At 38.0% G+C, this 72,089-nt stretch overlaps 2 protein-coding genes across 4 annotated transcripts in view; both read right to left on the bottom strand.

Moving 5' to 3' along the window:
* PSMD14 (proteasome 26S subunit, non-ATPase 14) overlaps nt 1-5,420 on the bottom strand; it is a 46,111-nt gene extending 40,691 nt beyond the window's left edge. The window contains exons 1-3 of one of the 2 annotated variants that reach the window (XM_041473207.1): nt 5,288-5,420; nt 2,031-2,080; nt 347-434 (exon numbers count right to left, since the gene is read on the bottom strand). The gene's annotated coding sequence lies outside the window, so the exon portion shown is untranslated. Of the gene's footprint in view, nt 1-346; nt 435-2,030; nt 2,081-5,065; nt 5,176-5,287 lie in introns of those variants that run through there. The other variant, XM_041473208.1, reaches the window with a different exon arrangement.
* A 31,452-nt stretch (nt 5,421-36,872) lies between these two features.
* Nucleotides 36,873-65,614, bottom strand: TANK (TRAF family member associated NFKB activator). Of its 2 annotated transcripts, XM_041473296.1 has the most exons (10): nt 65,425-65,614; nt 64,733-64,871; nt 60,427-60,573; nt 57,262-57,370; nt 56,319-56,431; nt 48,543-48,722; nt 47,161-47,231; nt 44,911-45,029; nt 42,670-43,250; nt 36,873-38,380 (listed from the first exon to the last, which is right to left on the bottom strand). In XM_041473296.1, the coding sequence occupies exons 3-10, from the start codon at nt 60,523-60,525 to the stop codon at nt 38,213-38,215; spliced, it is 1,440 nt and encodes a 479-aa protein (XP_041329230.1). In that variant the 5' UTR covers nt 60,526-60,573; nt 64,733-64,871; nt 65,425-65,614; the 3' UTR covers nt 36,873-38,212. The 2 variants fall into 2 exon arrangements, with proteins under 2 accessions (XP_041329230.1, XP_041329231.1); XM_041473297.1 differs by lacking the exon at nt 64,733-64,871.
* Between the last annotated feature and the right edge of the window lie 6,475 nt (nt 65,615-72,089).

Genomic DNA, 72,089 nt, shown 5'->3' with positions numbered 1-72,089 from the left:
GCAAATTATTTCACTAGCTCCATGACATGATTCTGGTTAGAGTTTTGGCAGCTAATGCTTTACTTGCCTATTTGTAACTGAATATGCTTTAGTAGGCTATAGTCTACATGAACCTAAACATGTTTGTTTACTGAGATGCATAAACATCTCAAAAAATTTAAGTTAATGAAATACATTCACCAAAACAGATTTTAATTTTTGTTAATCCATCTAAATACTATTTCAGCCATAAATTCCATTTCTCAAACAATGCTTTCATAAACCTTAAAACAGCTGAAGGGAAATTTTTAGACATCAATGAAGCTAACTTTAGCCTTTACAAATAAAACAACTATACATTTCTAACCTGGTGCTCAGCAAGAGGTGCTCACAGAACAAACTTGGCAGCAGCTCCCACTTTTTGACTGTAAAGATGACACCAGTAGGCCTCTTTCCTGTAGAAGGAAATAGAAAGGAGAAAGGCAGAAACCCAGTAAAATTCAGAAACCGTGGCACAGGTAAAAAAGAAATGTTACACTGATAAGCTGCAGGACATAGCACCATTGCAGAATAACCTAAAGAATGCTTACTGGGCTTTTTTTCCCCCTTTTACCATACAATTCCTTGAAGTGGTACATGCCATGTCTCGCTCAAGTATCCATAGTACTGCAAGAAGCTTCCAATTTTCTCAAAAATTCTTAACATTAAATTCTCAAAATATTTTAATAATTAATTTAAGCAATTTAAAGCTCATTGATAATTTTAAGTGCTGTTAGAAAGTGAAACCATGGTCTTTTTTCACTATTTTAGAAGCTCTTGCTGTAGCTAAGATGCCCTAAGCACCAAGGGTAAGAGCAGTCTGTGGGTACAGAAAGCTTTCCTGTTTATTTCTGCAAGAGTGGTTGGTGTGACTGAAAAAGTGACAAAGATCTTTAGGTTTGCCTGAATTCAGGTAGAGAAAGGCTGCTTCACATTCAATTCAGGAGTTAAAATTCATGTTATCCTCCTCCCTGAGAATACTGCCCATTAATTGCCTCCACTCAATCATTCATAGAGCAGTGTTTTGAAACAGATCTGTGAAATGATCTGTGGCTGTGATTTGATAGACTTTTTTTCAATGTCAGTGTTAACATAAGGAGTAATGAGGAAGCTGCTGCTGCTCACCAACTTGATGCTGCTTTCTCAGTACTGCCAGGACAGCCATTTGTGCAGCCCTGCAGCAAACTGAGAGGCTATCAAAAACGCTGGGTTTAACCCTGTTCGCTTCTCTTGAGAGGCTTCACGCAGCATCCCAGAAATAGTTGTCTTGGCATAACAGAAAAAGAGGTCTTGGAAAAGCTGATTGCTTGTAACACTAATACAGGCTCCAGAAGACATTTCTGTCAAATCATTCTTTAAGCTAAAGCTGCTCAAAGAATGTCTGTGGATTTTGGGCGTTTGTTTCAGGTTTCTGTTTGGGTGGGGAGTTTTTGTTTTGTTTTTTTTAGTAACTGAAGCAATTTAATAAAGACCCTTTTGAAGCTTATCTCAAAGTAGTACAAGAGCAGAGAAGGATGTGCTCACCTTCCCAGAAAGTTGGAAGAGCAAGTCAGAGTTTCTCAGAGCTAACAGGCTGGGTGGAAATCACTAACAAGTTGAACTGAAAGCTACTGTCCTTCTGCCAGCTTTGCAAAAGGAAATGATCCAGGAGAGACCAAAAGAGCCAGCAGCACAGGCTATAACAGAACTGCAGCTGCTTCTTCAACTGGGCCTGAGTTATTCACCTTTAGCCACCTGATCACCCAGTGGTCTTGCATTCCCTTCCCCACTTACTACAAAGATATGAAAGAAACAATTCTCTGTGAGCTTGGTCTGTTCCCCACTAAGGCACAAAAGGTAACCTACAGCTGAGAACCTTACTTCTGCTACAAAGTGCAAAAAGCTGGACTGATTAGCAACTTCTCTGTTGGTTTTTTTTTTCCCTATATTCACACACACACACATACTTACATTATATATACACAATAAATAAAAGCCAGAAAAGTAAACAAACAGTTCACAGTAAATCTCACCTCTTTTCTTTCTGAAGTTGGCAAAAGGTATTTTGATTGTTTCCTTCTGTCTGCAAGGAAGAGTTAACAGTCTCTGTTTAAAGTGTAACTTTAAGGAAGTAAATGTATCAAATAGCTCTGCATCAGAAAAAATACAGAAGGACAGTTATAATAAACTTGCATTTTGGTGCATTGCAGGATTTGGATGACATGCACTCATCACTGAAATCAATATGGTCACTGAAGGCTTAAACAAGAAAATTAAATAGCTTCTCTGTGTATGTATGTCCATGATTGGAAACACCATAACTAAAATAAGATTGGTCATTGGATGCTATTTAAAAATCCAAACTTCCATCACTGCAATTTTTATTTAATTGTCCTTACCTCAAAAGGGAAAAATAGTTGATATTAATAATGTAGTGAGAGTATACACAGAGCATCTCAAAACTGACCTGAAACAGAATTTTTAAAACCCATGTCTAATATTTGCTCCTAATACTACTGTTAGGTAACTGTAATAATTAGAAAGAGTTGTCCATTTGGAGAGCTCTGGTTCACCACTCAGTTGTTCATGGGTATTTTCTAGTCACTTAAATTCTGATTTTTAATAATGAAAACATTTTTTCTTAGGTAGCACAAGGGATGAAGTTATATAAAAGGATCATGCACAAATGTGTATACACATATAGGTATAAACCAATAGCTACTGTGTTTATACTTGGCATGTTGCAGCATGTATTTTGAAATCAACTTGAAACAGTCTTAAATTACTCTATCTCCTTGCATGAGACACATGAGTTTCACACTACACTGCACTATTTTTATCTAGCATTAACACTCCACAATGTGATCCCTCAATGAAAAGGGGTTCTCCTGGTTTGGCAACTTTTGAGTTAGTAGAGAAATAAATATCAAAATCAGCTCTGACATACATAGAAAACAATGGCTACTAAACTGCCCTATTAGTGGAGGGAGTATCAGGCTACACACAGGTGACAGCAATTTACTTTGCAATTTGTACACTGAGAGACTCAATGCAAATCATTTCATCTTCAGTAACTCAGTTTCTCCACCTGAGACTACATAACAAGCTTTGCACAAGTACTTCCACATCTCCTGTTGAGGAGTTACACACAGCAGATGATCAACAATTTTATTAAAAGTGCTCAGAAGTAGCTCAAGGTTTTTGGTGCAACTGCAACCATTTCAGCTTCACTAGGGATGATAAACAGCTAGAGAGGTAAATCAGCTGAGAAATTGCGCATCACAGAAAAACATTACTTCACCAAGAAAAAAAACCTCACTGCAGTTAAAGGCATCAAACCTAAACATGTGGGGGGGGGGGGGGGGGGGGGGGCAGGTAGGTTAGTCTGCCTATCTTCCTACACATTTTGTACGTAAAGGAGAAAAAAATATACGTTACCATCAATTCTAAGTAATCTGTTCATTAAAGCTAGAGTTTAATCATGTCATGCATGAATGCAGTCTCAGTAGCGCAAGTCCAGAGTTACAGGACTCTTGCTTTGCTTCTATAATGTGCTCAGTTCCATAAAGCCAGACACTGTTTCTGGACCACATAGAAGTGAATCTCAGTAGACTCGACCTGGACTAGGTGGTTTGCAGGTCAGCTTCCCAGACTCTGCTTTCTGACTTCCAGAAGTACAGCAAACCTAATTCTATTACATTCATTGCTGAGCTGGAGTTACTTCAGTAACACAGATTCAAACAGACTTCTTTAAAGCTACTGAAGTACATTTACATAAACCTTACAGATAAGCAAGGATTCATTAACAAGCTGCACCACCATAGAAACCGACAGAATTAATTTTATGTAGTACATGAAGTAATGGCCTTCTCTGAAATCTCCAGAAAGGCAAGCAGACACACAACTATTGTGGAACTATGCAGTAGTCCAGCAAGTATTCATCAGACCAGCTCTCTGTTATTCAAAGTGTCCTTAACACCAGCCCTTTCCCATCATCCTAGATGTTACAAAGTACTTATAGGTACCATGAGTTTATACTCCATAATTTTTGTCAGAAATCAATCACTTCCAAGAAAGCTGACAAACTAATTTATACACTGTTATTATTTAATACTATTTTTAAAGTATTCTCTAACTTATAATGCTCTAAATCATAGTTTTCAAATGAATATCACTGAAATGGCATGTTACAACAGATGATCGAACACAACATTTCCCATTAAGCTACAGGCTAAACCCTGTCATTCAAAGTCACACTAAGTGATTCAGAAGCGATTCATATGCTAACCAATTTTTAAATTTCTTCACAAACAGATATTTTTCACTGTCTCAATACGGTCATGAACAGCAAATGCTCTGCTCCACAGAATCTTCTTCCAAGTTTACTCCCCACCTGAGGCATACAGGACACCTTGAACTCTCAGGGCTGACAGCTTTTAGATGAACACAAATCTGTCAGACTTTCCAGCTTTCCTAGTACCATTTCAGTTCTATATAGCTTTGAGATACATTTACACAAAACTTCTTTTTATAAAGTAAATCTCAATCCCTGTTGGCTGTTTTTCCACAGTACACCGAAAACAACTGCAACTTTAAGACATGACGCCAGCACGCTGTTTACAAGTATCACAAGTATACGACACAAATTCGTTACAGAAACATTACTTAAGTCAGCTGCATACTAGAAATAGCGCTGTTGATTTTTGATTATCGCTCCTTTTCTACTTAATTCCGCTTCCTTCCCCTTCAGGTATCCCAGCCAGTGCTTTGCCTTCACTTCCCTCCGTGTCCCTGTAACTTCAGCTGCACTGCCGGGGATCGGGGCAGTGCTGCACTCCGGGAGCAGCAGCGCTGCTGTCCGTGAGGTGCCTCTGACGGGCCACAGAGCACCGCTGCTGCCCGCAGCACGAACCCGCCCGGCGTTGCCGAACAAGGGCGGCCGCTGCGGGCCGGGCGGGCGCGCCCTGGGGCCCGTGCGGCGCCGAGGCCCGTCCGGCTCCAGCGGCTGGGCCCCCGCCCTGCGCCGCTCCCCGGCCCCTCTCGCCGCCTCTCCCCAGCCCGTTCGCACCTGCCTCCGCTGCCCCGAAGCGCTCGGACTTCCCAGAGGAAAGGCCAGGGGCCCAGCGCTCCCCGCCCGGGCCGGTGCCGCCCGCCAGACCCGCCCCGTCCCGTCCCGCTCCAGTCCGCACCGCCCGCGGCCCTGCCCGGCGCTCGGGCCGACTCCCCGGGCCGCGTTCCCGCCGCCGCGGAGCCCCTCAGCACCCTGGCGCGGAGGCGGCCGGGCCCTCACCTGGGCCGGAGCCGCTCGGGCCGCGGTGAATCAGCCGGATCTCATTCAAACCGAGCCCTTCCCGGTTCACAGGGCACCGGCAGCGGCTTCCGGCCCCGCGGCCGGCGGGGAGGAGCTTCTGAGAGTGGAGACTGAGGGAGGGGCGCGGCCTCCGGGCGGAACAGGCCCAAGTGGAGCGGTGTAAACTGCTGTGCTGTAAAGTGCTGTCGGTTTACTTTGTCCCTTGGCAGCCGAATGTCACCAGTGCTGAAACAACGACACGAAAGGATGGGAGAAGAGCCAAGAACTGAGTCATCAAATCAATAAAAGAATGATTACCGTAGTAGGAACAGTATTACATGCATTCCTCTCAAAAACTGTATTACAGAAAATACGAGGATTTAGAGAAGAGAAATATGAGTGACCATATATGTAAAACCAGCACAAGCAGAAATAGAAAAGCATGGGAATTGTGGCCAAACAAAAATAACAGGGACATAATCACATTGAAGCATGGATGCTGATGAATGCTGCAAACTTTTCTGGTGCAAACAGAGAAGCAAATTGGAATTTCTATTACCCTTATGTTAACCCTGGAGCAAAAACTGTGGTGAATTAAAAGAAGAAAACACAAAGCCAAAGAAGTACATTACCAGACAGCCCATGAACAAGTTAGGGATCTCAGTACCCCTTATGAGCTTATTGTGCCTGACACAATAAAAATTCTTAGAAGTTGATTTATATGTAGTTACTGAAATACTGCAAGTCTTTTAGAAAGTATTGGGACAGCTTAAGTACCTATACAAGCAATTTATTAGCACTCTATACAGAGTTTCTGCCATGAATGACCAAGAAGACTGTCATGGTTTATTTGAAAGGTCCTTTAAAGACCAAGAATTTAATATTAGAAGATGATCAGCATTTTCTACTCACAGACCAACTACATGAAGCACGTGAAAAGGTACTAAGTTGTAAATTATATGGGAATAACCTCAGACAGCTATAGTCACCACTTCCACAACACTGCAGCAGACACAAATATCATAGTTTTTTATACCATGAAGTATGAAATTAATCCTGAGAAAGAGAAAGGGAATTACCATTATATGGTATTTTGCTTTTTAAGAGGGGCAACATTTTTGAAAAGCAAAATAATTTTCTCTTCCATTTTGTTTTCAGGCTAGGCTGAGGGAATCTCAAAAGTCAGAATTTCCAAAAGATTCTTAAAAAACTAAAGGTTTAAAATGTGGTTTAAATTGTGGGTCAGTAATTTCTTTCTCACGTTACTAATGCAAAACCTAAAAGTGTAATTTATTGGTGCACTCAGCCAAATTACTCAGAAACAAAGAGTAAAACCTATGTGTGTCTGTCTGTATGTATATGTTTATCTGGGTATGCTTGTCTCAAACAGAAGAAATCTTGCACCGTGCTTCGAACAGGCTGTTACAGTCCTTCCTGTTTTACCCTGGCAAAGCTTAGCTCCTATAGTCTTGAGACTGTATTTTGAGATTTGTGCATGTCTTAATGCTCTCAGAAGTCATTATAATAATTATGTGGTCAAATATTTTTCTTTTGGATTAAATTAATGAGGTGAAGTATTAATTCAGTGAATTGAAATGCATTACGTATTTTGCTGTTTTGTGCCATGATTTTGAGAGCAATCCTTTTATTCCTCCACGTTCACTGGAATTCTGACACCTCAAGGAGCAATACCCATTATATTTGGGTTCTCACTCTGCAGTCATGTGTCTATAAGGTACCTGCATTTCTGAGAAAAAGAAAGAAACATAAATATTTATTTGTGAAAAGTAAGCATTTCTCTGGGTTGATGTGTATAATAAGGAAAAACAACATAGTTAAATCTTTATATTATGCCTATACCCACTGATTTAAATGAGCAATGGCATTTCAAACCATTTGAAGATTTGGCCCTTCTTTGAAATACAAAGTGAAACAGACTTTCATTGTTATTCCTAATTACATTTCAAGTCATAGTATTGACTTTTTAAATATATACATTTATTGAAATTTTATAAATAAATATAGTTACAGAAAAAGAAAAAAATGAGAAAATAGGAGAAATATTTACACTAGAAAGTATAGTGAATTAATTGGATATATAGAGGCAGTATCATGATTGGAACTTATGACAGATGGTATTTTATATTTTTATATAAAAAGATATATTCTTAATCATATATGTCAAAGAAAAGGGACCATATGTTGTTAAACACTTCCAAATTGTCATTTAATCTGAAGGGCACTCTCTCGCATGCTACCAAATCCCTCATTGTTTTGGTCTAACCAGTGCTAATCTGTAGAAGGCTTTATTTATTGATTTGCAGTAATGCAGTGCAAGAAAATATTCGAGGTTTGTTCCCTTTTTTATTACTTGAATGGCTCTCATAAGTGGTAAAAACTAGCTTTGATTGGACCCTTACATTTTTCCTGGTTTCCCATGCTAATCTATCCTTGTTTGTAGGGAAGTGATCAACAGAGATCAGACTTGCTTAAAGATCACATCATTTTTTTCCTGTCTCCTGGTATATAATTTTCTCTTCATATCTGTTTGTGATTGGATTAAAGCAGCAATATTTCTGAGGCTCTGTAATTAAATAATGCAATTTTAGATGGCTATGTGGTAAAATTTAATGGTGTGTAGAACGTGGAGAATGCACTGAGAGACTGGACACAATTTTCTGGCAAAACATTTATGTAGAGCTAGCTGTTTGTGCTAGGACAGGAGGAATTCTCCAGGACTGAGTTATAATATTAAAAAAACCTCAAAATCATCAAGACCAAAAACCCCAAACAAACCCAACAGAAGATGCAGTTTCAGAAAGCCTGGTGTTAGTGTACCCTATGCTCTGTGGGTTGAACAAAACATTGCACTTGTGGATATTTTTATTTTCTATGTTTAAACATGTAGAGCAGAGCATGGGAAATGACTATACTTCAAGGAATACAAGAGCTGGCGTCATGTTTGTGAGAGGGTAATAGAGCCAGAATCACACCATTTTATTGGTTGATTTAGAATTATGTTTGGTAGTTATACACTGAAAAAGTAATGAAGGAATAATAGTGTTTTAAACTGCAGACTTTCACCCTGGGAATGGACTGGAACTCTGTCTTGGCAAACCTGTAATGGGGAAATGGTTTCTTCTGTTATCCTTGGCAAGCACTCACTCTGTTAGAAGTGCTGATTATGACCTCTGTGACATCCCCAACAGCTTGTACAATGCTTGATCAACTCCTTGCTGCATGGAGAGTAATAGCAAGTCTTGTCACAAACAATGAATAAAATTTTACAGGATTAGTTAAAGATAGTATATGAGTGAGATTACTTTTTTTAGACTCCTCAACAATTCTACAATCAGCTGCAGAAGGCTGTTAGAGGCTCGAAAGAGGCTTCATTAATCATGAAACATATGATTATTGAAAACCTGCAAACAAAACTATTTGCATCTCTTTCAGAGCACAGACCTGCCCATTAAAGTATGACAAGTAAAAAAGTCAGTTTGAGTGAGAAGAATGGTAACAATGTATTTGGATATAATCCATCCCAGTTAAGAAGGGAGAGGATATTAAGAAAGCAAACATTCCTTACAGCAAGCCATAAACAGCCCCAGCCCCCCTCCTGTTGGTGCCAAAAGATCTTGTTTATATTGGAAATTTCACCAACCACAAGTTTCACATGCAGTCCTAAAGGAAACTGGACTTTTGTCTTTTTAAGTCTATATAAAGTGATGGCTGAGTTGTGAGAACTATCTACAAACCATCTGGAGAAGATAAGGCCAAGAAAAAAATCAGTCTTGATGAAAATGCTTGTGTTGGGGGTGTCTGTGGAAAATTTTTATGAGGAAACAGAGAAGTGGGTTTGTGTCCCTGGCAATTGCAAAGGTGCTACTCTGTGAGAGACAGTTTATTTAAATAACTGTGTAGAAGACTGTAAATTGAAAACTGTAAATTAAGAGAAAGGTGGTATGTAAAGTGGACATGCTGTGGGGTTTTTTCTGGATTGCTGTGGGATGGAACAATACTACATGGCTTTTTTTTCCCTCCTTTTTATTCAGTGGGAGATTTTCCCCTTATTTGTGACACAATAAAAATTAATTTTATACTTCCTTTAGAACTTAAGATATTTCTGATTTGGCTGAAACATTACTTTTATGGAATTGCTGTGTAATTGGTATAATACTTTTCACCAATTTCAGATAGTGAGAGCCAAACAACAAAGACAATTTCAATTATTTCTGTGGTTATGTCTGTGTTAGGGAGTAGTACAGACTAGAAGGAGTAAATGTGTGGGGCTAAACTAATATGATGCATTTTTGTTAGCATTTTCTACTTTGGACAGCTCTACTTGTGTCCCAAGGATGAATGCCCATTTGCCACCAAATTGTATGAAGCATGTTTCTGCTCTGCCATTTTTCAATGAGAGAATCTACTTCTAGCACTCCCAAACTTTGGTTTGCTGCTTTGAGGATTTTGCTTTAAAGGCACACTCTGGATGCAAACTTAAACAATCATGTGGATGCATGATACATATAATTTTTTTTTATAAGAATTAACCAACAATGTGTAAAGATAACATGGCAGAAAGCTGGAGAAGAGTGAAATAAAATTGAAGAAGGTGATGTCCTCCACATTGCTACACATGGCATGCCCAAAGCTCTGGGTATATACAATATGTTCTATGGAGAGCCTGAGGGACCTGTAAACTGCTAGATAAAAACCCATTCAGTGAATATTTTGATCCTCACAAGAATGTCACTTGGGAAAGGCACATTTTTTACAAGAAACCAGCTGCCAGATGAGACCATTGACCATTGTTAAGATCTTTAAAATAAAGCCAAGTAATGTGAATTGGAGCAGTTAACAGATGGATGAATTACTTGTGATATAAGTGATAACCAAGTCAAAGCAAGGTGAGAAAAGGACTTGACATTGCAAAGAACAGCGGATATTTGCAGGGCTAGTAAAGACTGCTTCCCAAATAAAAGTGTTAGCTAGTGGTGAAAGAACTGGAGTGTATCTAATTAAAAATGCATACCAAAGCATAAAGAGAGAATACAAGGGTAAACAAATGGCAGAGACCAGACTTGTTTTCAATAGATGTAAAATCAATCACAACATGGTGAAAAGGTCCTACACAAGAGGTTCGGTGTCCTGTATACAATGAAAGCAGCCATTTTGCCAAAATTAAATTGCTTTCGACTCAACTTATAAAGATCTGCCTGAGGAAAGCTATCTGTGACTGCGTTGCTGGAGGATGTAACAGATGACAATGGTGATTACAATGGCTGATTTAAAGGATGGTAGGGATGATGCTATTCTATAAAATCAGATTTTCTGCTGGGCCAGAACATTTAACTTTGAAATTACCTCATAAACACGATTGCAGTTTGAAGATTTTGAAAATTCTCTGATGATACAAAAGTAATGAAGAATTCCTAAATAGCTTCGTTCCACAGAGTTCTACATAAATCAAATAAATCTATACAGATTACATTACTAATCACAGAGATATAGCAGAGAATAAAGTATGTGCAGTCTTGGTGCCTTTACAAAATGAGATGTATTCATAATTAGTAATTTACTCTGTTACTTGGGATGTGAGGAACCTGTATTCTCTATTTAATAGAAACTGGAGGTAAATACAAAATAATGTATCTAATTTAGACATTAAATTTGTGACTTCTATATAGTCTCCAGAATTATGAAAGTTATCAATCAGATCTATTGACTCTTCACTTTAGGATGGTTTTAATTCTTGCAGCCCTTCAAGATACACACCATGGCATTTTTTCCTCTTCGTTACCCTGTCTCTTTTTTCTGTCATCCTTTGTAGAATTCTCTACTGTCCTTATAAACATTAAATCATGATGGAGGCCAGTTATATTTGGAATTCTTCTGAGATAATACAAATTATTAATAGCTAGCTAAGATAAACTAGATATTTCTCCTCCTTGATTGGCTTAGAAAAAGAGCTATTTTATTGATTAAACCTATATGTCATACTTCAGCCAGTTCAGCTTTTTGGAGAATGAGGCATCGGTAGAAGGAAAAGGAAAATAAAATGTAACTTAATTGTTTTTTTGACTGTGCACAGTCTGTGGAGTTGTGATCATGCCTTTTTCTCTGTGTTGATCACAAAAAAATACTAGAAGTAATAGAAAAGGTTAGTTTCATTCTTGTAGTACCCAAATTTTTAGAAATGTAATTCTTCTTGACTTTATTACACTGAATAGACAAGCTTCCTACAAACACTGAGAGAAATATAATTTGGAGGCATAGTATTTGTAATTGCCAATAAACTGTTAAGGTAAGGCTATATCCTTATTTTAGTTATATTGGCTATGTGCCATAAATAAATACAGTAGTGATTTCTCATCTCACTAGCTTACTTGATTCTGTTGATTTAAGGCTATAAACTGACTTTAATTATATGTTGTAACAGTTGGTATTTGGAGACCTAAATATTTGGGTCCGTGTGGTGGCAGTTTTAGTCTCCATTGTAGAAGGGATCTGGAGAAGCTTTTAGTACTGCCCAGATTTCTAATTTCAACTTAGTTTTTTTTTTTCCTTTTTTAAATTAATATGCCTCCAGGTTTTTTTATTCATTTAGGAGGTCATGGTTCTTGTAGTTTGACTACTAAACACTTTTTTTTCCTGTCTTATTCCAGGTCCAGAGATCATTTCTAGCACCAATTGAACCTAAGCCTTTTCTCTGCAAAGGTAGGATGTGAAAAACGCAATGCATTCCAGATTTTTTTTTTTGCTAAGATGATCGAAGAGTGAGACATCTTATCCATGCAGAAAAGGATTACACTTGCACATGCTATTGTTTTATAAAATGATTTGCAATTTTTTTTAATTCCTGAGAACTGATGAGGCAACTGTCAGTATCAGGTGCTGATTGATTTGTTGGCATCATTGATTTGTTCTTTGAATACTTTATTAAATTAACTTTTAAAAATGAAATTTAAACTTTATTTTACTTCTTTATTTAATATTTAGTTACTCTGCTAAAAATAGTAAATACGATTCCCTTTTTTATGCTTCCTGTTTAACTCTTAATCTCCACAACACTGTTATTATATTTTGTTTCATGGACAAAAATGAGTCTAAATTCAGGTAAGAACAATCTTCAAGGCAAAAGTAAATACAAAAGCTTTTTGTATTTAAATAAAAATATTAATGAATAATAAATAAGGAAAAAGGAGTATTCACTACATCTTATAAACTGTTGTATTGCTGGTATTTAGGTTGCTGGGCTGTTAAAATGTAATCCAATACACATTTTTTAATTTTGAAGAAAGTGGATTTGAATTATTATAGTAGAGAAATATCTTAAATTGTCTTGAGACCACCAATTTTTCTACCTACCTGATTAAGTCAATGTAACTGGTTTAATACCCCAGATAACTTAATCCAGTAACATGAATGGCCAGTTGCTGAAGTCCAAGAAACTACTTCAGGATCTGCTACCTAGTTTTAGTCATAATCAAACTTGATGCTAGCCCAAACCTTAAAGTTTGCTTTGGCTCTTGTTTTATTTCCATCTATGTATGTCAGTATATGGCAGTAGTTTTCAATCTCTTTTGAGTTGGGAAGTCATAAAAATTTCAGTGCACAAGAATTGCATTAGAAACATAGTTTGAGGACAAAGAACACTCCACAGACACTTTTTTACCATAGTCCACAGGTCACAAAGTTAACATCAGCACTTTAAAAATTCTTTGGAGTATTTGACTAGTTTGCACATATGTTTAATATACCTGAAATATAATATATAATGATTGTTCATATGGCATATTTACAGTAGGGAATTTGAGGTGGAATAAATGCAATGGTGATGATCTTGATAACCTTTTTGTAATAGCAATTATACTCCCTAGTAACTACCTAATGCCACAGAACCTTATACTACTTTTGTGTATTTTAGGAGCATGGAGTTTTTGAGTAGTGTTTATATACTTAAAACTTACACTGTTGTCCTTTTGTGGTACCTTTCTCAGTATTAGTCCAACAAGCCAATACAAGTGTCTGCTCCTTTCAGCTTAATTTTACACTCATTATTGAGAACCTTTCCTTTCTTCACAAAAGTTGGATATAGAAATTAATTAAATTACGCATTTCCAGTTTACCTGAAAAATATGTTTAAACAAGACCCTAATCTCCTCTAGCTATCAATTACATATATATTTATTATTTATATTTATAACAATTTTATATTCAGCATCCTTTACTTGCTATTTTCAGGAACTGTGGATAGCCTCTAAAAAATCATCAATCCTTTGTTGCATATTTCTTTATGAGCACAGATGCTTACATCGTCTATCAAGTGTCTGTAAATAACATCATTTTTAATTAGAAATGTGCTGATTTAAAACTGCCTGCTCATCTTAGCTCCATCTTTCAGGTAACTGGAGCTGCTAATTACTTTCAAAAACCCAGGTCAAATGGTCAGTGTCTGGATTCATTAACCACTCAGCAAAATATCTCTCTGCCTCTAAAAAAGAGGAAAACTTTACAAATATTTTTAAAGGTCAAATGTTGTGCTCCACTTTACCCATTGACTTTGTTCTCGGTAATAGATCTGGGATTTTGTAGTAGCAGTAATACACAAATAGTTAATATTGTTTAAATAGGTGGTAGGCAAACCAGCTCTGTTCCTTTGTAATGGAAGACAGCAGAATATACTGTTAATGGTGTACATAAGCAGTAACCTTTTAAGATCTCCATCCATCTGAAAAACATCCAAATCCAATTTTCCAAATTTTCTTCATGCAATCTTTTATGGTTTTACTTCTCAAGTAAGTAAGATAAAAATAATTACCAGTAATGATCATCACATATAGACTATCACATAATGTGTTCAAATAAGCATAAAAATTTTGTCTAAAGCCCAGATGTTTAAAATAATTTCTTCTGGCCACCTGCATGGGACTCAATTTTTAAGGGAATGTTTTCTACTTTTAATTTTTGAGAAAACAGTTTGAAGCTGTCATAACTTTTATTTTGCGGACAATATGGAAATTGTCCATTCTAGATCCTACACTTCTATGTGACTGATATTGTTATGCACACAAATATTTAAGGAACAATTTTATAAATGCAAGCCATTCTAACTGCCTTGAAGCATAAGAATAGGGTCTCTCACTGTGTGAAAAGTAACTGAAAATACTTTTGATATTGCAGTAAGTTTTCAAACAACCATTATACTTAAAGCTGGTGAGCTATTTACATTACCAATGTGGTATAGGCCTTCTAATTTTGTGGTACCTCTTTCACGTCTTCATTTCCTGAACATTTGTTAAACTTTCTTCATTGCTTACCAGTAAAGTTCTAGCTAGTTTAGATACTTCCCTTTTAATTGAAGCTTGGTTTCAGATGTACTGGGATGATGTGGATTATATTAATGTCATCAATACAATAATGTAAGGTCTGCTTGTGTGTTGTTATAATTATGTGCTGTTATGATGTAGTTAAGTTTTGTTTCTCATTGGTTCTAGCATTTTTACTACACAAATAGAAAAAAACCTTAATATCAAGTCTTTCTTGTGACAGAAGAAGGAGCTATCTCTTATATTTTGAATGAAGTGGTATTTTTATGAAGGAAGAATGCACTCTACCTAAATTTGGACATTCAGACATTTTGCCTTTTGAGGTCTTTTTCATTTTAGTGTAGTTGATGAAAAAGGGTCCTTTTTTTTCTCCAGAAGCTAAGAGTGCTAAATATACTCTTTCCTAGAGCTTACTTAAGAACAATAGTTTTGAGGGTTTTTTTTACATTGACTGATGCCAGTAGGAGGGGAAGGCATGTATTATTACACAGTATTGCACACAAATTTATTTCATGTTTTCATGAAGTATATATTTACATTTCTTTTGAATAAATCGTTCAGGTGCATCTTCAAACACAAGGAAACTCTGTGAACTATGCTGTCTTTCCCCTCTGAGTTACAAATATATTCTATGTGACTGAAGCCATCCTTGCATAAATTATTCTACATAATTGATACATTCTGCATGACAAGAATCATAGAATCATTTAGGTTGGAGAAGACCCCTAATATCGAGTCCAACAGTTAACCTAACACCTTCAACCCTAAACCATGTCCTCAAGTGCTACATCAACATGATTTTTCATCAGTGATTTCACCAATGCCCTGTGCATCCTATTTCAGTGCTTGGCCACGCTTTCAATGATGACATTTTTCCTAATATTTTTCCAATATCCAGTCTAAACCCTCCTTGGCATAACGTGAGACCAGTGTTTAGTCTTATTGGTCTATATTTGGTCACTATTGGTGTTTAAAACTCAGGCGTTCCAGAGTGGCATGATCATGTCAGCTGGCAGTCCTCTTATTTTAAACCAGAAGTGCCATCACCTTTCAGAAGAGCACACAGTAAAGGTCTTGATTTTAAATGGTCATCAAAATTTTATGGCATTTGGTGTAGTAGCTGAACACAAAATTCTGCTTTAGTTAATTCTTCATCTAATTCATTATTATGTTATTACTCATTTCAACTAACAGGAAGAAGAACTTTTTGGATACACTTTCCTTTTTGTTCATTAATCTATTGCAAATAATGGCTGTTGGACAGGTGTGCATCTATATAGACAAAACCATCCATCTATAGAGCAGCATGTAAAAAAACCCAAATTATCTTCAATTTGGATTTTAAAAAAAGAGGTTGCAAATTCACTAGTATTTATTACCATTTACATTAAATATCTATGCTAGCTGCATGTGTTTGTTCTGCAAATGTTGGTGGAAAATAAGGCCATGCATATTCCTACAACAAAGCTGTTCATTGTATAATTTAGTTTTTAGCTGACTCTGAACTTACTGCAGGTGAAAATAAGATGATCCAGATCTGTCAGCACTGATATACATGTAGGTGGTTCCATTATTATAATTTGTGAAAAGCTCACAAGCTGTCTTTGTGAGGGTGCTTATATAGAGTAATGTATTAAAAAGAGCCAAGATGTTCTACCTTATGATGGCATTGCAGTTGTGCAGTTTGTGTAAAGTAATCAAGTCTTTCTAAAACACACATGAAAAGTATTTGAAGAGGAAAATTGATTAATATTCTTATATGGTTTTATTTGTAATGTAATACTTCATACTTTAAGAAAGAATTTTCTGCTTTTTATGGGACAGATATGTTCCAATCAAATGAACTGATAAGTATTTATAAACTAGATGCTCTTTTCATGAGTTGTGAGTACTACAAGAATAACACCACTATTCTTATAGAGAACATAGATGTTAGAACTGCCCCTCTCTTGAATGAAGAGTAGTTGCACTAATACTGGTAAAATTTCTGGACTTTCCCCACTGTTTTGAGAAGACCACCCTGCTTTTTTCCATCTTTTCTTAAATTTTGCTTTCTATTTTTGTTTAAATTTCCATTGATGAGCTTGTATATGATGTGTAATAGGTATTATAACCAGTCTGCAACTGATGAAAATAATTTATTGGGGGAAAAAAATTACTTCAAATATCTACTTCTGATAAGCTTATTAAAACATTTTTAATGTATAAAAATAAAATAATATAATGTAGCTGGATATAATCCAGTACTTTATAAGATAAATTTCAGTCCTCCCTCCTTCCTCACCTCCATGTTCAGAACAGTAGCAAAATGATATTATGAGGTTTTATTGAGACTGGCTGATATACTTAGAAAGAAATAGAGGAGTTTTTGGACTCGTGGTGATTTCATAAAGTAATTCTGCTTCACTTACTTTCAGTGAAGCAAAAAGAAAGACAAATTCTGAAATTACACCAGTTTAAGCTTGTGCTCTTGTAAGTCAGTAGGTATGTAAGTTTGGGGCTCTCTGTGGGATCCACATATGAATCCATGTTTGAGCTTAAATAATAGAAAATTACCAGCTCGATGATGCAATAATTTTTTATGAGAAAAGAATGAGCTCACCTAAAATGTGCTAATCCTATGAATGCTTGACTATATTCTCTACTTCAATCACATGATTGCAGACAGCTTTGGAAGAATAGAGCATTCCTAATCTGAAGAAATCACTTGATGGGCACTTGAACAAGCAGGGTATTCCTTCTCATATGAAATGAAGGGCAAAAATGTATTTTATCTATCCCTGAAAACAAAATTCCTGCCCTGAAGCATAGTCAACTATGTAAAAAATGAAGTATTGTGCAGCCCACTTTATCTATTGGAAATCTGAGCATTGGAACCATCAAATTTTTGTATAAGTAGCAGCTCTGCTTTTCTCTTAAGTTCTGGCCAGTGTGCCATTTTTGAAATATTCAAACAAAGAAACCACAAACCGCTAGTCACACCACAATACCAGCTTGTGTTTACATTTTCAGCTCTCCAGATCATGATCCTATTGAGTGCACATAGAGCGAGTGCGTGTACACGCGCCCATCCACCATCAGGAGAAACGAAACTGTAAACACAAGCTGGTATTTTGGTGGGGGCACACTAATATGGCGGTTGGTAGGGTCGGAAGGTGGAGGGTGAATTATGGATCCAGAATTTCCTTGTATTTTTAAGTCAGGCTGCTTGCAGTATCTGCTTTTCAAAGTGAAATGTTCGGTTGTTTTATAAGACTAAGGCCTAGTTTCATTAATTCTGAAACTTGAAGGATGATGGATGAAAGCGCTAATGCATGACAGGTTTAAACTGGACAACAACTTAAAACTGCATTACAGGGAGTCCTGATTGCTTGAGTGGAGGGTGGGCAAGAATGATCTCACAGTTATTACCATTTATGGAATTCTTTGCTGAACTAACTAGTGAATCATCTTGCTTAATATTAAACTAAACATTAAAGACATTGTTAAAAATAATGTGGTGAGACCAGAGTGACTATCTTTAAATTTTTAGAATAAGATACATGTGTGTGAATATAAACTCTTAAAATATAGAGCACTTGATGGGTAAACTGAGGAAATGAAACATATTCAATTAGATACCTCTCAGAACTTCTACATTTTATTTGTTGCTTAATTTAAACATGCCTGCAAGTCTCTAAACTTTTTTTTTTTAATCAATGAAGTGGTATTATTTAATTAAGACTAGAGTGCCTGAACAAAGCTTTTATCTGGAGAATACTTGTTTTTGCTGCTTAGAGATCAGCTGTTGCCATTAATCTTTATGGAAGTCTCCATTTGTGGCTATCTGAAGTTGACAGGTGTTCCTTCCTGGCCATTTGCAGCCACTTTCTCTTGTCTGCTCCTCCAAGAAGAGAATTGCTGAAAGAGTTAGATTGCTGTTTTGAGAAAACAGGATGCTGGAATGCACTATCAAGTCATGACCTTAAGGAATAGAAGCGAGACAAGAACAAAAGGGAGAATGTTGTCTTCAGAAGGAAAATAATCTCCCTCTAAAATCTAAACAGTTCAATAGCTTCTCCCAGTGTGAAAACAGCATGGCCTAATTTTCAGTCTTGCTCTTGTATTAGCACATTGTACTAACAACAGCCTTTCTGAGCTCACTCCTTTATGTGCTATGTGTTGTTCTTTCCTCCATAGTAGACATTCTAAAGCACTACTAATTAAATCACAATCACAGATACTAAAATAGTTCCCATATAAACTAATTGAAAATTTAAACCTTAAAAATAACAAAATGCAGACATAATATTTTTATCTCAAAAGCCATAAATCCATATTTTAGCTGCAAATTTGATTGCTTAGCACACAATGCCCATATTTATCTGATCCTTAAAAAAAAAAGTATGCTAGAGGGAACAACACAGTACTGAAAAAAACCCATATCATAGGCTTTGTTGTGAACTGTCTACACTTTATGGAAATTACATAACATCTTAGTTCTTAGTACAAGTCTGGTTAAATAGAGTAGAAGAAGACTGTGTTCCTGCACTTAAAGAACTTCTGAAATTTGATACGTATGTATTTTGAGCATTTGAACTTACTATCTGAGGAAGATTAAATATAATAATTTCTTATCCTTGTAACTAATGTGATCATTTTGGAACAATAATATTTGGAAGACTGTAATTCAACCACAAGATCTGGACAGATACCACAAAGCTTTTAAAAAAAAAAAATTAAACATCAGGCTATTTAAGTAAGTCTGAAACTGAGATTTATTCATCTACCCCTTTAGATAGTTCACAGAATACCAGAGAGAGATCAGAGAAAGAGCCAAAAAGGGATACATTTTCATTCCTACTGCTGTCACACCTGTACTATTAAATCACTGATATTTTTTAAAGGTAAGCTTTAAGTTATTTGTGTGAAAAATCATGATTTGATTTGATTTAATAGAAGCTGAGATTCTCAATGAAATCCATCACACAATATTGAGAAATTTTCAGTAAAATCTTGAGGGTTAGCAAACAGCTGAAAGCTTAGTGAACTAAAGCTGAAGTGGAATGACTTGGTAGGTGGTGGGAGGTTTCATCTCACACTCTTACCTAAATAAATGGATGATAATCTATTGTTTTAGCAAGGTTTTTGGTGTGGGGTTGTTTTTTTTGGTTTGGTTTGGTTTGGTTTGGCTTTTTTTACATTGAGATCCTCTTTCTTTCATGCTGAGAGGCGACAAGATATGCCCAGGTAGACATGCTACTTGTTTCTGTGGACCTTTCACCTCACTCGCTGTTCATAGCCAGGAAACTCATCCAACAGCAAGAAAGAACTAACGTTTCAAAAAAGCTGCATAGCCTCAAAGATAAAAAGTTTCTTCTTTGGTCGGGCAGAACAATAGAGCTCCATCAGGCAACCCATCAGTACTGCAAGGAGATGTAGTTATGAGAGATCTGCTCAGTGTTTTTCCCAGACCTTATGAGAAAATTAGTTAAAAGTTAAAATTAAAAAGAAGTGATAATCAAATCAAATATTGCTGATGTTTCTCCCATAAGTATTTTTCTAGTAGTAGGTTTTTTACTACATTTTCCTCTAAAATTTTCTTACTACGAAATCTTGTTTATCCCATCCATAATCTTCTGATTTATGAATTAATACATTTTTCTTTCAAAATTCCTAAATTATTATGGCGTCATATGAATGAACATTAGACTAAAACATTAGTACAGCTGAAATAGTAATTATAACTGCATAGCCATTAGTATTAAATAGTTGCAGTCCTGTCTTGTAATGGTTCTGTTTCAATACAGAGGAGAAAAAAATTAAATTAGGAAGATTCCATTTTTGAATGCCACATCTGAGGAAACTGGCTGAAATCAGTCACTCTTTAATTCTGGTTTAAAATGCACAGAGATAAAAAACCTGATACACAGCTAATAAGAAGAAAATTCCTAGAACTGATATGCAATTGAATGATTGGTGTAAATAGGAACAGTGTAGCCAAATCCCACTTGTACACACTTCTAACTTCTGTCAACATGCTGCTATGACAGTTTTGCTTTAGTTATTAATATTAACAATTATTAGCATAATTTTAAAGTGTCAAACAGTGGATTTTTTTCATATTTACTATATATATATATATATATATGTGTTGCATATATTTTGATGCAATGTAAAGAAGAAAATTGCTTCAAAGTTTTATCCCTTTACATAATTTCAAATTTTATATTAAAATTAAACAGCAGTACTGAAAACATTAATGGAGTATTTAAATAATATATAGTAAATAGTTTCATAATGTATAAACTGATTTTAACATCACACCACCCAATAGAGGATTACTTGCTGAATTGTTTAAATGGAAAATTTATTCCAGAGAGAGCTATTCTTTTAAGAGGCTTTTACTGACATTTCAAAGTAATGTGATGCATATTTACACATAGTAAAGAGTAAAAAACTTTTAAAATGCATAGCTTTGCTTTTACAGTTCAATGTTTTTAAAATATTCTTTGAAGGGTCAGATTAAATCTTGCATAGGTAAAACTCAGTTCAGCATCAAGTATAATCAACTGGTAGACTCACATGTTGTATGCCAAGTGGCTGAAAATACATTACATGAAGTAAGTTTCTATTACTATTACTATCACTGTAAATGATGTGCTTGTTGGGTTTCTTTTTCTTGGAGGAGGAGTATGAAATGACTCGCCTTATGTTTGTTTTGAGGAAGTTCCTTCAGAATTAGATCTTATTTACAGTAAATCCAAGCCTGTGGTTCCACTGAAGCTGAAGCCAATCTAAATGTTGATTGCTGCAAACCCTACTTTTGGCCATATGTTACCACCGCTTTCCCTTGAGCTCTCTTTGCTGTGCTCTTCTCCAGCATTTTCACTGGCACCTTCATTCATCTGACTTTAAACTGAACGTCTTGTAGCTCAGGGGCTTTCTTCTAGTATAGCGAAGTATATTTTATAAGATTTTTTTATGTCTCTGACTTCTCTGTGGAGTCAGATCATTACCTCTGCCAGGGAGGATGGAGCCCGGTTTGGGAACAAAACAGAAGCTGGATAATTTCTTTTTATAGTGGATTGGTTTTAGACCAGCCTAGTTGTATTGTCAGGCTTCACCCTGCATAGAATTCTGCCATGAAACATCTCATCTCTGTGGGAAGGCAGTGGGGGGACAGTGGCCTCCATACTCGGATGCAAGAGAGAAGCCAGAAACACTTGGCACAAGGCACAGTGGCAGCTCAGATACAGAGCAGTTCAAAGTGTCATGAAACTGCAGCTTTAACTTATGAAATTGTATAGCTGGCTACATCATGCAAAGGATATGTTAGATTTTAATTTAAAACAATGTCATGTTTATAATTAAGCAGAAATAGTGTAGTAATGTTTAAATGTGTTGATTTAGGATGGCACATTAGAACAATTTGAAATCAGTTGTAACAATATTCAGTTTTTAAATTCTTGTACAATAATTGCTATATTGCTATTATTATAAATAATGTTTTGTAAATGTTTAAGAATGGAAATCTGAACCGGTTTTCCTTCAAATCCATGGAAGCTCTGTTTCCCAGAGAAGGATTAAACATACTCACAAATTTCCTAAAAGTCATGAGTGACAGCATCTTACTATAGATGCCTAACATCTATATGTTACATCAGTATACCCCCTCAGATTCTAAACATTTAGATGTCTTCCATCAAAGCTGTCCTCTTATTTAAGAATGTCCTGTTATTGCATCAATTGTTCCTAGACTAACAGTGCTTCTAAAGTGATACACAGAGCCTTTTAAAATTTTGATGATTAAAGACTTATTTCCAAAGTATGGCAAGAAATAGAAAAGTCACTAGCTTAAACGGTATCGTATTAGATGTGCAGTATTTCATAATTTAAATTAATCTTAAGCATTGTATCTAAATAGTATTAATGAGGTTAATATCCATAAGAAGGCAGATTTAGAATCTCATTGCTAAAACTGGTCAAATAATTCATAATGAATTATTCACCTTGTTTTTTTCATGAACTCTTGGTGAACAGATTGTGATTTTCTCAGAAGGATTAATTATTCAAAGTTATTCACCAAAAAACTTAATAGTTCTTGGGCTCAGTTTCTTGGTGAGCAATATATTGTGAACATCTGACCAGCTCCAGTATTTCAGATTATACAAAAGCAGATTTTTCCTGCTGTGACCTTTCCCTATCAGTTAAGGTCCCTCTGAGATGAAATGTTTATGATACTTTTTTTCTCATACCATGTATGGAACTGTCCCTTTAAATCTGACAGGGACAAACAGTACCAGTCCTACAACTAATACGATATTGTTCTTGCCTTTCAGTTACTAAGTACTGTATGCTGTATTATGCCTTTACCTAATTTTTCATTACTTATTCTTGGAGGGTTGATTCATTGTCAGTTATGTATTGTATGGATGATGTGGGTTTATATATTGAATTGCACATTCAAAATTTTCTTAGAATTATTCTGAAAATGTTCTGTATAAGTGAATAATGTTGCAAATAGCTTATACAAACCAAATGAATTAATTTTAATGTTTTAATATTATATGATCTAATTTGCTTAGTATTCAGAGGACTTTTTTTTCCTCCCCTGTAGTGGTTTATATCCATAGGCACATTGCTTTCTTCATCTCTCAAATATGGAAGTTATCAATCTCCACTGTGATCTCTTCACTTTCTGCAAAAGCATCTTAAGTGAAATGGCTAGAGTTGCTGGAATAGCTACAGATTAGTCAGGGTTAGTAAGGTTTTGCAAATACTATTTAGAAATGTTGGTTCTGTCCCCCCGAATTACTTTCCTGTATAGTTTTCTTTCTTTCTTTCTTTCTTTTCTTTCTTTCTTTCAAGAAAAATCCTATTCTGAAGTTTACTCTGTCTCACTGAAGAGCAACTCAGCCTTTGGAGAAGACAATATTCTAGAGAATGCCTTGCGGCTCTTCTTTTACAGAATTCTCCCATGATTTTTTCTTTTATTTTAACTTTAATAAGCAATTTAGTCTACAGTGTTCAAATCACATCCTTCAAGTGCAAAAATATAACATCACCTTTTAACATTAGAAGACTATATTACTAAAATGCTTAAATATTGTAAGAAAAGCAAAAGGAAGAAAACAAAGTCTTTTGCATTGGTGTCTCAAATGAATGGAAATAGACAACATAAGAGCCTGCTGGCTTTGTGACTCGTCTTTTACCATCATGTTTAATAGACTTCTTTTCTTCTTCAGTCTTTGCTCTTCAGAGCTTCTTTAGTAATGTCTGGAGAATGTATTTGTAAAAGCGCATCCAATTTTCTCCTGCCCCTATGAACAGCTGTAAAAGTTGAAGGATTGCTTTCTGCAGCACAAAAATTTGATGGACAAAGTTGTGAAATTCACTGTGCATTTCTTTCTTTCCTGTTGTCTCAGGACCATGGAAAATAGTCCAATAATGAAATATTAGAATACTTAAAGTGAAAAGCTGTTCAATTAACATTAAAACTGGTTTCTTATAGTCCTGTTTCCTGTATTGCCCTACCCACTCCCCTCTCTTCAGTATCCCAGGTTATCCTTAGGTTAGTTCTATATCCTAAGACCTCCAAGACATGTTCTGTTCCTTTAATGGAACATCCCCAGAATGTTTCTGGCTTTTCCCTTAACCTCTAGTTTTGAATTCTGGCCTGCTAGCTAGGTAAGGGACATATGATGGTGAGGCAGGTCCAGGAGCTTATGTAGGTTTTTTGATCAACCAACTGCTGCCTGATAAAGGTTGGCTTCTTTATACCTTTCACATAGTAGTAACAAAGCTTGTTTTCATTTACAAAAATGAAAAAAAAATCATTACCTTAATGTGTATTTTTCAGTCAAATTGGTTGAACTTTGGTAACAAATTTAAAAATTATCAAGCATAGGCCATAAACACCCTTTTGCCTTTTTTATCTGGAGATGAGAATTTAAAAAAAAAAACAAACCTGCAACATTGTCTCCTCAAACGAGATAAATGAACATATAAAAGTGTATGAGCAGAGTACTCAAATTTTTTTTTAAATTCCTGTTTGCGCAGTTGTGTGTGTTTGTGTGTATATCCGATGCAAATGTTCCCAGATATCAATTATGTGGAAAACATACCCAAAGTTGAGAGAGAGGTTGTGTTCTGCTAGCCCAGATGTCACCAAACTCTCAAAGCAGTGCATGCAGTTGTACAGCACCACATGTTTTCCAGTATGCAGTTTTAATTAAGTGAATGCAGGATGGAGGTCCAAACCCTGTTCTCCTTAATCATGAAAATAACCACATTATTTTTGTTCTGAATTTCCTGGATACAGTAGACTAACATGACACTGTAAACATCAGAATTATTTTGATTAGGTTATGCATTAAGGTTTGAAATTATGTGTTCAGTATTATCTATGCCTTGTGTTTTAAATTTAGCTGATTAATGAGATTTATGGTAACATTAAAACAGAAGCAGCAAAGGATTTGTGTGAAGGCAAATTTTTTTATTTATATATACACAAACATATATATTCATGTAAAGTAAAGTTGAAGGCCATTCTTTATTCAAACTAAAACTTGAAAAGCAAATGATTTCATGGGAGAAAGTATCGGGTCCTATTATATTTTTTATAAACTTTGGCATAGTGGCATGGGTTAATAGTAGGAAGCTTTAAAACAAACTAAAGCACTTTTGAAGGATGACTGTTCTATGTGTTTGTGAGACACTGGAGAAAATAAAGGAGTGAATTGACAAAGATGTTGCAATCTGGAAAAAGGCATCACAAATGATAATCCAAACAAGCAGGGAGATGGTAATCCATCTGAATGTAAATACTGCTTGATGAATATCCTACACACGGATTTTCCTGTCTGTGTCCGATTGAATTTATATTTTAGTCAAGATAGTCTTCCTTTTGCTGTAGTCGACTTCAGGTGAGGATTTGTATCGTTCTGCTTTTTGGAACCTTGGGCAAATCGTCCTTCTCAAGGATCTGACTTTTTAAGGATCTGTGAATATAAATGTGTATATTTTCCAGTTCCTGCTGAAAACCAGAACGGATGGGTCTTTTTATAGCCCCGCTTTCCTCTAAGTTGTGTGCGATGTTGATTTGATAATGGAAGAGAAGAATTAGCGTCTAAATCTGAACGTACATTCTTTGTCGGAATGCCCGGGCGCAGTTTGGAAAGCCGCGGAGGAGCTGGCTGGAAAGGAGGGATGGAGGGAGGGCTGCACGGAGGGAGGGAGGGAGGCGCAGCCGGGCCGGGGCTGTGGCGCGCCCCTCGCTCCGGGCTCCGCGCGCGGCTCGAGCGGCGCCGCTTGCGGGTCCGTCGGCAGCGCCCGCCGAGCCGCGCCGGGAGCCGGCGGAGCCGAGCGGCGAGTTCCCGCTGCCGCGGGAATTACCGAGCCAGGGAATGGAGAGGGATCAGGACGGGAGCGCTGGCGGCCGCGGGAAAAGACGGCAGAAGTGGCGGTGCTCGGAGGCAGGCTCTCGCCGCACGGCAGGCGCCGCACAAACCGCGCCACGCAAATCCTTTCCTGAGGCTCCTGCCCCTGGAGAGGAGCAAACTTTCTGGCCTGTCTTCGTGGAGAATCCTAATCCTAAAGACGCTGAGATATTTAATCGTGAAAATAAGACTATTAAGAATTCACAGATTATCGAAAACATCAGTTAATCACCCCACGCCTGTCCTAGAAGAGACAGACAGACGCTGGGGAAAGCGCTGGGGACGGGCTGGTGTGAAATACAGCAGCCGTGCAAAGTCTTTCCAGCTCCAGCCTGCTATTACAAGAAAAGGATCATGTGAGGATCCTTTGAAAGGCAATGTTCTGACTTAAGCAAGCAACTGCATTAATTGGAAGTCTTGTATTCATACATTCTGGGCTAAATAAAGCAAGCTGGTTTGCTGCGGCAGCCTGGGGAAAATATATAAAACTAATCCTTCAATTACTTTGTCGCTGATTAGAGTATCCATAACAAATATAAAAGTCCCATGTAGCACAGAACATCTTTTCAAGGAACAGGACAAGCGTCCTAAACAAAAAACAAAACGACCTAACTTTTTGGGAGGGGTTTTTTTGACATTTGGTGGGAGGCGGAAGGCAGCACGAATCGCCACGATTCCCTTCTTTCGAGAGTTGCAGCTACAAGGTATCCCTTTTTTTTTTTTTTTTTTTTTTTCCAAATCCCCTGAAGTTAACTTTTATGTTGGAGAAAAACTCGGCAGGACAACAGAGCTTTGATCTTTGTGTGAAGAAAGAAAGTAATAGAGTGAAAGTCTCTCCAGAGGGTAATTATTCTTTGGCCGCTCAGGCAAGAAGTTCCCTGTCACTCTTAAGGTTAATATTAAGGTAGCTCGGCTATACTTTCCCATATTGTATTTACTCTGGAGATGAGAATTTAACAAAAAACAAAAAAAAAAAAAAAAAAAAAAAAAAACAAAAAAAACCAAAAAAAAAAAACCAACAAACCCAAACCAACCCTCCCCAGAATGTTATACTATTAATTGCCAATTTGCATATGTGTGCAGCTGCTGTTTTGGCTCCGATCTTCCATCCGATAAGCTTGCTGGAGGTATCACAGAGCACTTGGCAGCTTTCCTATTTGAAAAGAAAGCCTTCCTAACTACAGAACAGCTGATAGTCTATCAGTGATAGACCCTGATGGCGTGAATTACAATTACACTACTTTTCACACTAAATCTGGGTGATAGCTACTTGGAAAGAAGTTTCATCATTTTTTACCACAAACTGGAAAAAGAATTACATGGTCATGCTGTGCTTTTAAAGGCAGTTTGGTTCACTTTTGTCTATTTAACACCTAATTCCGAGGAGTCCATAGGCATCTGGAGATCTGAACGTCGCGTAATGAATTCACTGTTTAGATGGGAGATTTTTAAAATCTACCTCAAATTACATTTATTAACAAGGAGAGCAGGAAGTGTTAGAGTTGTTAGACGCTTCATTTATTAAATAATTTGTGGATATTTTCAGTTGTCATATCCAGAGTCATGGGGGTTTACTTGTTTTTTAATTAGCAATTCCAAAACAATGCTACCACAATTTAACAATTCATCACGTAATCTGGGGCTGTTCAGTTCAGCCACTAATGCTAGATAATTCAGATTGTTATTTTGATCTGTTGATAACTCATTTTGTTGTGATAAGAGAACTGCTGCCTTGAAATTAAATGGCATGTTTTCCTATGGACCTTGTTGCGACCTAGAAACCAACTATATAATCTTTGTCTACCTATTTCTTAACATTATGCCTGGTATAGCAAAGCAATAGTAATTTTAAAATGTCACTTATTTGTTTTCTCACTTCATGATTAGTCTTTATTTTGCATTAATGTGTTTTCATATACCACTGTGGAGGAGGAGGAGGTGGGGAGAAATGCAAATGTCAATGTAAATTTAATTGTACAAGTAAGTAACCCACATTGATACCGAGGTCATGATGTCTAAACTTTTTCCTTTATATGTCAGAAAGTTAATTTAGCGAGGTGCTACCTTGATAGTAAAATGTAGCTGCATAAATATCTTATAAGGGCATGGTGGAAAGCCTGACTCCTGACGTAGCTAACCTAACAGAAAATAGACTTTGTTTTCCTTTTTTAGTTTCTTGCTTTATTAGATTTCTCACTCTCACAGATTATCCAAAAACTACCCATTGATTGATCGCCCGTAGAGCTGCATTTGGTGTAAAGAAAAACTTCACAGCTTTATTGGCTCCCAGGAGACAAAACAAACATAACAAGATATTCGTATTAATACAAACAATGCAACAAATGAGAAAACCATCACATTTAAATAAGATGGTAAAATCAGTCCAGTGTACATCCCAGCCTCTGATATAGCAGACATGGCAGTTCAACTGTTCACCAGTGCTCTCAGGCACGGGTCCCTCTGGGAGCTGTGTTATTGCTTACAGCATCTCATCATCACAAACAGTTAACCTCAGGAAATGCCACCGCGTAAAACTTTCAGAACTCAGTTGAATGGAATTTCACTGCAGCTTCGCAACTGTAAATGTAAAGGTTGAGATTAGTCTATGTCTTCAAAAATATTTTGAACGAGGGTTTTTTTTTAGTACTTTTTGTGTGTGCTTAGACCTGGAATCTGTTGCCTATTTATTTTAGGGCATCATATATCTGATCTTAATAAGGTATTTATTTTGGGAAGAGAAAGCGTGAAGATTCAAACTTTCTGCCATTTTTTCTGAAGACAAAGAAAGGGATGTGTCCCTTTAGCCTAGGCTAAAAAAAAACTACCCAATGAACAGTTTTATTTTTAAAGAAAGAAACTTTCCCTCCCAGCACAAATACACCCACGCGTGCCACGAATATTTTTTTTAAAGGAAAGCTAATGCCCTCTTAGCTTCAGTACCAGTTTTGAGGAAAGGTACCAGTTTTGAGGAAAGCAAGCTGGCAAGTTCATTCTCGGTGTTCTTTCCTCCAGAGTCTTCATCAGAAGATGCTACCAGCTTGTTTGTTACAGAGTAACATTTTCTTCACAGTTTCTTATAATAACTATTTTAATAGAAAAGTCACTTAGGCCCAGTGGGAAATATGGACCTTCTGAAATGCAGTGGGAGTCTTATAATCCTTCTCATCTTGCTACCCTCACGCAAAGGCTAGGAAATTTCTATTCTGCCATTCTGGTGATAGCCTTTTCTGGTGATCTTTCTGATGGGCTACTAAATCAAAGTGAAGCTGGACTTGGTGGCCATGTGATTCTTTTGAGGTCCATAAGAGATCTGACAGGTCTGAGAATCACATCACTTTCCAGGTCTTGCATCCATTTTCCACTGGATAGTGAGGTCGAAAAAGGCTGAGGGGACTGCCTTTTCATTCTGTGTTTGTAGTGTTCAACGGGCATTTCTTGGCATTCCTGCTATTCTACAGGAAAGAAAAAACAAGACTAACTTATAAATTGTTGCTGCAGTTGCACCCGTCACATTTCAATGGGTTTGTGAGTTTGCATGCATGACTACAGGCTCTCTGCCAATGACATCTATGTTGGTCTTTTTGCACACTTGCCCATCGATCACCCCACATGCTCACGACAACAGAGCTTTGTGTGGAAGATCAGGGTCCCGTTTAGATCCCCTCTTTCATCGGTAGGTCAGTGAGACACATAAAGGAGCAACATACACATGCTTAAATAATAAAATTTAAAAAGTAGAACTGAACTAACTTTAAAAGAATTTGTGAAGCATAAAGCATTTTCTTCTCCTAGAGGAGGCATTCACAGGTTACTACACATCTTCAAAGAGTTGCACTTGCAGTCATGGCGTATAATGCCAAGTTATCACTACACAAAATAAATTTTAAAATGATGACTCTTAATTTCTTGCTAAGGTGTAGGAAGATATTTCATAACCAACTGATATAAATTTCATATTACTTTCCAGCTGTGTATTCTCAATATTACTTGCTTGAAATGCCTGTGTCTGTGCACAGAATTATATGGACTAAAAACTTTGGAAAAATGCAAGGCGTAGTGTGCTGAAAGAGATTTCAGAAAATGATACATAGGAATGAGACAAAGTATGTTAGAAGTAATGGTAGAAGTATAGAAGAAGTAAATTAAAGGTAGGAGTAAATCTGCTGTTCCTCTTCCCTGGGCAGAAGGAGGTCTAAACCTAGCAGCTTTATTCTGGAAGATTTTTATCATTCTTTGAATACTTAGGGACACTAAACTCCCTGAATAAAGAAATCAGATGAGTCCATTCTAATTAGGGATATTCCTGTTGCTGCTGTCTTGTATCACTTGAGGCAACTGGGAATCTATAAGTAACAAGCTTATTTGATTTGTATTAACTGCAGTTAAATGGACACATGGATAAGAACTCTATTAAAAAATCAGTGTATGCGATTTTGGCTGCTGAGTCTCTGTGGGCTTTCACATCTCGGATGGCATGGAGCCCGAGGTTTCTCTCCCGTGATCCTATTGAGCTTGGACGTGGCTTTTTCTACGCCCCCACCCTTATGTCCAGAGTTATGTACGTGTTTCCACATATTAAAAATGCAGTCTATACTGCTCAGATTTACAACGCTAAGCCTCTCCAGACGTATCCATCACAAGGTCTATGTACACTCTGAACAGTACCATTCCAGCCAGCTAGTTCCTCTGGGCTGGTTCTGTACTGGCAGAGAACTTGCATAAAACTACAGTGATATTTTTTCCTGCTCACTTCATGTTCTGTACCTCCTCCTACAAAATCCCTTTAACCCACAGAAACCTCCAACACTCTACTGCTGATAAATTTGTAGGTCGGATGGCCTTTCACCTGGTTGTCACCGCTGGAAAAGTGCTCATGGACATTTGTATATAGGATTGTGACCTGACCAGAGGCTCAGTTTCTGCTGTGCAGGCATGGACTTGTCACGCAAAGCCTGTACTCCACACCCTGTCTGTCCGTATACTCTTTTGCATGCACGCTGACCCCAGGAATAGTTTCTGTATTTTTTTCAGGTCAACTGTTATAAGCAGATGTTCTTATTAGAACATCTTATAGTCCATGAACTCAAGGACTTGTTTCATTCTGTTATCCTGTGTATACCTGAGTAACCCATGTACAGGAGGCTTGTGATAGTGAGAAGGGAAGTTGATCAATTAAAAACAAACAAACAATAACCCACAACAAACTACATCCCTCCCCAAAAAGTAAAAAATCCCAAACCAAAAATGAACCGCAACCATTATTTGCCACTCCTTGCTGGCAGTCAATTATAAAGAAGAAACTTTGAAAGCCTGCATGTCAGCAAGGACAGGAGGGGCAGCAGTGCAGATGCACTGCCTGGGTTCATCCATCATTACCTAGCAAATGAGCCGACTAGCTTGTGGGCAGGTACAGAAGCCCTGGCTGGCAAGCAAGAGAAGAGATTATTTTTGCACATCTTCTGTGAATCTCCAGGGAATTCAGTGGCGTTCCTTATCTCAAAAGCTTGTAATTAAGAGGATGGCATCTTTGGGCTGGAGAATTCCGGAGAAAATCATTTTCACAGTACCTAGAGGGCTCGATGTTGTGCTTGATGACAGATGGGAAACCTTTATGAAGGCTCCATAACCTCTTGCCCTCAGAGACTGTACTTTTGACACTGCAGAAATTGGGAGGATATAGATGTTTTTACTCGGGTGATCGTGTGGTGATTTTTTAAAACAACGAGTCATTTATTAAAGTATTTTAATGAACTATACAAACAGTGAAAACATGGCAAAGCGTGTGTCATTGCTGAAAGCGAAAACATAACTATTAACTATAGAGTGTTTTGCTTATGGAGACTTTTCTATTGCACGCAATTAAGATATAGGAAAAGACTAGCAGATAGAATTTCATGTTTCATCTTTTCAGAGCGTGACCTCAGGAGTGTCATGCCACTTCCATTAATCCTTTTCTCAACTTAAAGATCCCTGTGAATATGAATAAAGTTGTATTTCAAAAACGAAAGAAAGAGAGAAAGAGAAAACAAAACTCATTCACATTCCGAGTCTGCTTTCTGTCTCACACGTATTACATTTCACAAAACAGATAGAAACAATAGAGCTTATTAAGAAAAACTTGTTTTGAATGGCAAATTAAGCATAATGAAAATACACACGTTTTTACAAGTAGTTATTTTTTACACCAATTGAATATTTTAAATCTTTTTAAACTATGTACTTGTCTCTGCAAAATGTTTTTCTTTTAGCTCATTTGCACCATATCACCCTGCTATATATTTTTATTTAAAATATTAATTTGGTCAGTTCAGAAACCTGGATAAGCACAGCACCTTGTCTGCAGCCAGGCAGTAGCCAATAGGGGTGCCCTACCCTGGATATTTATGAGCAATATCAGTGCTGGTTTCTGGGTTGAACAGGCTGATGCATGGATTGCTCCACATTATGGCTTCTTAGGCAGGGAAAAACTTATTATATCAGAGAAAATATCTTGGCATTCGTCTTTGATCCAAATACCTTTTTAGTGCAGTGTAAATCATCAAAATTGATATAATAGTTTGTTTTCAGCTTGAAAAATGATATGAAATGAAGAAACAATCCAAGAATCTTTTAATGAAAAGTAAACTTGACCTAATGAAAACTTATTTCTGCTTTTTATCCTTACGTACAAATGTATTGGTTTGGCACGACCTGGTTTTTGGTAGCAGGGGGCCACAAACAAACCATGACAACAGTAAAAAAAAAAATAGAGACAATAGCAAAGGCAAGTTTTTATCTCCTTCCCCCATATCTCTAAATTCAGAAGCACAAAAAAAAGGGTGCAGAGTTTATCTCGAATTTTGCTTTATACTGTAAATGTCTTCCTAATATGCACAAACTTATGCATCTAGTATATAAAATCTCTTAAAACATAAAGGACTCAAATGTAGAGCATTAAGGTGGACTGCATTTTTCTATTTCTTAGGTATTACAGCGATCTGGGAATTTATTTTTACAGCCTGAGATGTCAGTATGCCACAGAAGCATGAAAATCTCACCATCTGTATGCTCATGGACAATCTCATCAAGTACACTCAACGACAGACTTAGAATAACAAAATTTAAACGCTATTACTACCGCCTAGCTGTACATGCACTCAAATCTACTTTAAATAGCATTCAACCTGAGTTATCATGCTGCTTACCTCAGGCCTAAACCAGTTTATTCCCTTTCAGTGTTTTCCTATTCCCATGAATCCTGCTGTAAACCAGACACATGCTATTTGAAATAACATTTGTTTAATTAAACGTGAGGTTACACACAGACTTACATAATTTAATTTGGCCAAGTGCTGATCCATAACCCAGTGAAGGTTCAGGAGTCGAGCAACGGCTTCACCTGGCAGTTTACCTAATGTGCTGGGCAATGTCCTTCTGGATACGTGTTTCTTGTCAGTGCCAGAAAGCAAGGATATGTTTTAGTTGGAACTCTGTTATAACAGACACTACATAGTTTAGATTAACTCCTTTCAGTAGTACAGCATCAATGTGTTATTGCCTTAACATAAAACATACAGATTATGTAAATCTGTAATAAATACTATTTTGAAGTGTATAGTAATCAAAAATCTTTCAGGGCAGGATGGAATGGAAACTGAGAAATATTGGAGAGTAAACATTCCAACGCTCATTCCTCTGCTTCTCCCTGGCAGAGTGGAGCACTTACTGTAGCTGGGCTGTTAATGCTCCAGCCCCGGGGCTTGCCCTGTGAGTCTTGCGGAGCATGGACTTCCTGGGAAAGCTAGGGCCAAAGAGATCCCTCAGAAATCATTTTTGCTGTCTCTGTAGACCCTGTTGCACTGTTTGTGAAAGGGAACGATGCTTCCTGGTCTGAGAGAAGGCCAGACCTTTTAGTGCCTCCTCACAAGGCACACACTGTGTACATGCAGAGTCATTCAGGCTTGCAAGGCCAAGCAATCCGAGTGGCAAAAGGCAGTGGTGAAGAGAGGCCACTTGCTTACTGCATATTTTAGCATTCCGGTCTCTAGTTCCCGAGCAGAGCTGAGAGGGCAATGGAGCCCCTGGAGTCCGTCAGTAATTGGCACAGCTCTGCACTTCCCTCATCTCGGCGGCCTGGTCTGAGGTGCGGCAATAGATTGTCTCTCTCTGGGCAACCTGCTGCGCTGCCGGCTATGGCCTGGCCTCTGGCGGGGCGGGCATAGCCGGGAGGTCAGCCCGCAGAACCCGCAGCCCCCGCACGAAGGGCTCCTCGCCTCTGCCCCTTGCGGGGAGCGCAGTGACGGGCTACTGCCAGCCCGGGCGCCGAGGGCGAGGTCTGCAATCTACCACTGATACGCAGCAGCCTGCTAGGTCCCCCGGTGCCGCCAGCCCCGCTGCGCGGCCCCGCCGGAACTCTCTCTGGGTTACCACCTATGCCGGGTGCGGTGCCGCCTGCTGCGGAGGGGCCGGGTAGCGCTGGGCTTGCCATGCGGCCAGCGAGAAGGAGGGATCGCGGCAGGCAGGCAGGCGGAGGGAAGGAAGGAAGGAGGCCGGGCTGATTAGCATGCAGCAGCGCTCGCAAGCCCGGCTCCATTGTTTTAACACCTCCCCTCTCCTCCGCGCCAATCTGTCACCGTTCAGCAGGCGAACGCTGCTGCCTCGAATGCTGCTCTTCTCAAATGAGACGGATAATTAGCTGCCCCGCACGAATGGCGCACTCTTCTCACCCCTGATTGCTATCACCTTCTTGCTCCTGGCAGTTTTGACACCTCGTAATCAGCCTGCTGCTTTTTCTCTTTTCTTTCCCTATTTCTGATTTTTTTTCTCCCCCTTCCTTCTTCTTTTTTTTTTTTTTTTTTTTTAAATGCAATCCCAGTTGCCATTTGGATTGAGACTCCACTGTTGAGTTAACCTTGTATGATTGCGGGGGAAAGGGGAACGTACCGTAGGGAGGGGAAGAAATCGCCTCCTCTGAGTCTCATCTGCTGAGAGAACCATGGGGTGGGGGTAGCAGCATCTCGGCTTGATCCTCCAGTGCTTTTGTTCGTAAGGGGTAACAGGCTCTCCTGAGCATCCTCTGAATTAATATTATCTCGGATGGGGAAGGATGTGTTGAGCGTGTTGTGTGTTGAGCGACTCCTCCGCTCAGTTAATGGAGAAAAGACAGCATTTCTCTTGTCTGGTTAGATACAGCCATACGGGGAAGGGATTTTAAAAGCAAGTTCACAAGGCCAGGAAGCTCCCTCTTCCTCCCGGTAGGCAGGGGAAGGAAGGTAACTTCCTCAGCTTCTTAGAGCGAATTCACGTTTTCATGGGAGTCGGAAGAGAGATCTCATTGGAGTGCGAGATCGTAGAGGGAACTTCTTTCCTTCTGATTCTAGAGAAATAAGAAATCTCAGTTAATGCTCTGGTGATTTCTGCGAGATTTAAAAAAAAAAACAAAACAGAGGACTCGTGGAATCTGTCATAGGAGCGTTTTCCTCTCCTCTAACAAGCAGTGACAGTCTAATTACTGGAGCTACGAGCAGCTGTCGAGTTAGCCGCAGAGACAGAGGAGCTACATGTGTTCTACCCGGCCGCCGGCACCGAGCCCTCGCAGCAGGCTGAGGCAGCCGCACCGCCGCAGTGTCCCTCCGAGAGCTCCCGATAGGAAACGGGAGCAGTTTGTTTCCTTGCGAGCGCTGCCTGTGAGCGCGGGGGTTCACGCGTCGCGCACCGTCAGCGCGGGGCGGGGTGACAAGGAACTCGTACGGGAGCCCTGAAACTGCTCCAGCCCCGGGGCTGCCCTGGCGAGGGCTCCGCTGGCCCTGGCGGAGTTGGAATTCGGTAGAACACCTTGGCACGAGTTTGCTGCTCTTCCTGTCCTCTCAAGTTCCTTCCACCATATTTATGATTTTTAATGACATTCTACTTCCCATTTGGATTCAACCTCCTCTGCCGGGTTGAGTTTGTGTGGAAGAGGGAGGGAAGGGGAGGAATACTGAGCCTCCTCTGGTGAGTGTAATAAAGCAGATGTCCCTGCTGGCAGCAGCAGCCGCCTCCAGGAAAGCTGTATAAGGGGGGCCCGTTCAGGGACCGCGCTCGCCTCTCACTTCGAGTCGCTCACAACTGCTTAGCGTGAGATTTATTTATTTATTTATTGTTTATTTAAAAACTAAACTAGTGCTCCTCGCAGTGGTCTGATCGGCGAGCCTATCTGGATGCCCTCAGGCAGCAACAGTTTTACGCACGCAGGATTAAACAGCTTCCTAAAACGCAGCACTAGGCAGGAGCCCTCACAGTGGGAGATGGATGGGTTCTGCTGGTCGACGAGACTTTGGTCAACCGTGTTCCCCCACCTCCCGCTGCCCTCCCCGCTGCGCCCTGGCTGCGGCGGACCCCAGGCTGCCTCCAGCAACAAAGAGCCTTGTCCCCGCGCGGGGACTCGGGCTCGGCGCAGGGCTCCCGGCTCTGCCAGCTCAAGGGCTCCTGGGGAACCGCATCCACGCGTGGGGGCGGGGGGGGGGGGGGGGGGGGGGGGGGGGGGGGGGGGGGGGGGGGAGAAACAGATGACTTTATTTTCTTCAAAGGTGATTCGCAGTTTGTGCCTCTCTTAATAACGCGAGCTTCTGAGCTCGAATTTCACGGTTGAGAGGACGAGTCGGTGCTGTGTGTCGGGCTGGCTGGAGATGTGCGAATCCCCTTCTCTCCTCCCAAGGCTGGAACTTGTGCCTCTCCCGGGCACCACCCCCAGCCGCGCTCTCCGGGGAGGTGCTTCACACTCCGCACGGCGCGGCCGCGGCCGAACATCGCCTCTTCAGCGCTGCGCACAGGCAGGGCTTAGAGCTCCGAAGAGTAACACACTCTTCCTCCAGGTCATGGAGCAGACGTGCACTGTACAGTGCTGTTTATTACAGTACACTCTGTTGACAGCCCGTCACAACCATGACATGTTTAAAATAGAGAAAATAATTGCAGAAAAATCCATTTTAAAAATTACGCAGGTGTTAATTCTTCCAGAAATTTGTCACCTGCAAACAAATCTTTAAAAAGAAAAGGTGTTGTGCTTTGCAGCTATGAAAATATTAATGCTAATTATCAATATCAGGGCTAAACTCTATATTCAGTTCAAATGCAAAAGGCAAGCACCCTTTATGATTAATTTAAAATACTTGGCAACACCCCTATTTTTAGATTTGATATCAGTAAATCCAGAAAATGTGCAAACTTTATCAGACTTCAATGTTTCAACCAAACACAAATTTTAATTGTATTGAGAAAGCCACTATATTCAGCTTAAAAAAAAAATCACTGAGATTTGGGCGATTAGGTTTTCTGCTTTCCTTTCTAGTCTGTACCAGACTTGGGCAATCCATCATAGCAGACCAGAAGGGAAGGAAAATAATCTTTGGTATTATTAATTTTTGGGAAAGTTTAACCTTTTCTATCCTTCATATTAATATAACCTGTTCCCTGAAAGCATTTTTAGTAATTATTAATGCTATAAAGGTACATGAACATGACAATTTTTTTTTTATAACATGTAACAGATATTCATAAAATCATTACTGTTCCATTTTGACAAAAGGGTCATTTATATGTTACTTTTGATTACTTGCTTTAGTAAAAAACTCATCTGGGAAAGTCAACCATTCATTTATGTTACTAGTGAACAAACCTATCCTAATTCTGGCACACCTGGATTCAGCTATTAATTGATAATTTTACAAGGATATGAATTAAGAGGTTCACTATTTGGAAGTGATATAATATAAATGAAAAATGAGGGTCTAGTTCTTTTCCTGTTTACTTCAGGGAGAACATAATCACATCACTGGATATTGTCAAAAAAAATCCTACCATTATACCAATTTTTGCCGGTCAGATTAAGGCAATAATCCTGCAAGTCTACATTCATAAATATAGTCACAACTTCAGGCCTATTTAGGCAAAGATGAATTGGGGAAAAAAAAGTATTTGACATCACTCTCAAACTTAATAGTGAAGCACAATAAGCAGTAATGTGAATTACAGTACTGAGCGACTTAGTTTCATTTTGCCTTGTCAAAAGACAACTAAAAATGTGCTTATCTGACAAACAATTTCAGTCATGAGTTCTTGTTACAAGAAGTCTTAATTCTTAAACTCTTATCATATCTATTGAATAAAAAAAAAGTATAAATGTATGCAAAAACAGTGAACCATTGAATTCTCATACATTAAGACTGTACTTTAAAGTGGGAATTGAGATGCCGAAGAAAATCTTCCTTAGATGTTAGAGATGGTGGGAAAACTTCTCGACAGAATTCACATATTCCACACTGATTTAGTTCAGAGTCTGCATGTGCTTGTGCCAGCAAATCATTGTCTTGAGGCTGCCAAATGGGCTAAAAGAAACAGAAAATTATTATTGCTGAGGTTTACATTACTCTGTAGTTTATATTTATACTAAAAAAAATACCTGCCTCTTTAAATTAGGATTCCTTTACACCTGCCTGGCCAGAGACATTAACTAGAGAGTTCTCATTTAAGAAAAGCAAGATAGGACTTTGTTTTTTTTTGAAGTTCTATAAACACACTATCCTTGCAAATATTTAAAAATACCTTGGTATCTATTAACGATAAATACTGCTATGAGCAGAAATCTCTAATATCAGTCTGGTACATACTAAAGCTTTTCTTTAAATTTGCATTTCAGTATTTTACTGTAGAAATCATAGTACACAATAGCCATTTAGCAGAAATGAGAAAATAAATTTTTACCTTACAATAAAATGTTTCTTGTACAGAGTTAATATGATTCAGAGTTAATATGATTAATATTTTATTTCCATTCTTATTCACATATAAATTGTTTGCAGTTTAATTCCAAAATTGCTACCATGTCAAGACTTAAGGTACTTATTTGCTCTGCCTGTGACATAAATGTGTCACAAATGATCTTGTTTAGGATTCCTCCTGCCATGACAGTGTCAAACTCACTGGAACCATGTGAATTGTTATCCAGGCAATTCTATAAACTACATTGCATTTGGTTAAGCAGCTGCACTGCTCTTGGTCCCTGAGCTAGTTAGTTTCAATCCAGCAAGTTTATTCAACATAGGAATTCAAGGCACTTAAGCCTGGAGTCTAACTGTACAGTATTTAGAATCGTTCCAACAAGGAATCAAAAAGTCTTCTATCAGTTTTCAAAGTTAAAATTTAAGTTTCATAACTTTAGTATTAGCAACACAAGATGAAATAGTTACATTATATGGCCAGGACAACCAGGTTGTGAGTAAAATGAAAACCAAATGCATCCCGTTGTGAGTACTAAGTAGAAAGGATGGCAGCAAGCTGCTATGAGCTCTATGTGGGGATGGAACTTAGAAGAGAGTGTGCCCTACAGGGTTTTTTTGGCTCAGTTTTTTCCTCTTACTTCACCCATACATGGGAAGGAAGGCAAGGAAGAATACAAAGTAATTTCTTTAGAAGTTTTAAATTTCTTGATACTGATGCCCAAGATTTTTAATTTTCAGCTCTTCTTTAAATTTCATCATGCCAAATAGTTAGACTCTGTTGTTTATTTCTCCCACAACAACCCACTGTACAGCTAAGCTGACTTTCACAGCGGTTAAACCTTCTGTTTAAACCACCCTGAACTTCTTGGGAGTCAATTTCCTGCCTATTTTGTATTTAAACAGTGTTTAGCTTATCACATAGCAATAGCAGACTTACTGTCTTTCATTATGGTCAGCAATCCATATAATTAAATTGACTAATTAGTAATTAAGTGCAATCACACCACTTTTTTCAGCTCAAAGAGTCTACTTATTGTATGTTGCTGGTGTAAATTGCATATTAAATCTATCTAGACACTGACACACTTAAACAAGTTAACACACTTAAACACACTACATAAATGTGTTTAGAATTATTTGTTTCTGATATGATGCAAAGCACCGTTTGAAAAAAAGATAAAATAGTATTGTAAAAACTATTTGTCATCTTGGAAACATAAGAAGGGGAGGTACCTATCCAGCAACCCACACACGGAGACACTTAACTTCCATTTCTTGAGTGCTAAGCTTGTGCTTAATATCCTTGCCAGAACAGGGATCTATTTAAGCAGACAATCCATTTCAAAAACATTAATATTGAGATTAATAGAATACTGAATTGCTTTTAAAATCATGAACATACTTAGAAGTATTTTTGGTGGAAATAACTCCCTCAAACTGCAAATACCAATAAACATGTGCATGTATATGAAAGTCTCAGCTAAATGTAGTCTGTAAAATCCTAGGTTCACTAATATCCACGTTTATTTTAATCTACTGCTCTTTTCAGTCACGTTTTTTTTTTTTTAAAGTTACATTCTAAGAAAACAGTACTGAGTTTTTAGATTTAGTATCCATATAGAAGGAAAGAGCTAAATTTATTACACCAACTGAGAGCAGTTCCAAGAACTTGCTGTTGCCAAATCTATTGCATTTATGGGGTTTTCCATTTTATAAGTTAACATATGTAGTAAATACTTGAAAGTTTTATCTACACAAGGAAAAAAAAAAAAAAGAGGTATACAATTCTCTCCTTTTTGGCTTTTCCTTCATTTTTGGAAGGGATGATAGAAGCTGTAAGCAGCATAACCACCCCCTAGAAAGGTGGTAAAAATACTAAGAACAAGTTTGTACATAAATTTTGCTAAGGTTAACACAGTGAAAAGGGCATGTATACAAGTAACTTAAAAAAATTACTCTTTTAATCTACATATATATTATCTGTGACCAAATCTTTAGCAAATTTACAGTCAGAAAAATCCTCTAGAGCTGAGTCAAATTAATTGGGAAAAATGCTTAAAACCTAGTTTGAAAGCAGCTGAATAAAGGTGATGGATATTTAAATATACTGATATACACAGATGTACATTTAATGGATTCTAATGTAATACTGGCTTGTTTCAAACAAACTTCTGAATAAGAAATAACATTTTAATCAATGCAGTGCTATTGTAGATATGACTTTCAAATACCACACGGTTCACCATTAGCTTTCTTTTTCTCTGCATGCTAGCAGAGATTTTTTCTCCACAAAACAGATCACTCACATTTTAAATGCTGGCTCCAAATTAATTTCCTTATTTTGCAGAAATACCAGTGGTCAAAAGCTTACTGCTGTTCAACCACTGTTCTGTACTTTTTAAGCTGCAGACTCCCCTATCAATTTATAACCACATACCAGCTGTTTCACTTGCTGTAATGTACAATGCAGGGTGCCATCTATTGAAAAATGAATACACAGACTAACTAGTAAAAGAACAGGCTGGAGAGGGAATACGAAAAAGGAGGATAGTAACAAGCAATGGAGTGAATTCTTTGCAGTTCCACAGGAATTCTACTAGCAGTAAAGTAAATGTGGTAATTTGTTTACTTTAGTCACAACTTTAACTGGGGACCCAATTAAAAATACAATAAAAACTGTAATTAATAAGTTGGTAAAGAATTGAGATCTCCTACATTACAAATAGATATTTAAAATAACTTTTGAAAAAATCAAGCTTATAGCAGCAATCTTTCAATGTTTTAAAAATTTCACTCAAAAGGTGGTTTGCAATAGAAAATGAAACTAGACTGGGTAAATTTTAGGAGAAGAAAACATTAAAGCTATAATGGCCTACAACACTTTCTAAATGCTCGTTTTGCAGGTCATGCAGTGACCAAATGGAGAGGTAAAGCTCTTCTGCTGCATGTACCTTGTCATTAGGAAAGAACATAAATTTCATCCATGTAAATGGTAAAAATAGGTGAATTCCACCCTCACAGAATTCCAAATTATTCCAAACTATTTGCTTATTCTTTAAAATCTGTCCTTTCATAAGGTACCAGACAACCCACAGAAATAAAAAACCAAACAAACACAACATCAGTCCATAAAGCTCCACAATTTTGCCATCTTTCATCTGAGACAGGATGTTACACAAAAGAAGCAAAGTATTCAGAGACATGAGTGTCCGAACATGCCAATATGTTTTACTGCATTACAGCTACTGGGCCTTGTTTTCAGAAGCTCTCATGGACTTCATGCTATAATTGAAATTTAAGCCCAAATTACATACATAAACCTAAAATAAAGTATTTTAGCGATCTTTCCTTCATTAAAAAAAAAAATGTTTTTTTCCTACAATCTCAAAAATTTAAGCTTCTTAGAGCAGAGGAATAGGGTGTTGTTGATACCTCAGACTGAGAGAAAAAGTAGCTTTTTTTCATAGTGGAAATATTTATCCGTTTAGCTTTTTAATTGGTTCATTTTTCCAATTGTCTGCTGTACATGAAAAACAATTAAAACAAATGTGTGCCCTATACAGCTGAGATCAAGGGTAGAAAGAAAGCAATCTAGGGGGCAATTTAGGATTAATGACAGCTTTGAAATAGATATAGAAGCAATTAATATCTAGATGAACTGAAATTTGTAAAAACATCCAGTGCTTATGTGTGCTTATATTCCTGATGTTTCACTGGAAAAGCATCTTGAACACATTCTGCAGTATTAGGAAGAAGAAATGACAAGAGATATTGCCTTAAAAAAAGACTGATCAGCTTTCTTAGAGAATATATTAATCCAGTCTCAAAGATCTTTGCAAAAGGTGTATCTGAATCATTACCATTTTTTGAAATGTAGAATATTTATAGAAAAATACCTGATGAGGACCTCTGACGGTTGTTCCAGCAGCTTCTAAAGAAAAAATTACTTCAGGTACACCCTGGGTTGTGTGCTTAGGTACAAATGTGAAACCACTGTCTGTTGTTTTTAAACATGGTTTGTCACAGATATCTTCTATGGGCATCTTTGCATGATCTGAGGGGTTTGTTTTGTCAACAGTAGTTAAACTTTGTAAAGCTGAGGTCATGAGATCAATGCCATGAGCTTCAAATGAGTTAGGTTCCAATTTACTGAGGTTAACAGCACGGTCTCTGTGCTCCAGGTTAAAATGATGATCTTGAAGCATGTTTTCAGATATAGCAGTACAAGGAATTGCTGGTTTTTCCTGAGTGCTCTGCAAGAAAGCAGAGTCATTGTCTGTAGGTGGAAACTTGACATTAAATTTAGAAAGTGATTCTACAGAGTTGTTGTCCTCATCTTGGCCCACTCCTCTTGGTGTGATAGATGTGATGCATGATGCACCTCTATTTATATCCTTTATAACCCGAGGCTTAAAAAGCTCTTCTGCTTGTTCATCAGTTTTATCTGTGCACTGTATCGGCATGGAAAACTGTATTTCTGTGAAGAAAGAATGAAGAAAATATTAAATAGTCCATTGAAATATAGTTATTAAAAATGTGGTGTTGGTGTACTTTTTTTGTCTTCCTTCCCTGCTTTTTAAACTTTTATTTTCTCTTTAAAATCAGATTGAGTTGTAGTTCTCTTTCACAAACATTAGTTCTGACACAAAATCTATCAGAACAGAAATAAAAGGAAATACTCTCTTCCAGTAATTATATTTCTCTTTGATTTATGGCTATAAACATTTTAATTGTATTGAAAATTATGTTGTCCCATACTCTTAACACATACTTGCATATTCACTGAAGTGTTCTGGCAGAAATAGAAGCTGGAACCCAAATCACTTCACACAGTGCCAAGAACATGCTAGGCACCATGAGCACGATTTTAGAAGGTATTCAGGTACCCAACTCCCACTGGTTTCCAAATTAGTTAAATATTTAAACTGAATAGCTATTCAGAAATGGGACCATGTTTTTCCCTTTGTTTCGAGAATTCACCCTTCATTTTTGACACTAAATTAATAAAAATGGTAATGGTTACTCCTAACCAGGTGAGAGAATAACTTCAGTAAAAACTGATTGTACAGCAGCCTTCTGACAGTGGAACATGGAAGTAACAAATCAAACTTTAAATTTATATAGGTTTTGTCATGTATACCTTTACACACAGTTGATTTAAGCACTTATTTTATTATCTATATGGCTTACATCATGTATGGCTTTTCACACAGTTGAATTAGGCACTTTGTTGGGAATCAAAACCATTCTTGTAAAGTAAGTTGCCAAGCACACTTCCTCCAAAATTCCCACCCCCAAATAATCAAGTTACTAGCATACAATCAGACTACCACAATACAGTTCAGACAGGGCAATTTGAAGCAACGAGATACCTGTTAGCATTTCATGTAACAAAACTTCAGTCATGGATGACCTAAATTAAAATCAAATGCTGAAATCAACATCTTTTGCTTCAGCTGTGTGCATTTGGCAGGTGTTTATTGAAATCACTTAATAAGAGTCTGATCCTACTATTAAGAAAAGTTAATAGAGAATACCCATAGTAGCTTACATTGCACTAAAGGTAAGCATTAGTAGAACTGGACACTCAGGATTTCTCACAGTTTCAAAAATTCAAGCCTTCCCTACGTCTTCTGGAAGTGTTGGATTAAGCTCTTGTCCCATATAAGAAATCAGTATTTAAAAGTCTGCACAAGGAAGTCTAGAAAATAAGTCCTCTGACTCTCCTCAGTCCTGCAGTTTTCCTCTAACAGATATGGGGCTAGAGGCATTCATAGCAGACATCTTTTGAACTGACAGCTAAATTAAAAGCAAGCAAGTGCTGTCATTCACACAGTATGATGGGATATCACATGTAGTAAGTGCCTGCCTCTCACTCCAAGGGACAAAACAATTACAAGAGCCATTGATGTGATGACTGTCTTTTATAGCATGTGATTTGGAGCATTCGTCATAGAATGCCAAAACTGGCGGTGCATTTTCTTGGTGAAATACTGAGCACCATGTGAACAGACTTGAAAAAGGCAGATGGTAAACAGTGGAAGTACTTCTATGTATGTGTAATTTGCAGTATTTTCAAATATAAAGCAAAGCTTTCAAACAGTTGAATCACAATAAGAGCTTAAGTATGATATTACCAGTTTCAGGTTCTGGCTTTATCTTAAATATACTCAGTTGGTCTGTTTGTTCTCTGGCTAGCATACATATTCGACGACACTCTTCTTTCATGTCCTGGAAAATAGTCTCCAGATTCTCTCTGGAAGATCAAAATCGTAAATTAAAGAGTCAACCAATTCAGCTTGTTGTGACCTTTAATCTAGTCACACCACAAACCAGAGAAAAACAATAGTATAAGCTACTTTTCTTGGATATCTTGTTCCTCAACATATGTATACATATTCTTGTTCCCCTCAGTAAAAGCAAGTAGAAAAAGGAAAAGGAAATGTTGTCAAAGAGTTGTTTAGTCATATCATACACATATATTTTTGAACACAGGAACCGACCCTGCAAGGACCACCCCCAAAAATCTAGCCTTTCAGTTCTTTCAGTCTTTCAGGTATTTTGTGGAAGAGTTTATCTTCCCCAAGGATACTGTTTCCACCTCAATTCTAGGGAAAAGAAGATGCTGCCACTGTGAACATTAATTGTTTGCTGTCGTTGCCAGTGCACTTGAGACTGCAGAAGAAGGAACACACAAACATTTGTTACAGATCTTTCCTTCTCTGTTTACCTGGCATTTTGGGGAGGAGTTTGTGAACTCATTCCCGCTGGTTTCATACAATATGATATAACTTTTCTTTTTATTCTGAGACATTGACTGTATTATATCTTTTCCAGAGTATCATATGGGAATCTGATATTTAGTTATCTGCATTGAGAATGGTAAAAATTGTTCATGCTGGTGTGAGTTTATTTCCCCAAAGGCACTCTTATTTAGTTACTGATGCATTCATAAAATTCCACTGTGAAATTTTGATAAACTTGCTGAGTAATTTATATTTTTAAGCACAATATAATGGATTTTATAAATGAACTTCAAAGATGAAAAAAGTGAAGTTGGATTTGTGTTCTTTGTTGCATCTTTTTATCAAAATATCTCAAAAGTAATTTTTCTTTAATCCAGTGAATTGCTTTCTTTTTTATTGCTTATTCATACAGCAATCTCTGTTCCTACTTCTGTTGTGTTTCTCTTTCTGAAGACAAAAATGTCTGTTTGTATCTCTGTCTATTTGAAAAAAAGATCTACAGAAGTAGTTAAAATTATTACTGTTAACACATTCTAGTGATTTTCCAGGTGTTTAGATAAATAAGAAATAAAAAAAATTTAAAGTTTCTATTCAGAAGTTTAAAATATAGCTATGATTAGACGAAGCAGTCTTAATTTGCTAGACATTTGTGATACTATAATCTTACTAGTGTAAGATTACCAGCAATCTTACCAGTCACATACCTCTTTCCAAGAAAACAGTAAAGTAAGGAAGCTATTTGAGAGCAGAGGGACAGAAGACAGGTAAAGGTTTTTCATTTTTAAAATATAAATCAAAAAGACAAGTCTTTCTCACATTACAGTCTTATTCCTCTCTTTTTTATCATAAAAGAGTAGTGAGCCAGACTAAAGATCCACATGGTTCACCTAGCCTGTGTATGGGAGTGGTCAAAAGCAGATGCCTAAGCAAGAGAATAAGAAGAAAGCAAGAAATTGATACTTTCCCCTAATACTCCCCTAACCTCATCTTAGAGAATCTCCTATTTGACCCCAGCAAAGTGGTTAAAAGTGGCATTACTGGCTACCCTATGAAAAATATAAACCTAAGACTTTGTTCAATATTTTTCTGAAATCACTGGCAGAAGAGGAAATCTACTGCTTTTCATGCCTTGGTCATAGCAGGGGTTTGCTGCCTTCAACTTACAGATAAACTTGGTTTCAAACTATCTCATTTGGGATGGATCAGGCCAAGAATTATTTCTTCATGCTGCCTATCAGAGTGCTTCCTGGCAGCACAGCAGGCTCCTGTGCTGCCATCAGTTAATCCATAATGGCTGTACATTCCTGTCCAGAAGTTAATGCAAGGCAGTGAATCCTTATTCAAACCCCAGCATTAACATCCATTGCCGTTTCCCAGAGTTCAACCTCCTGCTGAACCCAGTGGATAACTTCCTCCCTCCCAGCTTAGCCCTCCATACTTGTAAAGCCCCAGCTATGACTCCACGTAATTGTTGGCTCTATTATCTCCCTGCATTAGCTCTTTAACCTTTGATGCTGCCCCCTCCCGACTCCCTGCCCAGCCAGTTCTTAAGGTGCTGTGGAGAAAAGAGGGCAATAGCTGGCCTTACTTAATTGCAGAAAAGCCAAAAGCAAATTTGAAAAATGCTGCCGAAGTATTTACCTTTCAGGTGAAATACCAGAGATCCCTAGAGATAATTCAGGCTTATCTGGAACAACTTTCTTACTTTTCACCTTGAAGTAAAATATGAAAATATTGAGCACGTTAGCATACTAATTTTGCGCTTCACCTTGATATGAATAAAAATGTCATGGGGTCCTTCACCTAGTCCTGTTGAAAGCTCTCAAAGCATTGTCAAAATTACAAAAGCAGTTTGTGTGAAATTGCTAGTTCCTTTTAGGTTAACTTATTAGCTCAGTGTGGCATTTCTCTGCTCATACTCCCTTGAAAGGGAACTAGTTCTAAGAATATTGCTTGATTGTAATTAGTTTTCAGTCATGTATAAGGTAAGATTCTGTCTTTTGTATAAGCTTGTTACCCAGCTATTTTACCTCTTAAAAATCAATTTATTCACTGAAAATTTCAATGAACACATCGGAAGCTACTATGTCAGGAGTTCTAGCAGTTTTTAAAATAAGTTATTAACTTTGACTACCACCGTGTGGTTCACTCCAGTATTACATAGTTTTACATCTGCCAGGCATTAAGGGAAGTTTTCATAATAACCAGTCACTAAGCTGCAGTTCCACTAGAGCTGCATTACCAGATGGCCTGAGTAGTTCATATGTGCTCCAAGTCAGACACGAACTTGAGCACGCCTGCCAAATCAGCTGATTTCAAAGATGTGTAAGCTTGGAAATCTGTATAAGCTGATCCATTGCCTATAAACAGAGGCAGGTCTTATATATAAGACCTTATACCTATAAGGCTGAAGTGCAGCTGCAGCCCCTGTAAATGCATTTGAGCTGCCTTACACCCAGCAACACAGGATACAAGTCCTTGCCACAGTAAACTAAGCAATGCTTAGGAGGTCTAATAGCAACAAGTTCTGTGTTGCTGTGCTCTTATGCTTACCTGTGTTCACTTTAAATTAGGTAGCTAATATGTATATACATGGTTAGATTCACATCAATGACTGCACTCTAGCTATCCCACAAGGACAGGATAGCACCTTGGATGCTATTCTGTAACAAAAATAGGGTGGCATAAAAATGAAAAAATCAACTCAGTTTTGGTGAAAACTTCCAACTGAAAATTATAAACCAGAAACGCTAATCTGGAGTTTTGACAAATACGAAAATTTTCAATACATACCATAAAATAATTAACATACCAACTAACAAATAAGTATTTAATGGTGTTCCCTATGTGCTTTATATAATTCAACAATTTCCTAGTAATTATAGAATGACAACATTTAAAATAAACTTATCAAACTTATCTGAATAATTAGTATGAATTCCAAACATGTCATGTTTGAAAGAAGTAATAATTTACAAATGTTTGTCTTTTTTATTTTATCTCTACTTGGTTTCTTATCTTACCTCCCTTTTATATGTTGGCGTCTGTATACCCTTTTGTGCTTCATTTAATTCTTGCAATTTGCTTTCCAGATTTCTTATTTTATCATCTTGATTGGAAATAATAGATAAAAGCTTCCTTTCCTTTTGATTGCTTTTGTCCTCAAGTTGCTTCAATTTCATGCTCTCACTGTCTAACTGTTCCTAAAAAATAATTTTAGAAACACCAGTACAATTAATAAATTTAAGGCTTGTGGAATATCACTCTTCAGCAGTCTATAATAAGCTAAATGTAGGTTTTGCATCATAAGTAAGGGTCAGTCTTGTTTATTACATTAATAATTTTCAATTGATAGTGAAGATCTTCTACCACTACACATAGCTGTAATTCATCATAGGTGATTACTCAAAACAACTTTATCTTTCTCAAAGTCATATTAGTGTTTACACAAAATAAAGACACTTTCTTGGTTCATTTACTATATAATTTACATTAACATTTTATGTATAATATTTTGCATATATGATACATAAAATAGTATTTAATTAATTTCAATCTTATACCATTTTGAGCATAGTGATGATTCTGCAAATTGAGCAAACCCAAGAACACAATCACACAATCACAGAATCCCAGAATATCTCCAATTGGAAGAGACCCATAAGGATCATTGAGTCTAACTCCCTGCTCCTTGCAGGACTACCTAAACCTAAACCACAGAGCATTGTCCAGACACTTCGAATTCTGAGAGGCTCAGTGTGCTCCCCTGGGGAGCCTGTTCCAGTGACCAACAACGGTCTCAGTGAAGGATCCTTTCCTAATGAGCTTCCAACCTGAGCTTCCCCTGATGTGACTTCATTCCATGTCCTCCTGTCCTGTCGCTGCTCACCAGAGAGAGGAGAGGAGAGGAGAGGAGAGGAGAGGAGAGGAGCTCCCCATCCACCGCAGCCCCTGAGGGAGTTGTCAACTGCAATGAGGTCATCCCTGAGCCTTCTCTTTTCCAGGCTCAACAAACAAGTGACTTCAGCTGCTCCTCCTAATTCTTGCTTTCAAAACTTTTCACCATCTTGGTCACCCTCCTCTGGACACACTCTAATAGTTTGATTTCCTTTTTTTTGGCACCCAAAACTGCACACAGTGCTCGAGGTGGGGCTACAGCATTGCAGAGCAGAGCAGGAAAATCCCATCTCTTGCCTGGCTGGCGATGCTGTGCCTGATGCCCCCCAGGCCACAGCTGGCCCTTTTGGCTGCCAAGGCACACTGTTGACTCCTATCAACTTGCCATCAATCCAAACTGCAGGTCTCTTTCTGCAGGGCTGCTCTCCAGCCTCTCATCCTCCAATCTTTATGTATAACCAGGATTGTATTGCAAATATTTCAGTCCTATAAAGATTTGTGGAATAAAAAACCCTGGCTGCTCTCACTTCGATGATCCATCTAGTAATTCATGGAACTTTTAAAAACGTGGGATTTTTGTGGAATAAAGAAGAAAATAATAAACAATTTTAATATGCTCAAAGATAGTAGTTGCAAAAATTTTCAAGAAACAACCAACAATTAAAACTGCTACTATGAAAACCTTATGGTTGTTAGTTTATGAAATCTAGGGAACTGTATCAAGTGTCACAGAAAGCGTCCCCAAGCCCCGCTACACCCCATGACTGTCTCTGCAAGAGAAGTAAGCCCAAAGGGTTAACTCTTAAAGAAGAATGTCAGTGAATATAGTCTGTAGACAGGTAGGGTAAGATGAAGAGGAAAGGAGCAACTAAGTGCTTTTCCAAAACCTTTTGTTTTATTTTCAAATGGAACTTACATAGGGTGAGGTTGTGCATTTGGAGATCAGGTGTCTGGGGGCTACCCTGCAAGACAAAGACAGCAATGCAGGGATAGGTCCAGAGCTGGTTTACCAAGACACCAGCTAGCTAAGCAGGGATGTGTGTACATGCAGCTGACAAAACTGTTTAGCCTAAAAAAGTTAAACTAGCTGATAAAAAAGAAAAACCTGCAGAAAAATAGCTTTGAAGTCCTTGGTTTATAGTTTCAATTGCAACTTTGAATAGCAAATCTACAACAAGAGCTTCAATGCAACTCCAGACTTGGGTGGCATCTTAAAGATCCAGATTAAGCCTCTTCTGCTCAGTGACTTCAAAACATTTTCTAAAAATGGCATGTTTCAATCCCAGCAAAACTCCTTAATCCTAACTCTACTATGATTTTCTGACAGGTCAAATTCAATTTCCCATTTAAATAAAAGGTAAAGGGATACAGCTTCTCCTGTGTTTTCCTTCATCATTATTTGCTGGAAATCCAAACACCTAGGAAAAAGCTTTCATCAAAGATAGCACTTGTCCTTGAGGAACAATTATATCTTAAGGACAGTATAATAACTCACTGAGCCTGTGATACAGCAGAATTTATCTCTTAGAGACTATTACAGCTCCAATTCACATGTGGGCTTTCAAAGGCTCTCAGATAACTGGAGACCCTGCAGTAATAGCCAGTAGTTGTCCTCCATTTCTTCTACATCTGCAGGAAGTGAGGACAAGATTTAAGCAAGCAGGGGAAAAAGCCACTGAGAAGAGCCATGCAACATGTTACAGTGAAGATGTATCAGTACATGCTGATGGAAATCATCATTCCTGTGCACCATCAGAATACCAGGAAAAACACTGGAAAAACATTTACACCTTTAGGGAACTTTCAACAATACAGCTCTTCATAACCTGATGATCTTAAGAGTTTCCAATGCTGTGCCTAGCAGTTTGCAATGATGTAGTAACCCTTCTAAACTGGCTGAAGATTACAAAGCTAATGCTTGATAAACTTCATAAATTTTATAAATTTTATAAATATGTCACACAGGTCATACCTGCTAAGTAGTTGGCAACACAATGGATCTTTTAAGCATGCTGGTATTAGCTGTCAGCAAAGTGGTCACATATGTATTATGAACAGACCAGTATCTTTTCTTCTGCAGAAGCTTTATAGGATCAGAGGATAACCAAAACTGGAAGGGACTTCCAGGATTCTCTAGCTTCTAATCAATTCAGGGTCATTTACAATGTCTGATCAGGTTACTCAGTTTAGCCTTGAATTTCCCAAGGATGAAGACTGCACTTTTCCCATGCTTGGCTGTCCTCATGGTGAAATGTTTTCCCCTATGTTCAGTCTGACCTTTCCTGTTTCATCTTCCCATTGTCTATTATACTTCTGCCTTAAGTTTTAGTTTTCATATTTTCCAGATTCTGCACTGCATTACTATCTCTGAACTTCAGAGATTAGTAACTCTGAACTTCACATAAAGTGCTAGCAAGTTCTCTTCACAGTTTCGTTAGACAAAACGATCCTTTTCCAGCTTTAGAACAAAGGACACCATTGCAGCTTCAGGCCCAAAAAGTGTAAACAATGGTGAACTGAGGAGAGCAATCTGGGAGGATAGGACTTCATAACCCGAAGCTGTAATTAGACAAATAACCCAAATATGTAAATGGACCAAAACTTAGAAAAGTGTGAAAACTCATGGTGAGGGTCCATCTTGGGTGGAGCCATGGCCAGGCTCTTGTACTGCCCAAGGTGCATCCTTTAAAGGCCTTTCAATAAACACCTACTTTATTCCTTTAACACTGTTCTAGGCAGCCTCTCTAGACATCAGCAACATCATTAAAAGCCTGGCTCCATCGGCCTGATAACCTGAATGTAGGTATTGGAATGATATTAGCTTTCCCTGAAGCCACCTTTTCTCCAGGCTGGACAGGAGCAGTTTTTACACCTTCTCATGGGATATGTACTCAAGCCCCCAGTTAGCTCAGTGGGGCTTCTGCTGAACTCACAGTAGTTTGTGAATGTTTTTCCTGTACTGGAGGTCCCTGAGCCCAATGTATTATTCCAGATGCAGTCCAGTGAATGCTGAATAGAGGGAGATGATAGTCACTTCCCTGGCTGTACTAGCTGTGCTCCTGTTAATACAACACAGGGAGCTGTTGCCCTTCTTTTCTGTCAGGACACGCTGCTGGCTCATGCTCAGCTTGCTGTCTAACAAGATCCCAGCTCTTTTCCAGCAGAGCTGCTCCGCAGCCAGTCAGCCCCCAGACTCTACTGCAGCAAAGGCAGGTCCCTTTATTTTATCCTGAAGTGTGCTATAATGGCCTGTTTCAGTGGCTTCCTAAAACAAATCAATGGTCAGGTAGTTTCAAGGAAAAACACAATTCAACTGATGAGCTATAAGTGGTCTCAAGGAATATTAACTGTGACTTTTAACAGTTTCCCCACAAACTCTTTTCTGTTATTAGGTAGAGAGAGATTAAACAGAAGAAGCAATAGGAGAAACGGCTATCAATACCAGAATTTCTTATATCTTAGGGCCTAATCCCACTGCATACATTGTACCAGTAGCAAAGAACAGATAAACACACAATATTATCAGCCAGCAAAAAAAATCAAGTACAGTTTTCTTTGCATTAAAGATAGGAAACGAAGTGACACCAGCAAAGCTGGTATGGACTGGAACATGGAAATCCACAAGACTGCTGCAGTAGCTGCTCTTATGTCCTGCACAAAAAAGCTAAACATTTATTGCAGGATGAAGAGTTTTGTATAACATTTGTATCATTCATTCCTGACACACAGCTTCTTCCTCCTTTTCATGGCACAAGACACTCTTGGCAAACAAATTCCAGACAGTGTTTAATACTGAGGTTCTTGAACCAGCAAAATGGGATCATAAGCATGTTTTCTTGTCACAGGAGTTGACTTTAGCTTCATGTCTTGCTGAGTTCACAAGGATTCTGATGTCTGACTGTACTAAAAAGTAGAAGCTTGACATTGTCTCATCTCTAAGGTTTTTGGTTTGCTGCACAGCTTTGGCTCTGAGACAGGGGCTGGATCCCAGTTCTTCCTACTTAATAAAGTTTAGCCAGGGTCTCAAAACGAGGCAGCAATACAGGCACCTTTGGTCTTCTCAAGCAGAGGGCTGAAAAATTCTGGTAATGTTTATATAGTTGGCTACTGACCACCAAGTCAATCTGGCCTGCTCACTTTTTTCAGTGAAGACAAACGTGAACAAAAAAAATCCCAAAGCGTTTTATGACACATAGGCAACAGACCTTGATAACAGCATATAAAATACACATGTATGGCCATCTACTAGAAAACAAAGAAAAGCTAGCTCCTCCCTCATTTTAAGCTTCTAAAATTCAAGCTCTAATCATGCACCTATTCCAATCAATTCAGGATTTCTATTAACTTTACTGCAGGACAGAATACAGTCCCTGAAAAATCCCACTGGACTTAGCAAATGACAGTTTCAAAAGGTTACAATAAACCCAAGCATCTTATGCCATGGGAGAGACTCTGAATTTCAAGGACAGTGTAGAGGACAATGGCTGTAGGAATAATTTATTTGGTTTAGAGCAGATTGTGGATAGAATATGATTAGAAAAATACAGGCTTTCAAATAGAATATTCAAACTTCCAAATTTCAATACCTGAAAAAGCCAATACTTTATTGAATTAGGTACAAGAAAACTATACTAGGTCAGTGACAGGATGGTGGATTTTCAGTTTAAGAGATGTCAAAATATGACATCTGGGGGGAAAAAAGTACAAGAAAACAGGAGACATTCATGATATATCTGTTAATAAATTCCCAGATCTTCTTAGTAATAGTTTCCATCTATTTATTAACTCTCAACAGATGTCTCTTCCACAGAGTTGTCCAATTTTCCCTTGAAGCATGAATTCCACTGGCTTACTGTGGGGTTTTTTTTTTATTCAATAAAATAACTTGTGTAGACACACTGCTGTATATCTTCCCTTGTAGCCATGAATTGCATGGCCAAGACACAGCCAGAGCTAGTACAAGTGTGTGTACCTCTGCTGTGCTGTCTGGACATTTTTGTTTCACTCTTGCCAGATCAGTGCAAGTTTACTAGAAACAATACCAAACATTAGGGTCCTCCTTGCATTGAAAGGATGCTGCAAATATATCCATGTGCCTCTGCAGAAGGCAGCCTTTGTCCAGCCAAACATACTTTCTCAAGCTCCATGCTTTTTCCTAGTAACAGGAACAGAGAATAGGCTGGGTCAACCCAACTTTGCACAGGTTTAAATCTCTACACATCCCCTCTAAAAAGACCTTATTTGAATAGCAATGTGCCTGGGTTTAAATGCACCACCATGCAGACAGACTTATATAGTTCATTCTGCATGGAGGTATTTCACAAATATTTCTGCTCATGGAATAGAAGAAGCCAAATCCAGATGAAATACCTGTTGCTGAGAGGTAACTGCAGTAACGGGCTACACAAAACAAATAGGCAGATAAAGAAAATAACCTACATTCCATTAGGAAAATAGCTCCAGAAAGAATGATCCCAGCTTCTCATGCATTGCCTATAATCACCTGTAGAGATCATATTATTTCAGTGTTTCCTCATAAGATGAGCAGGTAACACAGCTTCCTTTCATTCCTAACTCATTATATGACTAAGTTGCTTAAAACTATTGTTCTTTACTAAGCATTCAGAAAGAAGACTATGAAATACTAGACTTGGTCAGATCTTCATGTGCAACCATAAGATATAATTTTTATCCAGCTCAAGACAGCAAACTGCAAAAATATGCAAAGATGTTCCACCAAAGAATTAACTATTCAGCTGTGTTTTAATCCAAATAAGTGCAAAGATTAGGAAAGAAATGACATCTTGTAATCACAGATTCTGGTGTAGAAAAATTATATAAAGACTTTATTTTAAATAGAAAAGAAGGATATATAAATATTTGCTGACAGTATGTTTAAAATGTTTGCAAAGGCTTAGTCTCTTATATCCTTAGGTATAAGAAATCTTAAAAGATTCCTTCAGGATAAGCAAGTACCAGTAATCCAATGAAATTACTTGTGGATCTAATGAAATTGCATTTCTGATAAAAAATGTGTTTCTGTGAATTTGTCACAACTAATTTGTTTGTAGCTTAGGAAATAAATCCTGAAACTGATTCTTTTTAATTCTAATGCCTGATTTCTCACAAGGGTCTTTTTACAGCCCTTACAAAGTCTCTGCTATAGAGCTATGGAGATCCGCATTCTAAAATAAGAGACTTTATGTTACAACAACTCCCAAAAACCACAGTGAGATGATTTACAATAAGAACAATGCAACACTGTGCATTTCTGTCACTGTCTTTTCTCAATATGTAAAATCCATTCAAGGCATTTCCCAGCTATTCTGGGCTATTACTTTATTCTCATTCCTGTTACACTCAACAGGCTGTAGTGAAAATCTTAATGTTACTTCAATGAGGAGAGGCAGAAGAGACATCATCTTAACACTGGCTATTTACAAAACCCAAATAAATCAGCATCTCTGGAGCAATGGATCATTCACTTCCCACTCCACAACTTTTCGAGTGCAGATTCTCCATTTCTTGCAAAAATATAGAGACTGTTTGCAATGTGAAATGCTCTTATAAGAAAGAAAAAGCCCTTTTAGGGGTTTTGGCAAGTTAAGAAACAAATAATCAACTAAGTTCTTGCTTTATGATCAAAACTGTTCTAGAGAGCTTGATGGCCAAACTTGGGATTTCCCTGGGAAGTACCAAAGACAATGCTTACTTCACCTAAACAGGCTGCAGTGGCACAACGCTCATGCACTTCATGTGTGTGGCATCTTATCATCTTTCTGCCAGGGTCAGGATTAATGTGTGAGACAGCATTTCTTGTTCCGTTCAAAGGCACCTGTAAAAATCTCACGAATCTTTTAGGTTCTCACAGCACAAAAGTGAACTTACTGCAGGTGACATACCTTTAGGAGTTTTTCTCTTTGTTTTGCTATGTTCAGTTTTTCAGAGAGCTGCCTGAAAGGTAAGTTGGATGTTTCAACGTCTTCTTGCACCAGAATGTAAGGATGTGCATTGCCTTAAATTAAAAAAAAAAAAAAGCCACTGACTATCGCTGCATTTTTCACAGTCAGCTTCTAGTAAAAGCAAAATTAAAAGAAGCTAGACTTATATGAACTTCTTTATGTTCTTTGAGAAAGCCTTCATATTAAACAAGCAAGAGATGCTACATTCTGTGCTTAGAGACAATGCAAGACTAAATCGGCAATAAAGAAATGTACATGTACTCTTAGAAATAAAAGTCAGCCACTTTGCTAGTATTTATGAAAACCAGGAGTGTTAGGCTAGTGTGAATAAATATTTAATGAGCATGGCAGATTAACACATGGTTACTTTGACTCTTTTCTCTTATTTGTGTAATACAGTCAAACAGTGAAAAATTATCCATCAATGACTATTTGATCTGAAAGAGAATTACCTGCTTATAAAGTTCTGGTTATGCAGTAAGATTAGCATCACAAGACTCATCTAACATAAAAGACATATAATCATAGCAGTCACATCTAGAACAACCTGAGTGTAAAAATAATTATGTAACAATTTTTTTAAAAAAATGTAGCAAATTATTTGAACCCATATTTTCATAACTTTTATTGGCTTCAGTGTAAGCAGATTCTACCTCTATAGAAAATCTCACCATTTCTTGAAGAGGATAAAGAGAGACCCCAGAAGTGTTGAATTTTATAAATAGATCTTGAAACGGCACATTTGTGTTAACTCTCACATTCACAGGAAAGTATGATACTCATTTGAAATATGTATATTGTAAAAACTGAAGCAACAAAGTCAGAACTATTCATCAGTGCAACACAGCATAAAAAGCAATCATGTGCAAACGGGAGTACATACCTCTATTAGCATTCAGAGCAGCCAACTGTGATTTCAGTTTTGCAATAATGCTGTTTTGAAGCTCTATCTTTTCCTGCTGTTCACGTATTTGCTGCATGTAGTTTTCTGTCTGCAAATATAATTTAATTAGCATTAATCTTATTCTGTTTTGACTAGGGGTCTCCTATTTGGCATATAAAAAGCAGCTCTGATTTTTAAAGATAACAGTATTTGTGGTTGTCTGTGTAAAAACCTTTGGCAAGTCCATCTTTTTGGGACTGTACTGATTAGAAAAGGTACTATAGGAAATAACCCCTGAGTTTTAATAACTCTTTCAGCTGTGGCAGTTGTAAAGGGTAACTTTTAAGTTAGGATTCTTAATTTACAGATGTAGAATACATGGAGCTCAAATTAAAATTTTAATATTCTTCAGAATGCTTGTCAGTTTATCTATAGAAAAAAGTAATTTTCCCCCCATATTTTCTAACAAATAATATAAAAATAGGCTTTTTAAAAGGTAGATTTTAAATGGAAAACAACAACATTGTTTATTCCATACAACAGAAACTCCGTAAACATTTTGACTGCCTATGAACAGTTTTGTACATTTCTTTGAATGTAGTGGGCTAGTTTTTCTAACCTACATAATGTGGCTGGGGAGGAAGACGTCCTTTGTCTCCAATACTACAATTCATGCTATAAACAGGCCACACAGACTCCTTTAATAATACTGCTTGTATTTCATCAAACTGTAAATTTTGCTAGACAGTCCATTAATTGAATGAATGGTCAGGTGGCAAGAAGATGCTAATATTCAAAACTATTATTTCATTAGCACATGCCTAATGCTGCAATTACAGCAGTGCTAAAAACAAGCAAGAAAACTTGTGAAATCCCAACAAGAAAACTTTCAGGAATGCACTGAATTTTTCTGAAATTAGGAATATGTCTATTACTGAAGAGGTCACCACCTGCCACCATCTGGGACAAGACTCAGCATTGTTTTCATGTCTATTCATAGTTTAGCCATAGGGCCATCTAATTCTCAAATCTCAGCCACATTTAAATTCTATACCCTCCTACTGTCCACTGTGTTGTCTGTAAAGCAGGCAGGAAAAAAATCTACAAGCAAAATTGATTTTGAAAGGCCAGGTAGTTGTACTATGAGAAGATTTTTAGTTGTGTTAAAAAAAAAAAAAAAAAAAAAAAGTGATCAAAGAGCAGTACACTCCAGCAGCTACAAGAGACCTCATGAAGCAGAAAAATCACTGAGAACCAAATTGAAAATGTACAACAGCAATGTCTTGTCAACACTTCTGTACAGAGCACAGACATGACAGCTAAAACAGACAGAAGAGAAGATGCTTTTGACAGCCAGTGTGCACAAATTATTCCTTGAGTCAGATGGCAGCAACAAGTTACCAACTAGAAGATCTGCATGACAACCAACCATCCATCTGTATCAAACACCATCTGGCCGAGATGACTCTGGCTTCTGTGTGCTTGACATGGCTCCCAGCTCTAGAGACTGGCAAAACAAGTGGCCTATCGGTAACTTAAGTAGTAAACTGTTAACAACAGCATGGTGGACAATCCAACAGTGTGTGGAGGCCACACAATGAACAGAGGAAGTTACTAGACTAAAGTACTGTAAAAAAGGTCATTCAAATAACAGAGGAGTTTGGTTCAAAAAAAGCAACATAAATATTAAAACAAGTAATTTTAGTATCAACTCTTGAAAAAATACTTTTGTTCTCTTTTGAAATCATAAAATTTAACTACTGAAAGTTTGATTAGGACAAAGATTTAAACTGGTAGTAATCCTCTATGAAAGGCTTTAAATTTTAAATTTCTGAACCATTAAAAATGCAGAGAGCAATCTTGCAAGCATTTAGTTCACTTAGCACTGATGATCTCACACTTCTCTGGCTTTCTTGCATAGACCTTGGAAGAACTATCTCATCTTGTACTCGATGCCTTGCTTCTTGGTCAGAAGATTCTTTCCTGTAGTTTTAGATTGTTCAGGAGTATTAACTTAACTGGCTTTTCTTCAAATAGTTAATAGCTCACCCTAAGAGACAGAATTTAAAAGATCCCTAAACATTCTAAAATGTCTTGCCTTTTGTTAATTAGTTGTAATTTCAGCACAAAAATCACACTACTTATGCTTGTTATGTAAAGAGACCTCTACAGATTTACACCAGCACTGCTGCAAGTCTATGAGAGAGACAGACTGTACAGTGGATGATTGCACACACGACTGACTTGAAATGTGTTTGTTCTATGATGCCTTGGCTAGTTAATTTTGCCATGCAAAGAGATAGCAAGATTGGGTCCAGATATCAGAACATTCTCTATTAGATCCTTCCCTGCTTCCAATTCTACTACTGCTCCATAACTTGACATGGAATATGGTTCATTGGCCCCTGAGCTAAGTCCCAGCCGAGCAGTTCTATTGAGTGTCAGAAAGTCCTGTAGCAACGAAAACATTCAAGCCTGCCTGTAACAGAGGTGCCATTGCTGGGCAGAACATGCATGATAAAAAGACTGTGACAAAGCCCAAACCTGACAGCTTTGAAATATGCTATCCTACTTGAGAAGTTCTAGAGGAGTTTTGACTGAACTAATGTTTTCTGCAACAGACTAACTAATACTTCAAAGGTGCTTCTTACTGGTCAGAACGCCTCCAGAAACTTTCTGTTGCTGCAGTAAAGAATAAATGTACTGGTTATTTTTAAAAGAGGAATGCTTATTCTAGCAACTTTCAGGTACATTTGTCACAAAGATTGTTTAATTTAAGCTTTTTATATTAATAATATAAACAATTAATTTTTAAGAATGCAAATTAAATTCCAAAAAGTACTTTGTTAAAGTTAGGAAAATTTTTTATACATCTTTGCTGTGTTTACATTAGAAGAATTCATTAATCCTCCAAAAACCCTTTTCCAACCTTTATAGCAATTAAAAATACAAAAAAAAAAAGGTCCAAAACTAGAAACCCACCCACTAAATTCAGAGCCTAATGAGTTACTTTGCAGTGTACTGACATGGTTTCATAATGGCAATTTCCAACTTTAACAGATGCGCTAAGGTGTGCATAGCTAAAGTGAAACTGGTATATACATGTACTACCATCCTCCATGGGAAGGATGGCTTTAAAGATAGAATTCAGCTTCCAACACCTACTTTTTGCTGTAGTTCTTTCATGGCATGGTCCCTATCCATGCATGCTTGTCGATAGGCTTCATAAGCTTTGTTAAGCTGCTCTCCAATGTTTTTGTCCATAATTCCCAATGTTGTTTCATCACTGGAAAGATAGTCAAGTTAACAGACCTGAAAAGTAATCAGAAGGAAAAAGAGAGAACATTAAGAAACAGCAGTATATAACTAAAAACATATATAGCATGACTTGTACCACTGTTGTATTCAACTGATATGTGCAGTATGTTTAACCATTAAGAGCATATCTCTGTTCACCTCAACATTTAATTTTATGTCCAGGGATAGGTTTAAACAAAAGACAAACAAAAGCAGCTTAACTCTTAATCCAATTCTGGATATGTAGAATGTGTAAATGTATCTGTAGTTACAGTGTTTAAGCCTAAGACTTAAAATTGGTGCAGATTACCAGTTACCAGATTTTATGTGATCTCCAAAAGTTTAACGTTTGCATAATTGTGAAATAAAGACAGCATTAATGACCAAAGCTAAACTCAGCTTTTGGCATTGTGTGGAAAAATCATGCTATGAAAAGCCAGTGAGCCAGTGTCTAGAGACAGAGTCCTGCAACTTGATTAGAATAAAGGGAGGAAGAGAGTCCCTGGGGCACACACCCGTGGGATTTTTTGTCTTGAAGTTTTGGAGGGTGCAGCCTTGTTTTATCCTGAACTCCCAGCTGCACATTGCCCTCTTCCTTACCCCACTGGCTGAGGTACTAGGAAGGTACCGCCTTCCCGAATTCCCTACCACATATCCCCCCTTGAACCTGTCATTTTATCCTGAAGTTGAGAAACTCAGGCTTGTAAAGACCCATTTGTCTGTTTCAGGAGTCAAACTGTCTGGGCTGTGCAACAAACTTGCTGCTTGAAGTTGGCAAAGACATTAAGATCCATTTCAAAGACCTTAACGATACCCTCTCCCATGGAATTATTTGTGAAGACTTTAGCACACATCTTTCCCATCAGCATTAAGAAATAAAAAGATAAAAACTCAGTTAGGTTGAGTTTTAATGAAACCTATCCTATTCTGTGACAAATTTGAAAATGTCAACACAAGCTACCCTAAGATAGAGTTAAAATATCTTTTATCTAAAAATCAGTGATACCAACCAATACGAATTATCAAGACTTGGACCTTCTCACACAATATTAGGAACTTTTTACGCTTTGTGTACAATTTCAGTAACAACTCCCAAAACTACAGCTCATAAACTTTGACACATAAGACTAGAACACTATTAAATGTCAGACTCCAATTTCAAGAACTTTGCAAAAACAGGTAATTTGCTTCTATAGTAATATATTATACTAATTTTAAGAACAAAATTTAGCATAATACAAGTACAGTAGAGAACAAGTTAGTGAAGTCTCAACCCCCACCCCACAGCAAAAAAAAAAAAAAATTAGCCATTTCATCTCTCCTGATATTTAAAGCAGTGTGGACTGCCACTATCATCTCTCACTATCTCCTGGGATTAGGCATACACCACAAATATTACTAAAGGAAGTCACATGAGGATAAGCTCAGCAAGAAGAGTATAAGGGTAATTTGCCTTGGACACTGCTCAAAATTCTGAAGATTGCAGCTTGAAAATCTTGTTCATGTTTCCTTGCTTTTGAATATATTCCCTCTCATAGGGCTTGAATACAGAAATGTGGTCTGACTTTTCTAGAAGGTTCAACAGAGTACTGTATGGACATCAGACTTTTTTCTCCTGCAAATTTTATTTTACTGATATGTTCCTACAGGAAAAGCAATTGTATCTCACCTCTGGCATGGCTGTACTTCAACAGCAGCAAAGGAATTCTTTAACAACTTGGAATTTTTAAGGGATCCTTTGATGTCATAAACGTTACTGAAATCCAAGTTTACAAGTTTTGCATAAAAGGCCTACATTATTTCACATGAAAGGCTTTGTTTGTTTTGAGTTGTTTTGTTTTCCTAAACACCAGTTTAGCAGTTTATAATCCCCAACAGTGCATAGTGTGTCAAACCATTGTTAGTAACACAGGCTACATCATCCACCTCCTTCCTCCCCCAAATGGTATCCCTTCAATAAATGGAATATTCGTGCTCGTATCTGGAGCACACCTTTAACTGAATGGGTAGGTTTCCTTTTCAGATGAAGGACTGTTCTGTGTAGCTCAATGAATAAAATCAGATATTATATCTGCGTTCAAGGACAGGTGCTAAACTGCAGAGGCCACTGTTATAGCTAAAAGTGACTGAAAGTGTATTATCACAATCTTTAAAAGCATGTGAAGTCTGCATCAGTACTGATTTTGTACTCTTCCGAAATCCTCCACTGTTAACAACTTACCTAGTAAATGGCATGTCCTGTACATATGAGACAACTTCAACAAATGAGTGCAATGGGATCTAAGAAACGAACTATGTTCAGCTTCTAATGGAGAGAAAAGGGCTCAGCTCCATGTAACTCACAGTTTACAGAAAATGAAGGTTTTAATTTCATTCATGCAAACTCAAACCTTCATTTGAACAGCAGTATTTTAAACTTATACCTAATTTCCAGCCTTTTCATCATTCATTGTGACTGGAAACATTAACAAACTGCTTCTGTCATTTGGATACATAGTATCAAAAGTAATTGATCCAACAGGCAGAACTGTAGCATAGTGCCTGATTTTCTATTTTGTATGGAAAAATAACTTACTGGTAGCTCCCTGAACTTCAGACTCCATGCAAAGAAAGGTCAATGAAAGTCATTACTAGTGATAATTTAAGATGGTACTGTAACTAGAAGAATTGGTCCTTTATTTGCCCCATACCCTAGACATTCTTCTTTGACATTACCCTTCCCTTTCTTCCAGCCCGAGCAACCTTTCTGTAAACTGTATCTGTAAATCAATCCAGTTTAAAACTAAACACTAAATGTATTTTTGCCACATTAGTTTTAATGCAGGTCAGATCCACAAGGCATGATAACACAAGGAAGCCTGCACAGGGACAGAAATCAGCAATAGGCAGACAGAACTCCTGTGTACAACAGCAGCACTGGCTTTAAATCGTAACATGAAATCACAGTTGTGTAACAGTGTCACAAGTCCAGCCTTCCCCCATCTCTGGCCATGCATTTTTGCTGCTTACTGGTACTGCTATCTGTACTTCTATGCTACATAGTTGATTATGCCAAAGTAGCTCCCTACTTCCTTAAAAAAGCAACAACAAACCCCCTAAAAAAACCAACCTTGGAATTAAAACTGGAGCTAGCTCACTGCAAGGCTGCTGGAGCACTACTACCAGCACAAGGAGGCAGTGGGAACATGAGACTAGCCGTGGGCAGGACTGCTGCAGTCTAGATTTAGATTGGATTAAACTACTCTGTAGTCACACCCCGGGTTGCCTGCTGCTGGAATAAATAACTGCTTCTTATGTTATCTGTCTCATATCCAGAACTCCTTGCAGTTAGAAAAACTGGCTCATTTTCCTGCTTCTCCTCCATAGGCATCAATATTTATCAGGGAATTTGCCAACTGTTCCTTGTCATTTACCCTTCTCCCTGCATCCAATAAGGAGGAAAAAACTCCCTCCTAACGGCCCTAAAAAAACGCCCCAAAAACCAGCAAACCAAAAAACCCCAACCCAAATATCCCCGCTATTTTAATCAGTTATGATTAGTTATGCTGTATCCAAATGGCAGCTGGAACATAATTCAGCTCAAAGCTGACAATCCTGATCTTTAGCAACTTACATTGTGGATATTCATTAGATCCTAAAGACTTTCACAATCATTAACAGCAATATGTAGTCAGCAGAAAGGCAGCACTACAAAATGCTGCATTTATTCTAAATGGGGCAGAATTAGAGGAAGAGATTAGTTACAGAGGTTGTCCTGCACCCATGAGTGCTATGCTGCTACAGCTATGGCAGTGACAACTGGAATTTCATATTTCAGTAAAGACTTATACACTGGATAACCACTGGGTACAGCTAATGTTGTAAGACAAACTTCTAATTGTAAACAACAAATGAGACCTGCAGATTATATTAAAATACTTGCTTAAAATCAGAAACATTTTGCTGATGTAGGTGGTGGGAAGAAAAGAAGTAGTAATATGCATTTTCTTAGTCAAATGCCAAAAAAACTCCAACACAAAGATTAGCAACATATTTCTGCTGCAATCCCAGCTCACAGCTCACTAGAGTTTTCATACTAGTTTTTATACTGCCTCAAAAACCACCTTAAATTATGAAAGAAAAGTTTTAGCTAATCATGTGTATATGCACATTAATTCATAATACACTTTCCTACCTCTCACAGTTTCATGAGAGATGAGAACACAGGTGCCATCCAACCGAAAGTACTTCTCTATATATTTCTGCTCTCAAAACAGATTTTTCGATTGCTATATTTTCTAAGTTACACTGCCATCATCTTGGGAACTGGAAGCCTGCTGAGGTAATAATTTGTGTGAGACTGAGAGCTCATTGAACTTTTTTGTGTTTTGTTTTTCCCCTTGTGGTTTTCTGAGTAGACACAATTCCTGCTTCGCCTGACGGCGAGATGCGTCGTTAACACAGCAGGAGCCCCTCCTGGCACAGCAGCGTTAGAGCTGGGCAGCCCCCGAGCGCTCAGGGCTCGGGACGGCGATTCCCGGAGCGCTGGGGTTCGCTTCCCCCGCCGCGCTGCCGCTGCCCGCGGGGGCAGCCGCCTCTTCCTGCTCCTGCGCTCGCCGCCCGGGCCATCGCCTCCCGGCAGCGAGCCCGCTGATCCCGTCCCCTGATTCCCCGCTCCCGGAGCGCCTCCGCACGCAAACGACGAGCCCCCGGCCCCGCTCCCGAGGCGGGCCGAGGGGGAAGCGGCACCCCCGGGGGAGGGGGGCGGAAGCGCGGCCCGGGAGCCCCGGCTCGGGATGCCCTGGTCCGAACTGAGGCCCCGGGCCGAGCCCCGCCGCTCCCGCGGGAGCGCCAGAGCGCGTTGTTCCCAAAGCGACTCAGACTTACGAGCGCCTCACGGAGCCCGCGGTCGCTCCCGACACAGGGCGCTCTCTCCTGCCTGGGCGCCTTAACCCAGGAACCAGAACCGACTTCCTGCCGTGCCTCTCCCCGCCCTGTGACGGGGCGCTGTCCGCGCCGGCCTCGGGTCGGGGCAGGGCAGGGCAGCGGCCGCCGGAGCCGCCGGTTCGCGCAGGGATGGCACCTTCCTCGTCCGCCCCGTGCAAGGATGGGAGCCTGTCCGCTCGCCTCCGGCTGTCGGGCAGTGCCTCTTCTGTCTGGCTCTAGAAGACCCCTCAAGCAGCCTCTGTGCTCCCGACGTCCACAGCCCTTTCCTGTTTCTTTCTTTCCGTGACTTAGAGTGATTTGTATGTAACAATAGTTACATTTGTAACGTACTTTTCATGCTCAGGGTGGTTTCCCTCTGAAGGGTCTGTTGTAAGTTACTACAGAGGCATTTCCCTGCCTGCGTTTATTTCATGCAGGCGATTAATACTATAGGTAAGAATATAATGGAAATATACAGTTTTAATTTTGCTACTGCTACAAGCCCTTCTCTCTTTAGGTCACATGTATAAGTACAACTTTCTTTCCTGACGGTGTGTAGGAGGATGGGAGCTGATGGGAGAACATGAGGCGTTTGCTACATGCATACAGGATACCATCACAGAGCCAGCGGCAGAAAAGCACTACATATTTTGAGTTAATCTCGGCTGCTTCTGAACCCCAGTGAACATACCCATGCAGCCGAGCTGTGGTGTTTCTTCTGGGGCAGAGCTTTTAGTTTTGCCCACTCCCAGATCAGAACTTGCATTCCAGCTATTACAACCTACCTATCCTGGGTGCCTGCCCTTGGGAGCCTGGGGACTGAGCTCAAACACAGCCACAGAAAAAGTAGCCAGGTGTTGCTCTCTGTGCTCTTTTGAAGATTATTTCTCTTATAATTTAATTTTCCTGCAAAGACTTTAGCAACTCCTTTGGTCTGTTTTGGCCTGCGCTAAGGCTAAAGAGACTTAAAGGCAGATAACTTAATGAGCCTATAAATATATTTCCTGTTTGGCCATTTTTAAGAACTTCAGATAAGGTCCTAATGATCTATTAAGAGAGTTTGCTCTTTTAGCACATTTCCAAGAAAGGGGAATTCAATTTCCTTTTTCATAGACAGTGCTTGAGATGTCCAAGTTAAGGTTTCATTCAATGGATTCTTAAAAAAAAAAATATAATAGGGTGTAGGCAAAAATTTGTTTCTCTTTTTATTGTTTCTCTTTTAATTCCACATGTTACGTTTTTAGTCAGTTTTGGCAAGCAGTTATGCACTTAAAATTATAATGGATATCTCAGCTGAAATATAAGCTGCATTTCTTAAATTCAGATCAATAAATGCAATATAATTTAACTGCTGCTGTATTTAAAATGGATAATGTGCAGAAAAGTACAAGTGGGTGTTGTCTGATGATAAACATGCCTCAAGTAAAATTATGGCTACCTGAATTCAAATAGCCATAACATGTATACCACCTCTGAAATACTATCATTGCATGTTAGTTCTTTTAGGGGGTAAAAATTTCTTTATTTAATTCTAGGAATGTACTTAATGTAAATTTGCCATGAAGGTTTCAAACTCAGCAACTCAAAACTGGCAACTGTCTACAAACATGACTTTTCAAACTACGTGCATTAATCTCTTAGTGCTTTATCAGTAATATTCTTTCACAGTAAAGCATGGGAGAAGCAGATTTTTCCTCTCCATTCTTTAGTGCCTTCTTTCTTTACATTTCCTCCCCCAGTACAATAATGTATATTTTACAAGCTTTACAGTAACCCATCTTGATAATCTTAGAGACCTCAAACCTTTGAATAAATTAAATAGAAGGAAAGAAAAATACCCATGAAAATAGTACAAAACCTCTATTTCATAGCTAACTTGATCTCTGATCTTTTAGAGCATTTTATGCTCTACAGTCAATTGCTAAATTACTTTTTGTCCTTTTCTTCCTCATCTTGTTTTCTTTTTCTTTGTTTTTCTGCTTCCTCCTCTTCTGTTGCTGTACTCCCTTCCCTACAGCTATTCCAGGAACAGCTTTCTGTATTTCTGCCCCACATCAGTATTTCACACTTTTATGTCATTGTCAAGGCAGGATTGCTTTCCTATATGTAGTCCTCACAAGATAGCTGGAAAGAGGCAGTACATATCAGTGTATTTTAAAATTATTTAGGATTTTAGGAATCTCCTGATCTTAAAAACAGTTGCAAACCACTTATCTGGGGTTTGGGAGTGGTGGCACAGGGCTTCTTATATTTTAATATTTTATTTCCCTTTGTGTTCAGAGTCAGTCTTACTTTGACTACTTATGCTTAGAAACTTAGAGTGAGTTTTGTTGTTGTTGTTGTTGTTAGGGGCTTTTGTTTGGGTTTTTTGTTTGTTTTTTCTTGGTGATTGGGAATTAGCAAGTTGATGGCTTTTTCATCGTGAAAATTTGAGTTTGTGCTTTGTGGGTCAAACAGCCAATTTAAATACTTACATCATCTATATGCAGTTTGCTGTTTTACATTACTTCTGAAATGGTATTTTAACAGGAGTTTTCCTTAGTCTGTGCTGATGTGTTAACACTGTGCTCGTTGGTTACACTGCGCTGAGGTCTGGGGAGGAACTCACTGCTTTTGGGAGAGGCTGCTGCTGGAGCAGCTGGCAAAGGGCTGTAGTTCACCAAAGGTTTCATCTGATTCCTTTTTATGATTCTCTTAGCTTATAAATGCAAATTGGCTTCTGCTAGAAAGAGGTTGAAGTGTTTGTTGCAAGTTTTTAATGTAGCCATTAGTTCAGACGCTAGGTGGCTCACGTCAGATGTTAAACCTTTTCCAGAACTCAGAGACCGTGGTCCCAAAGGAGTGTGCTGGGTGCTGAAAGGATCTCTGTTGCTCTGGGGTGTTTCACCGTTCTTTTAATCTGTTGCTGCTTTAACAAAATAAAAGGCGTGTTTTGATCTTGAAATGCCTTTCCTGGTCAGAAATTGAGAACTGTGGATTAATTTTGACCAAATGTTGTCATTCCTTAGTGTGCAGGAAGTTGAGGCTGATTATTTTTTTTTCCCAGCATCAAGAGTAGTAGTTGGTGAGCCTGTGTAAACCTTAGTATGTAATTTTCCTTTAGGTTGTAACAGACAAAGTTAGTTTCTGAGTTCCAGAAACTTAAGAATATTTAATTAGAATGCAGACATATAGATTTGGAGCACTATAAGTAACATTAAAGTAATGTCATATACTTTTTTTATGCATTTGAATGCTGATGCTGATAAGTCTAATTTGCTCATTGTCTTTGCAAAGTATAGAAACAAAAGGTTTGGATTTTCTTTTCTCATCTCTTTGGTAACTCTATAGGCAATCTTTATGTTGCCGGGGGAGTATCAACGCGATTATGAAATGTGGTATTGTGCTTCTTATGACTAATATTAGCTGGGAACTTCCACTGAGAAATACCCAACTGAAGAACTTCCTTAAATGCAACAGCGTGCAGAAAGTCATTCTCTGAAACAGAGGCCTTATCAGAAACAGCCTGCAAACCAGTTTTGGACCCAGTGCAACATTCTTTATTTCTCTAAGTGATGTCAATGATTTCTGGAGGCTCCCTACCCTGGAGAAAGGTTACTCTGCATGAAAAAGGAGCAGCACATGAACAGGCAACCCTGCATGCATGGGAAAAGTTAACATACAGAGTAACTATTGGGCCAAATATAATACATACTTTTTAATATGTTGTGAAGAAAAAGTCCATGATGATAATAACACCAAAAGAAAGCTGCAACAGCTTTGGAAAACAAATGCCATTCTTCTGTATAGAATATAACCTGTGTTACATATAGAGGGAGTGAAAGATGGGGAGTGTAATACTTCTTTGAGAAGAATTGCTAATCAACTTATTCTTAGTTAAGCTCCAAGTAAACTTTATTAGACAGACCCTTAAACTCTGTTTTATTCTCATTATGTTTTTCCCCTCAAACCACTGAAAGTTCTGTAGAGCAATGTAGGAAAAACACCTTGAAAAATTAATGTACTAGCATGAGTGCCTTTTTGCCATAGAGGCAAGTATTCAGGAAATTTAACATATAATCATTAATTCCCTAGATCTGTCAATGTGAAAAAGTGAGATATTATGGTATCAACTAGATTGTATAGGCCTTTTTTCTTTGTCCCCTGCTAAAATTCATTAAATCTTGATAGCTCATTTGTATGGAACTACATTATATACAGTATCTAATACAAGAAAATGTGATTGATAAACAGAGCCTTTGCACTATTTATTGAATGTTTTTTGATCCCAAGCCTCTATTTAGGTTTTCAGTGTGGAGTAAGAGTAGAAGAAGTCCAGGAAGATATATTTGAATTGAAACATTTAATTTCTGGAATCTTATGACCTCTTTTCCTCTTCTGCAAAAAGTGGAGTTGTGTCATGCAGCAAGACCACAGATTCCACAGTATTATTTTTGTTTCTGTAGTGTCATAGAATTCCACAGTTTGGGAAGGAGGAGACAGCTGTTGATGCAAAGTCATTACATTAATGGACCTGTGTTAGTATACCTCTGGAATTTCTTGTCAGAACTGTTCAGGATGTAAAAGTTTTGGTGTTGAGGGGGAGATTGGACAAGTAAATACTTGAGAGATTCAATGAGGGAAACTAAAGAGACAGGCACCATCAATCTCAGGAAGTTCTCTGACCTGAAAATAGCTGGCAGCTGGGAGAAGACTCTGAGGAAGTATTACATATGCTTGCCCTGTTCTCATTCTTCCCAGGGCATTGATTTCTAGCCACTGCTGAAGAGAAGATGGGTCTGAACCAATGTGGCATATGTTCTTACGTTAATGACTTCATGCTGATACAAATGTGTAGGAATTTCTCTGCATTAAACAACCTCCTGTAAAAGACTGTATTCTGTAGAAGTATAGGGAGCATTACTATTGCAGAAGCTCCAAAAGATCTTGGAAAATCCATTCAGAATTATTTCTTAATATTTTGAGAATATCCCTTTGAAAGATAGAACCTTTGGGCAGGTTTTTTAAAGATATTTTATCTGGCTTCTCTCAAATATGCTGTGTATAATTTGACTGCATTTCTAGTTGAATTATGATGACCAACAGATCGGCTGCATAATATCATTGTAACCACTCACAAGGCTTAACAGAAGGTATGTATAAATACATAGGTGGCCTATGTATATATAAATACATAGGTGGCCTTCTTCTCCTGTGTAACCTTTTAACAAAACCACCATCGTGAAAAAAAGGTTTTGGAGTTATTCATCTCTGTCATCTTTTTTTTTTTTTTTTGTGATATAGTTGTTCTAACTCCTCATTTTAATTTTTAAATCTTTGTATAAATGAAAAGGTGGTTTTGTGACTTCAAAAAAGCACTTTTCTTGATTCTTACAATCTTCCTATGAGAGTTTGGTGGATCTAAGCTCAACTACTTAGAGTGGCAAGACAAAATAAGAATCTCAGATGAATGTTTCTGTAAGTCTTAAAATGTACCATTGCAAAAAAGTTCTACAACTGAATAAACAAAAAAAAAAAAAAAAAAAAAAAAACAAACCCAAAAAACCCAACAAGAAAACGCAAAAAAACCCCAAACCAAAACAAAAATAAAAATAAATAAAATTGAGCAGTCAGGCTGCTCAAGTTTTAACTAAAATTTCTTGATATCTGCATGCACCAAGGAGAAATCAGCAGCTGTGCCTGCTGAATTTTGTGGTAAATCTTTCCCAACTTTAAGCAAAGAAAGCTTGAAGCCATGTGCTGTGTAGCTCATGGTGTTTTAACACTGTGCTGGGTTGAATAAAGTCTCATCATCTGTGAAGCTAAGAGGAGTTAATGATAATAAAAATTCAGACCAGCTTCTTGCAAATGATATTTGTTCTTACCATGCAGTAAACAGGAATATATGTACAAAACATAAAGAAAAAAATATCATTCATTGTGTGTTGTCAGTTCTAATACAGAAATTACATCAATGGTAATAACTCTGACTTTCTGGATGAGCTGTCACACTTCAAGATTTATTCCCGGTGAAGTAGGGAGAGAAGCACATGATCAATGGGTTTGGGCCTTTTTGCATAATTAGTGGCAAAACGCATGTGCACACACACATGCACACACTCACTTCGTCTGGCACAGCTTCAGTCTTCTGATACATCAGCTGCTAAGACATTTTCCTATCTGTAGCTGCTTCCTCTGAGTGAAAACACACCTGCTCTTCTAGCATTGTATCCACTTATTGTTGGCTTTCTGGAAGCAAAAGATGTAAGAGAATTTTGGCTTGTAGCAGAGATCTGAATTAGACTGGATAATTCCAGTCTTATAAAAGCAATTATACATTAATTTGTATTTATTAATTACCAATTTACTTATTTAGATACATACCAAGGGTTGAGAATGACATGTTCAAAGTGGCATTTTGCTCATATTATTTTCTTCCTTTTTATAATTTGAAAATACTCTTATTTGAACAGGTTTTGGCCATTTTGGCAACTTAATATGAAGGATAAAACCAGGAAAGAGAAAATAATGCATTTCAGGTTAATTGGGAGTAAGAAAATGAAGTACCAGAGGTCCTTCTTCCCTGGTGCTTGGCCTTACCTTTCTGTCCATACTCTGAAGTACAACCAAACTGACAGCTGTCTCTA

This window comes from Pyrgilauda ruficollis, unplaced genomic scaffold (genome assembly GCF_017590135.1).
Source record: "Pyrgilauda ruficollis isolate IOZ18807 unplaced genomic scaffold, ASM1759013v1 scaffold3, whole genome shotgun sequence".
NCBI lineage: Eukaryota > Metazoa > Chordata > Aves > Passeriformes > Passeridae > Pyrgilauda > Pyrgilauda ruficollis.
Note: the sequence above shows the minus strand (reverse complement) of the source record. Positions and strands in the feature narration are given on the sequence as shown.

Coding starts and splice junctions, on each gene's coding strand:
- TANK (XM_041473296.1), bottom strand. CDS start 60,525: ATGGACAAAAACATTGGAGAGCAGCTTAACAAAGCTTATGAAGCCTAT. Junction 43,251..44,910: donor AAAGCCAGAACCTGAAACTG/GTAATATCATAC, acceptor CTTTCTTCACAG/AAATACAGTTTTCCATGCCG. Junction 38,381..42,669: donor CCGTCAGAGGTCCTCATCAG/GTATTTTTCTAT, acceptor TGTTTCTTTTAG/CCCATTTGGCAGCCTCAAGA.